Source organism: Eupeodes corollae, chromosome 3 (genome assembly GCF_945859685.1).
Source record: "Eupeodes corollae chromosome 3, idEupCoro1.1, whole genome shotgun sequence".
Lineage (NCBI taxonomy): Eukaryota > Metazoa > Arthropoda > Insecta > Diptera > Syrphidae > Eupeodes > Eupeodes corollae.
Genome location: NC_079149.1, coordinates 45605249 through 45665435, shown reverse-complemented (window position 1 = coordinate 45665435; position 60187 = coordinate 45605249). Strand labels below are relative to the sequence as shown.

Below are 60187 nucleotides of genomic sequence, written 5' to 3'. Positions count from 1 at the left end.
GTATGCTTTTAGAATAACTCGAGACCCAGCCTCCTTCAAAACTGATGACCTCCAAGTTGTCTTTGGTCTTCCAATGCGTCTATTACCCTGGGGATTCCATTGTACGGATTGTGTTGCTATATTATCGTCCGGTTTCCTCAGTGTATTGCCTATCCTACGCCATTTCCGTTGCATGATGTCTACGTCCAATTTTTTCTGTCCGGTCGTATTCCACAACCCAACGTTAGAAATGGTTTGCGGCCACCGGATCTTCAGAATAGAGCGCAGATACCGGTTAACGAAAGCTTGTAGTCTGCTAGAGATGTTGGCAGAGCATTTCCATGATTCAGAAGCATATAACAGCACTGATTTGACGTTGGATTCGAAGAGTTTTAACTTGGTGCGTTGTGATATTGTGCTAGAGTTCCACACAGGAGAAAGGATTCCAAATGCACTATGGGCTTTGTTCATCCTATGTTAACATCCAGGTCCATTCCGCCATCGAGAGCTATAAAACCTCAGATAAATTAAACTGCTCGACTTCCTATATGATCCCGTGCCTTAGAATAACTTGTGTGCTTTGGCCCGTGGTCATTACTTTGGTCTTATTTGTGTTAATCCTTAAGCCAACCACCTCTCCATTTAATTGCAGTGAATGACACATCTGATTCAACCCTGCCGTATTGTTAGCCATGAGGCATATATCGTCAGCATAATCTATGTGACTAAGCTTGTCAAACAGACTTCATTGGATACCGTGTCTTTCATTTGTACCCACCATGGTAGTCATCACATAGTCAATCGCCAGCAAAAACAGAATTGGTGAGAAGACATCTCCTTGTCTCACTCCTCGACGCACATTGAAGGAGTCAGAAGCTGTCCGTTGTGCAACACAAAACACCTTGCATAGTTTTACGAATATTAATAACAGCGACAATAAGCGATCTCCAGATACATTCACGATTGACACGATGAAACGCCTTCTGAAAATCTACAAACATTAGGTACAGCGATAATTGGTACTCAGATGATTGTTCGAGTATGATTCGCAAGGTGTCGATGTGGTCAACGCACGATCGGCCACTGCGAGACCCCGCTTGGTGCCTATTGAGGGTAGACTCGATCCTGGACTTAATCCTCTCGAGAATAATAGTTGCCATTAACTTCGGAAAAACGGACAGAACTGTTATTACAGTTTTTGAGGTTTCCTTTCTTTGGTAACTTTACAATAACTCCATCCTTCCACTCCCTTGGGTAAGTTTCACTCTCCCAGACAGCCTGCACGAGTTTAAGCAAAATACGGAAAGTTGGCTCAGGGTCTGCTTTTAGGAATTCTCCGGGAATACTTCAAGTTTTCTTTTTCTTTAGAAGATGTATCGCATTACTTATCTTTGCACTTGTTTGGGGACTGGTGTCAATTCTCCTAGAAGATCGGCGGAAGTTGTTCAATTCTGGATTCATTTCTGCATTGTGGCGCATAACAGTGCTACCTCCATCTTTGTAGCTGATCTTCTATCGTCACTAAAAGGTTGCCGTTCAAATCTAACACGGGATGGTTAGTGCTAGTGCTACTACGATGTCCGCAAATTTTCTTAGTAATTTTATACAGCTCCCTTGCGTCCCCTCTTTCTGCAGCATGTTCCGCAAGTGTTTCCTCTTTTGCCCTCTTGTCTCGTCTCACACACCGCTGCACTGTCTTATGCTCTAAGCTCTATACTAGTTTCGTCGAATCAATTTCCGCTGAGCATCACTTTCTGAATTGATTCTAATTCTAAGTGTTCTTCGATATGTGATTTTGTCCCGGTTGTCTTGTTATATCCAGGAATCTCTAGCTCTTGTCTATCTGGGTATATGTAGTTTCAGTTCCAGCTTCCATGTAAGCGCTTTTAATTTGGCCCCACAAAGCATCTACCGATAATCCAGCATTTTGTATGTTCAATGCCTTGTCGCCGAGTGTGGTGACGGAATTACGACGTATGTACGTTAGGGTCACAATAAATACTTTAAATTGTCACAAACAATCAAGTTTTCTCTGATTTAACGTGGCTGTACAAAAACCAATGCTGGAGATTGAAGAATTTTGTATTTGTTCGTTGTATCAATCTGTCTTAGAAGATTCATGTATTTTAGTATAAAATAAATAAGAACTTGGGAAAAAAGTTCATCCCATGACGCTAAGGAAATTGCTTCAAGGCCGGTTACAACAATCGAGTTGCAAGACCAAATCCTATGATTTCGAATGTGAAAAAAAAAAACAAAAAGTAATTAAAGTACGTGATCGAATACAGAGGCAAGTCAAAGTGTTTCTGGGGTGAAGTTGTCTTCAATATTTTTTCCAGACCTAACTTTGTGCAGAATGTACAAAAAATAAACTATTTTTCTAAGTTGGTAAATAAAAGTATTTTTATTTTTAACGATATGTTTTATTTTTTCAAATTAAGTTATTACAAATAATAGCTTTACATTGAATTGTACTTGCATACCCTTAATAAAGGTAAGTCATTAGTTAGTTGCTTATATTTAAGAATTGTTTCGGCATGTTTGTTCACACAACCTTGACGAAATAGCGTATTCAGTTGATTCCCGATTCTTGGATGAAAACCTGAATTTGTTAGTAAATCAAACGCAGTCATGTGTGAGATATGATAATGTCTTCGACTTTTTGGTAGGTTGAATTTTTTACTTCGATTCAAATCCTCGGTATTTGTAAGTTGTTTTTTGAATTTGCGAGGAGTTATTTTAACATCGTTATCTATGATTAATTTACGTCGCTTAATAATAATTGGGTTTTTGATCTTAGTAGGCAGTCTATAGCTCTCTACGAACTTTCCATTTTTTGTTGTCTGCAGAGGTTCTAGTTTGATAGTTTTGTTTATGGGCTTTTGCCCATTGCTATGACGAATATATGTTCTTTTAGGTGTTATACATTTTCGCCATTTCGTTGTAGTATCGGGAGTTTTAATTTTGTTTGCAAGAAATGATTGATTTGGTGTCGCACAGTCAAACGAATTTATTTCCTTTGTTCTACTCATGGTTGGCGGACTTCCAAAACTGGAGAGATTTGTTAAATTTCTTAGAACTCGTGGACTAGCAGAGTTTGCCAAAGGTGTCTTGGATCTCACGATCTTTGCGAGATTTTTAGGTGTGTTTGGAGTGTTGACTCTATGCAAGCGTACAATTTTAAGTCCTGTTATTTGCGGATGTTCAGGCAGAGGAATTGTGTCGTTTTGACATTGTATCGGAGCTCGCCGAACAATATCAGGTGTAGGCAATCTATTCATCATGCTGCGAGTGAATTCAGCAGATTGTGGCAAGTTTGTGAATGCTGTGGGTGTTACTCTTGCTATTTTATTAGGAAGTTTTGTATTTTGGGATTTATACAAAGGTTCAATAGTCAGTTCTGAAGGAAACTTCATTTCAGATGAGTTATATAGCAAAGTGGGCTTTCTAGTATAGTTTGGATTTGAATTCACAGTGATGCTTATGCTCTCCTTGCAAGTCTTCACAGCTGGGGTTGGTGTACTATTGGCGAGTGGTACTTGTCGATTAATGGATAATTTCTTTACATAATTAGTACTTGAATTGTTTTTAACTAAGGTTTTTCCAGATTCAATGGAATTCCAAGGGCGGCAGTCTCTCGATACCACAGCATTTTGGAGGACAATGCGATTATTTATAATTGCTGGGACAAACAACTCACTTTCATATCCCACACAATCTGCCAAAATGATTGTACCTCCCGAAAGAAGTTTTAGTTTTACTTCTGGCATTTTTTAAATTAAATCTAACTTTGAATAATTATAAATAAATTTTATTTGTTTACCCAACAACTTTTTTGAAATACAAAACTGACAATTTAAAAATAGCAGAGCCTCTATCTTTGAGATTGGAAACTGTACATTATTGAAGTTCAAGATGGGCGATTTTTGTATACACCAAGCGGTTTTCGTTTTTAACTTTGGGCAGAGCTTGAGCATATCAAATATGATTTGACGAATATTAATCAGAACTCTCTGATCGGTAAAATAAAATTTAAAAAATCATATTATGGTAGAAAGGACAATGACTCATGACTCCGCATACTACTCATCGGATTCTGATATCGATGTAATTATGTGCATAAAAAGAACAACCGATGTCCATTTTTGCCCGTACGGACAAAAGAGTTAAATTAGCCGGGCTATAGTTTATACATCATGGGTTGTCTTATTTTGATCTTAGATCAATGACAAAAAGGAAAGAAGAAATTATAAGAATGCATTAAGGAAAACAGCTCGATGATAATACTGCAGATTTTATATAAAAAAATATGTCGTTATTTGTCAAAAAGGCCATTTTATTTTTTTGGAACAGAAAAAGGAATCGGCTGGCACGAAAAATTAAATGTAATATGAAAAACAAGATAAAAATCAAAGTTTTGGCTATTTGGCTCAACTTTCCATTACCGCAGCACGAATTTCAACTGGCGGCTTTTTTATTTGATACATATGGGGAAATAAATAATAACTTTAGCAATTTTAGAGCGACAAAAACATTTATTTCTATTTTAAATTAATTTTCAAAGTTTAGTTTTTACACACAAAAATGATTGATTTTGACATTTCTTCCCTGTTTTTTTTTTTTTTTAGTGTTGCCATTAAAATTAAATTGGGTGGCGCAACAGTCCGTTGTGAACCAGGGACTAGTGTTTTACAACTCTCAACCATTCTTGTGTGCGAGTACTGTTGTAAGGAATGGAAGGGACCTACAATTTTAGGCCGAATCCTAACGGCTACTTTGAGAAAGCACTTTTCCATGACAAGAATTACTATTGAAGGATTTGTCAATTCCTCGCAAGAGGCAGTACCCGCGAAAATTAAGGTGGCACAGGCAGGGATTGAACCCAAGACCCCTTGCATGACAGTCCAACGCACAAACCATCATTCCATGGGTACTACGTTGCCAAACGGTTGCCAAACTTACTTTTTTGTTGTTGATTTCTTTGATTTTAGTGCTCAAATGCAAAAAGTACTTTGCATATACCCAAACTCGCACCGATTCCAAATCCTAGCTGTTATTACGCCATGCTATCAGTTAAAAAATACTTGTTTTAGAATCAAAAAAATAAATAAAAAAGTAGGGTTAAGTCCGAAAAGGAATATATTTTTTTCTATTACTTAAAGGTGTTTCCTCGCCTTACTATTTAAAGCATGTTCTATTGAGACTAATACCTTACTTTACAAAAAAATCAGAAGGAAAATCGTGCTGCGGTAATGGAAAATCGCCTGGTTATTTTTTCTACATTTGGCTATAGAAAAGAATAAAATAAAATGTCTATCAGCATGTTAAAATGCTGAAAACGCACTTCATATATGAATAAATTCTTTTACATACGACACTTTCAGAACAATATCTCTAGTATCCACAATCTGAACGAACATATTTCCGTTGAGAAGAGCCCTCAACTTTGAACACTCCTTTTCTTTGAAAACACGTGTTTTCTCTCAGACGTCAACTTGACAAATAATTTTTGAATTTCTTTTGAAAAGTTGTATTTTTTGCGAACTTAAATTTTATCTAAAAGAAATGGAAAACGAATTGGAAATGGATATTGTTGAGCCTGACGATGGCGATGAGGAAATGGACAACGAAGGAAGCGAAGATGAAGAAGCAGCAAAGAAGCCCAAAGAGGTCTACTTACCGGGTAAAACTCTTGAAGAAGGCGAAGAGCTAGTGTGTGATGAATCAGCGTATGTAATGTTGCACCAAGCCTCCACTGGTGCTCCATGCCTCAGTTTCGATATCATTCCCGATGAATTAGGCGAATCTCGAGAAAAATACCCGCTTACAGCCTATATGGTCGCTGGAACTCAAGCTTCGCGTACCCATGTCAACAATCTAATTGTCATGAAAATGAACAATCTCCACAAAACTCAGGAGGACGATGAAGAGGAAGATGAGAAAGAAGATGAAGAATTGGATGACTCCGAAGATGAAGACCTAGGCAACGAGGTAGCTAAAAAGCCGCAAATGACTTGTGCACTAATCAAACACCAAGGATGTGTGAATAGGGTGAGAGCAAGTAAGCTTGGAAATAGTGTTTTTGCTGCTTCATGGAGTGAACTCGGAAGAGTTAATATTTGGGATCTAACAAAACAATTGCAAGCCGTCGAAGATGATCAGCTGCTAAAACAATATGAACAAGAACTGTCTAATGCAGGCATCAAACCGGTGTTTACCTTCACCGGTCATCAGCAAGAAGGATTCGCTATGGATTGGAGCCCTGTGGCGCAGGGAGTTTTGGCAACTGGCGATTGCAAGTAAGTATGATGCATTCTAAAGATGAAGTAGATTTAAATTCTTATTTGAATTCAAGGCGTGACATACACATTTGGTCGCCTTTGGAAGGAGGATCGTGGAAAGTTGACCAACGTCCACTGGTCGGCCATGTAGAATCTGTAGAGGACTTGCAGTGGAGTCCCAACGAAAAGAGTGTGCTGGCATCGTGCTCTGTTGACAAAACTATCAGAATATGGGATTGCCGTGCTGCTCCTCAAAAAGCTTGTATGCTCACATGTGAGAATGCTCATGAGAGCGATATAAATGTAATTTCATGGAATCGCACAGAACCGTTTATTGCTAGTGGCGGTGACGATGGGTTCCTCCACATATGGGACTTGAGACAATTCCAAACGAAAAAACCGATTGCTACTTTTAAACACCACACCGATCATATTACGACTCTTGAATGGAATCCCAAAGATGCCACAGTTCTTGCATCAGGAGGTGACGATGATCAAATCGCTCTTTGGGATTTGGCTGTTGAAAAAGATCAAGATCAGGGTACAGAAGAGTCTAAAAACGATGATGAAATTAGCAAGCTTCCTCCACAGCTACTTTTTATACATCAAGGCCAAAAAGAAATCAAGGAACTTCATTGGCATCCTCAATTACCTGGAGTTATCTTATCGACTGCACATAGTGGATTCAATATATTTAGAACGATAAGTGTTTGAAACTTTTTTTTTAATATTATAAATAAACAAAAAGAGGTATTTTTTAAAAATTGGAATTTTTTGACCTTTCGGACATATCTGAATTTTCACTCACATTGTCGTCATCTTCATCATCATCTTTTTCCTCGGCCTCTAGAAGCATATCAGTGTTTATCAGATGGCGCATTGTAGGTCTTCCATGAGGGCAGTTCTGAAAAAAGTTTCAGTTATAGGTAAATATATTTTTTTTTGTGGAACTATAAGACATCTCTCAGAACAAAGCTTACCCACGGTTGCTCGATTTCTCCCATATGGTTAATCAATGATCGCATTTTGGATTGTTTTAAGGCCGTTCCGATCATGACAGATTTTCTGCATGCCTGCGATGCAAACATAGCTCTTATTCGAGACGGTCGGCACAATGTACCTTTTGGTGCGTCCTTAAGCATAAATATCAATTCATCAATATCATCTTTGCCGAATTCCCACTTTTTACTATAAGGCTTCCCGAGAAGTTTAACCCGTTTTGTTGCTGGACCTTAAATAAGATTTTTAAGTAACTAAAGGACTGGTGAAAATTGAGCAAAAAAAGGTAAGTACCATCTTCATCAATTTGAAACTTAAAACCATTCTTTTCAAACACATCCAAATTATCAATGAGCACCATTTCATTGTCGGCAGTCAATTCTAGCTTCTGTGGAACTGCAAGCTTCTGATATTGCAATACAGTCGTTTCTTGTAGTTGCTCAAAGTTGTACTTCTCATCGGATGCATGTTGATCGACAATTAATAAGTCCGAACCAAGTCGCACCAATATGAAACCCAAATTGAATTGACCTACAATATCCATTTTGGAGAACATTTCTTTGGAGATTTCAAGTTGTAGTTCCTCTTCAGCAGATTTATTTTGACTTGGATCTATGGCACTTTTGAATTTTAATCGATTTAATTTAGTCTGTGCGATTTCCAATTCTGATTCGGTTTCCAGCTTCACAGCTGCTCTTATTTCGTCGATTGATGTTTGAATCTTAGAACAAGTAATAAAGGACTTTTCAAGACTTTCATCCTCACTGTCATCAAGTACGTAGGTTTTAGTTTGGTTCACTTCTATGAAGTCTTCTGTTTCTTCCTTTTTTACATCTTCTTCTTCATCTGAGCTGTTGGAATTTGGTTTAGGTTCAAAGAAGTTAACATTTGGGACGGATATTGTTTTGCATTCAATTTTCTCAATTGTTTCATTTTGTTCGTCTGGCATATTGCTTTTCAGCAACATGTCGAACTCTGAAATTATAAAAGGGTGTGTTTTATTTTGTCGGGGTTTTCTTTTTTCAAGCCTAAGGAACTTACCTTCAGATTCTTTTTTCAACTTTTTGCCATCGAAAATGCTCACATCACATTCCTTGTCAGAGTCAGAATCAGATTTGTAACTTGCTACCGAATTGTCATGTTGCTGCTGATGCTTATTAGAATCATTTTTCGTAAGATACTGCTGGATTTTTTTCATCTTAGCTGTTCTCACTGCAATTTCGTCTACAGGTTTCCTTTTAGATCCTTTGTTTTTTAATGGCCCAATTATATCACCGGTTGCTTTCCATTGCGACAAAACTTGAAGGAAGGACGGTTTATCGGGTGAGACTTTTTCTTCATTTCCACTATCATATTCATTTATACTGCCTGGGACGGTTTCTCCATTATTAGCGGGACTTTCAATCGATTTGAATTTAAACAGGTTATCGATTGTGGTGTTTTTCATTTTGTAGGTTGATGGTATATTGCCAAATGTGTTGAGCAGAGCTTTTTTAATTGCTAACAAGAGAATCTTTTCATTATTCACAAGCAACTGACGCTTGTCTGGAGTTAAATTAACATCGACCTGCGATCGTTCGGTTATAACATTGAGAAAGACGAATGGAAATTGTTGAAGATTGAACCGATGATAGATTTGATTTACCACTTTAGCAATCTTTTAAATATATGTACGAATTAGTTTTTATGGTGTACGAATTATGAATCTACCTTTACTTACATTTTGTGGCTCACACGGTCTTGAATTGACGAAAAAATACTGTCTATCTTTGGAGCCCCTGCCTTTGCCGTGCTCACAACTCGATATGAAACCTTCTAATTCGAATTGTTTGGCATTTATTTGCTTGATATCGTCTTCGGTTATTTGAAAACTTGAATCGGTTTCATTAAGATCAGCAAGATTGTCCATGGTAAGCTCTTCTTCGAAAGGCGACTTTAATATGACCAGATCGGAAACTTGCTTTGTTCCGAAGACAGCTTGGATATTTTCGAGATAGTTTTGAGAACCATGAGTTGCCAGAATAGCTGATTTCGATCCTTTTTCATTGAAATTCGTGCATATTATGCGAACGCCTTTAGTGACAAGACAATAGCCTTGAAGAATTTGACACATTTTTGAGAATTCTTTTTTTATGTTTCGGGTGAATTCGCGCTTTCGAACGGGAAGAGTTGAAAATAAATTACTGAGAGTTACCGTTGTGCCCACTTGTCTGGCGCAAGGAGTTTTCTTCTTAATTTTTCCATTATGATCGAGTTCGACGCGTAGTCCTTGGGGAAAAGATGATAGTCTTCTTAAAAGGGTCTTGGATATGATTGGTTACTTACCTACATCCGATGAGCCATGTCTTGTGACAATGGTCATATCTGAGAGAGAGCAAAGCGAACTTAGAGCTTCCCCGCGAAACCCAAACGTTTCAACACCTTGTAAATCGACAAACTCCTGCAATTTTGATGTGTGATATTTTGCAGCTATGACAGAAATGTTTTTAAGTTAATCATTATTGCAATTTCAAAATTCCTCTTACTCATAGCTTCAATGTTAGATTCCTCAACACCGCATCCATTATCTACAACATCCACAGATTCAAGTCCTTGGTTATGAAGTTTAATCTCAACGACAGTCGCCCCAGCATCTATTGAATTCTCAACTAATTCCTTTACAGCAACAGCCAGGCTTAGGACAACCTAAAAAGTTAAGTTTGTAGGTTGGTTTCCTATTGGAAATGGAATATACCAGGATTGTAAGGAATTCTTTTGAACATACCTGTCCAGAACATAGCTGATGAACAGTGTCCTTTAAAATTGCTTTGATTGGTTTTGATGCTTTTGTTGTGACTTCAGGTTCATCATGCATTGTAATACCATTGTCAGTCATTTTAACTTAACAAATTCAAATTTTTGGACAATTACTATTTAAAAACAAAAAAAAAAATACTGTTGCGGTGTGTAACAAACAAAATTTAACTTTTTAATAAACAAAAACAAAACGAACTGACAGCTGAAGACAGACATCCGGAAAGGCGGTTTTTGTTTGGGTGTGTTTGTTTAAAGTTTTTTTTAAGACTTAATAGGCTTTTCACACCAAGTCCAAATTCGCAAAATTATCGGTTTTCGCCGAAAACCTACATCGAAAACTCAAGTTTTGTCATACATTTTTGATTAGCCATAAGTTTTCGTAAACCACAAGTTTTATATAAAACCTCTCAAAAATTAGTTGAATTAAACAATCGAACCTTTCGAAACATTCAGCGCTGAAATTAATGTTTACAAAACAGCTGATGACTGCTGTCAAAACAAATATTTCATTTTGAAATAAATTTGGTCTAGGTAAGTAATGTTATTTATACAATTTCCTTACAAAATAAGAATTATTCCTTTTTTATTTACAGAATATGGAAGAGAAAAAAAAAGAAAACTTTGGGGCAGCTGCGTGGCAACGACAAAACGTGGAGAATAAAAGCCCGGTGACTATTTCTTTTATGATCCTTCAGAGTTTCAAATGCTCTTTGTTAAGCCGGAATTCACTATGGCTACTGGCGTGACGACCCCAAGGACAAGGAAGACTTGCTCATAGTTCGTAATGACGTTTCCAAGGGATGCGTCTTTGAACTCGTTGCCACAAATATGTTCGACGATTTCGCTTACTATCTGAAGAAACAGTTTCCGGTAACTCCGTTCAATCATAAGGATTTGGGAGAAATGATAAAGACGATAAGTTCATTTGAGGAGGAGAATAAGTATGAAATTAAATCTCTGGTGCGCCAAAACATTCCACAATGTGGCAATCATATTTCCAGAAAATAAAACCACAACAGTGGACTATCGCCCTGGCAGTGGACTATCGAAATTGCAGCCCATCATAAAAGCTTCAGTGATCGCTTTGAATGAGTTGGTTTTTGGTACGAATATGGAACTAGAAATTGACCTTGTCTGCTCCGGCCATAAGGACCTACACGAAATCGTTCAGAATCTTCTCAAAACCCACCTATAAGTTGCTCGGACGTCCACAATATATGGTGATTCTGAAGGCAGTATTTTGGATAGAATTTGTTGTGAAAGAAGAAGAAAATGTTTTAAATAAAATTAATTTTTATTGCAACAGTTTTGATTGTTGTTAATTCTATGATATATTTTCTACACAATTAGCTTCTCCTTAGGGAATTGTTTGGACTGGTTGAAGTTAACTAAGAGGATAGCTGCAGCCAAGCGAGCTTGTAGTTCTTGTTGATTCATGTCGTGAGCCCATTCCACCCGTCCCCAGAACTTCAGTTGAAACTCTTCTTCGAGACGAGCTAGTGTTACGTTAAAATCAATTTGAATTGGTTAGAATTCATCTTATTTTCACAAATAATTTGAAAAGACAAGAAAAAACTTTTTACTCACAAATTTTTTCATCAATACAAAATTTGACTGTCGGTGTTAAACAAATTTAAATGTCAAATGAAAACGTGTAAATGTTCGGTGTGAACGGTTTTGGGTTTGGTGTGAAAAACCTATAAGAGGTGGTTCGTCAAAATTGAATCTCTTTATTTAATTTTGTACACAGCGATTTCAGATTCCGATGCTTTGCCATTTCTACTACAGTCAAAATGACGAAAAACCACTCTGAAATTTCTCATACAAATTTCTTACTTTTGTTGTAAGTAATCTGAGAACAGAATTTGTATGATTCAATTTCTCAAAAATTGTATGTCAAACAATTCAAAATGGATGAAAAGAATTGCAAAGGTAATTTAGATGAGAAATGATAGAATGCTCTGCCAAACCGTCTTAGAAATCTTAGAAAAATACAAAAATTGAAACATTCTCTTATTAGGAAAGTTCTTTTTATAAAATTAACTAAAAAAATAGAAAATTGATGGTTTTTATTTTTTGCTTAATGTTTTGAAGATACCTATATATAGCAAGGCCTTCAACACCATTTCTCTTCCCACTTAAGCCTAGTACATACTTGTGAACCATCTCGTGAACCCATACAAATTTCAGTTTTTGGTTCACCCGTGAACGTGCTCGTGAAGCTGAGTGGAGAACAAAGTGGAGAGTTTTCGTTCACGGGCAATTCACGTGCAAAATGTACGGGAACTGTTGGTGAAGCTTTGACATTTGGTTTGTTCATGTTCACAACGTGTATTCACAAGTGTGTACCAGTGAGCAATGTCAAAAGTTCACTTTCTCCACTGGCGAACGTTCACTTCACGAGGAAGTATGTACTAGGCTTTAAGCCTAGTACATACTTGTGAACCATCTCGTGAACCCATACAAATTTCAGTTTTTGGTTCACCCGTGAACTTGCTCGTGAAGCTGAGTGGAGAACAAAGTGGAGAGTTTTCGTTCACAGGCAATTCACGTGCAAAATGTACGGGAACTGTTGGTGAAGCTTTGACATTTGGTTTCCGCATTTTACAACGTGTACTCACAAGTGTGTACCAGTGAGCAATGTCAAAAGTTCACTTTCTCCACTGGCGAACGTTCACTTCACGAGGAAGTATGTACTAGGCTTTAAGCCTAGTACATACTTGTGAACCATCTCGTGAACCCATACAAATTTCAGTTTTTGGTTCACCCGTGAACTTGCTCGTGAAGCTGAGTGGAGAACAAAGTGGAGAGTTTTCGTTCACGTTCAATTCACGTGCAAAATGTACGGGAACTGTTGGTGAAGCTGAAGTCAAATGTTCACAACGTGTACTCACAAGTGTGTACCAGTGAGCAATGTCAAAAGTTCACTTTCTCCACTGGCGAACGTTCACTTCACGAGGAAGTATGTACTAGGCTTTAGGAGTTTTTAAAATTTAATTTAATAACTTTACTTCTCATACTACACATAAACCGACTTTGAAATCTCACCCAGTCTCAACAATTTGAACACATCTTTTTTTTTATTTGCGCGCACTAAAGGGGTATTAAAGGGTGTCCCTTAATAAACGCAAGATTTGAATTGAAACTCAGTTTTTAGTTTGTATGGTATTTTTGTATTGAATCGTGATATATATCACCAGTAATAGGTAATGTTTTCCAGTTATGCCTGCAGCCCGAAATTCACACCAAATAATGACACATGTGGCTTTTTAGAATCATTATGGTGAAATTATGCATCATATTTGTTTGAAATTTTGGAACTGCATTAATTTTGAAATATTTTAATAATGAAGACACACTGTTATATTGTGTAATGCTTCATTTTTGGTTACCCTAAACAATCATCTGTCGACTTTTTTTTGTTGTCAACACTTTACTGCATAAATGGCGGAAAATTTAAATCTCGGTTTCATCTTGGGACACCCTTTAATACCCTTATCAAGTTTATACATGGTAATTAGAAAAAAAGGATATTCATGCAAACACAGAAAACCCAAAGAATAATATATTTCCTCTAAGGATTAGAAGTTGAAGACAAGATATCGTTTAAGAATAAAAGTAAGAGATTCGGAGGCAAAACGGAGCAATGATTAACACCAATATATATTTTGTAAGGTTTGGACTTGAAACCATTTAAAATGACTCGTATTATTCAGGCAGACGGCAAAAAAGCCATGCTCTTATTCTTAAGAAATGAAATTTGTAAAACATTTTTTTTATAATAAAGAATTAATCTATCTATGACTCATATTGTGTTGAACTGTTTGAAAACTTCTATTTCAATAAAGAAGAATTTCATCAATATCAAAAGCACATATTTATTTTATAAAGCTTATACTCTATCAAACGATTTGAAAAATCGAGTGCAATCAGAAACTAGTGGATCTGCTGCTACGAAGGCCATACTGCCGGAGAATTAGGACCTATCAATTCGTTTCGGTTAGGCTCTTGGAAAGATGGGAAGTAGGATTAATTAAAGGATATTTAATTTCTTAAAGACAGGCTGGACAAATACTGTTTGTTTTCCATTCTCAATATATATGCAACCAATTTACTTCTTTAAGTAGAAGAAATTCGCCTTTTTCCGAGGCCCACCAAGAAATTTGCTATCAAAAACAGAATAAATATTTACAACCGATTAGAATCAAAATACATTTATTTCATTTTTATTAATACATCTACATGGTACTACATACTAAGTTATACATAATTTATCTTCAGAAACTTTTATTTTTGATTGTGGCATCCTTTCCATCGAATGTAATACAGTCATAATAGAACTTTCTGTTGACTCTACATTGTAATCCGCATTTGGTTCCCATACAATTCTCACACTCGAACCAGCATCCTAAACAGTCTTCATCCATGCAATCACAAACATCCAATTTATTGTGCTTAACTCGTCCATATTCGTCGTACAAGCTGTTTTTGGTTGATGTAGCTCCAGGTTTGCGACGAAGTTTACGTTTTTCTCGATTGGACTTAATTGGATCGAAGTGTTCCAGAAATTTCAGTTCATCTGATTTGCCTCGCAGCTTCCTTTCCGTATGGGATCTTTTCTTACGCTCCCGAAGAGATCTTCTAGACCCCTCCATGTAATCCTGATCTTCCTCGTACGGCATATTAAAGTGGGAACTAATAGTCAGGCTGTTTTGTTAACTTTTGATGGTGTTTAAAATAATTAAAAGAACTTTATTTTGTTACAGAAACAATTTTGTACAAATAAATAAATACAAATTATTGGTGAAAATGTCAAGTGTCAAGTAAGTGTAGTTCCGAACAAAACAAACTACATTGTACAGTTCAAAACAAAAGTGTATGTAATGGGTGCGTTCAAGGACATTTTGTTTAACACAAGTTAATCTAGTACTGACAAACCAGACAGGCGAATTATCAAAATTCATAACTTTTTTCTATAGAGCAGAGAAATGTCAAAGGAAATTGAACGATAAACTTAAAAATTTATTTGAAGCAACTTTCCATTACCGTAGCACGAATTTCCTTCTGTTTTTTTTTGTACAGTTAGGTAGGGGTCTTAATAGAACATGTTCTAAATATTAAGGCGAGGAAACAGCTTTAAGTTATAGAACAAAATATTTTCTTTTTCGGACTTAACAATATTTTGTTTGTATTTCATTTGTTGAGCCTAAAACACATTTTTTTTAATTGATAGTACGATAACTCCTCCTTCTTGGGATCACTATAGGATTTGGGGTGGGTACGAGTTTGGGTATATGCAAAGTACTTTTTGCATTTGAGCACTAAAACCAAAAAAAAACTTCAGCAAAAAAAAGCAAGGATAGCAACACTGACCAAAAAATAGGGAAATGTCAAAATCAGCCATTTTTATGTGTTTTGTATGCAAAAAAGTAAACTTTGAAAATTAATTTAAAATAGAAATAAATGTTTCCTCGCTCTAAAATTACTATAGTTATTATTTATTTGCACATATTTATCAAATAAAAACTAATAAACTGTGAAATCAAGTTCAAAATACCACGAAAGTACAAAATGAAAAACCAATATAAAAACAGTTTAAAAAGTAAAACAAATAACAAGAAAATGTTTGTACCTAAATTTATACTAATAACGGATTTTATAGATTCTCAATAGTCACTTTGGGCAGTTGTCACTTTTAAGGTGTCGTCTTTGACATTTGACAAATAAAATTATACCATTGCTGAAAATGGAGTGATACACATATCAAAAATTCAGATTACAATGCAATTTTGTCAATTTCCAATTTTTCTTACCTTTTTAGCAATAAAATAAACAACCATTAGCTTATGTTAAAAAGTACTTCTGGTTTTTAATGTCTGTATTTTCTTCTAATCAAAAATTGTATTCGTTTTTGTTTTTTATTTCTTTGAATTAATAAAAGAAGATTACTGTAAATAAACGAAAAAAAAATAAGAAAACCAACTAGTTCCTTTTGACTTCTTCCAATAAACAAAAAAAAAATGGATAACTGAGTACCCTCGTGTGAAAGGGAACCTTCTAGTACAATATCGACCACATTTGTTATAAAATCAAACTAACCCATTTCTTATATTGCGCATATTTTTCTGACAGTTGTTCGGAATTTTTCGGTAAGGACTTTTCACATTTCGATTTCAAAAATCACCAAAAAATATCATAATCATCGAATCATTTCATTAAAATTAATTACATAAAATACAACTCCATCTGGTAAGTTCCTCTCAAAATTTACACACATCGTGTTGGGACAAAATCTTAGATTTGTTCATAAATGATCTAATTCTCTCATAACCACATGCAATTCCAATCGGTATATCTATTCAATATTAATTATTTAAAAAGAAAAATATATTGTGTCATTTAAATAATAAAGTGTATATTATTTTGGTGCTATTTTTCTTATTGCCTAGTGATTCAAAAATGATTACGCGTGTGCTGCAGCACGTCCACAAGCTGCGTTATGCAAAAACGCGAATATCAAGCAATTTAAGGCTCTCTTCGACCAATGTAGCCCAAGATGGCCAACCACGGGTCAAGAGTACGACAACAAATTCCGGACCCGAAATTATCAATTTGGTCGACCGGCAATACTCACCGGGAAAGGAATATGAGGATTTCAAATGTATTCGCGCCGAAAGCATACCAGAGTTTGGTATTCAGAGTTATACATTCAAGCACAACAAATCCGGAACGGAGTTGTGGTATTTGAATCGCAACGATTCGAATAATGTGTTTTCGGTGAACTTTAGGACAACTCCTTTTGACTCGACTGGTCTGCCACATATTCTGGAACACAGTGTTTTGTGTGGTTCACAAAAGTATCCAGTTCGTGATCCGTTCTTTAAGATGCTCAATCGATCGGTGGCTACTTTTATGAATGCAATGACCGGACCCGACTACACAATGTACCCCTTTTCATCAATGAACGAAATCGATTTTAGGAATTTGCAACGAATCTATTTGGATGCGGTTTTCAGGTGAGTGTCTTATTGGGCTAATGTAGTTCTATAAATCTAATAAGAAACATTTTAATTACAAATATCAAATCTATTTGCACAAAATTATGAAAAGTTTAAAATGAAGCTCATGCATTGAATGTTTTCTTAACTTTTTGCAAACAGTTTTTAAAACTATATTTTTTCTTCTTATTTACCACTAGAAGTAGTGTCAGTAGTGCGTTATTGATGTCATTAGGATTTTAGACTAGAGATCTGATTTAATGTGAAGTTCTGTAACGAATATAAAGTTGTGTTCATAAAAATAGCGGTGCTGGTCACATTTATTAGATTGTCAATTATTTAAAGAACAAAAATTCTTACAAAAAAATTAAGATCTTACTTGCATCTTACAGTCTTTCGTTTTTATATTAAAGGCTCTTAGCTTGAAGTTATACTCTACTTTTCCCGGTAAACACCCATTATCTCAAACTCTCTGGATATAGAGTGTTCATAAAAATAGCAGTTTTTTGTTTTATAAATATTTTACTATAAAAATTTTTAAGTATTTGTAACATGCTAGCATATAAAAAATTAATAAATATTAGCTCAAAAATAAACAATCGGACGGTCAAGACACTGCACCGAAGAAATTCGAAAACTGAGTTTGGAGAAAAAAAAACCTACCAAAATATTCAAGATATCCTAGGCTGCTCAGCAAAAATGGTCATTAACGCCTTAAAATGGCAAAATAAACCGAAAACGTGAGGCCCAAAAAGGATGACTACTGAAAAAACTGACAGCAAAATTGTTCACTTAGCAAAACAGAACAGAACATAGGCTCTAGGAAAATAAGAAATAGACTTCAACTGTCTGTCAGCGCTGTCACAATACGAAGACGTCTTTTATAAGCGAAGTTAACAGCCCGAAGTCCACGGTACCAAGCTTGACGAAAAAGCATGTGGCAAAGAGTTGGAGTTTGTTAAAGCGCATAGAGATTGGGCAAACAAGAAATGGATGAATGTTCTGCGAAGCGATTAAAGCAAAGTCTTTCTTTTTGTGTCCAAGGGTCGTCGAGAATGTGAGAAGATGCTAAAATACAGCATACTATCCACGGTACACTATAAAACAGGTGGAGTAAAAATTATAATATGGGCTTGCTTTTCATATTAAGGGTTCGGGTCTATTCCATGGGGGGTATAAGGGATGCAACCGAGTATATGAAAATGGAAATGCCGTTCGTTTGGGTATACCAACAAGACTATGACCCAAAGCATACGTCGAAAAAGACAAAACCATAGTTTGAGAAGTTATCCGTTATGGAGTGGCCCGCTTAATCCCTCGACCTTAACCCCAAACGCAGATTTGTGGGGGGATGTTTAGAACACAGTTCAAAAAGCAAAACAATTTCCCTTTGCTATAAAGTTCTTCAAATGCAAAATTCTTTAAATTCGAAATAAAAATTATTTTATGCTCATTTCCCACGTGCCACAATATAAGTTCTTTTCATCTTTTCAAAATAATTATTTAGAATCGAAATGTTAGCAAGTAATCTGTAGAGCCATAGATTTGATGAAAATATCCTATTCTTTGGACATGATCTCTCTATTTCAACGCCAGAGTAGGAGAAAACCAAAAAATCTCACATGAAAGCGATGCACGTAACAGCCAATTGTCAATAGAAAGGAAATCAAGGGACAAGGTAACAAACAGCAAAGGGAGGATATTAGAAATTTGTGAGGATTTTGGGATGGTTGTTCTAAACTTACGTATCCAGAATGATGCGGATGGAAATTCCACCTACATTGACTCAAATGGCTCTTCAACAATTGATCTTTGTATTACAAACTATAATATGCTACCGCATATAGAAACTTTAAAGGTAGAGGCTCAGATAAAATAGGATCATATGCCAATCGAACTTGTTTTGGAGCAGGACTAAAAGTTGCAGAGCTCAAGTTACTACCCAAACTTGTATGTAATGATCAGTCCGAGGATTTATACAGGGAAAAGTTTCATGAGGCCATTGCTGCATTACAAGACCGAGAAGAGTAGACTGCTAAAAACATCATTGATGTCATAAAATCAGTGGCAGGACACCAACGACACGCAGAAAGAGTAGAAGGTAAGAAGAAATGGTATAATGAAAAGTGCGAAAAAAGCAAGAAAAAAGTCCTTCTATTGGTAAAAAACTGAAAAAAAGTGCGTCACAAAGTATTAAAGAAATTTATCTTCAAACAAATAAAACTTACAAGAATCTTTGTAAAAACACAAAAAAAGAGTACTACAAATCGATTGGCGCAAAACTGAAAGAGGCGAAGACGTCTAAGGACTGCTGGAGTTTTGCAAAAGAGCTGAAAACAACTGTATTTGTCAAAGGAAATGCTTTGAATAGAAATGCAGAATAGAATATTAGAATATTTCTTGGTGCTACTCAACCCACGCATGCCTCCAGTGCATATCGAAAGCATGCCTCAAAATCTTGCTGTCCCTCTTCTCGACAACCCCATCACGGTCAACGTGATTTCTTCAAAATACAAAAAGGAATAAAGCGCCAGGTCAAGACCGAGTACCATACGAGTTCCTTACCAAAGCCTCACAATCAGCAATAAATATATTAGCTAAACTATTCAATCAAATGAATGACAACAAGAAAGTTTACTGTTTCTTCATTGACCTTAAAGCGGCGTTTGACTATATCGACCGAAGAGCACTTTTATACAAACTGCAAATCTTAGGGATTTCTGAGAAACTCATCTGAATTATAAGAGATGTACGATAAAACAACAGCTGCGGTATGGGATGGGGACAATTGTCAGACTGGTTTGAAACAACGATGGGTGTTGAACAAGGTTGCTTGCTGAGTCCATTATTTTTCGCACTCTATATAAATGATATCCATGAGTTCATAGGAGGGGGTATTTCGTTGAATGGAATGCAAATTCGATTGCTAATGTATGCGGATGACATTGTAGTAATAGCTGATAAGCCAGACATGCAACAAGGCATGATAAATAAGATGTCAGAATACTGTCAACGGTGGAATCTTGTTATAAACCTGGAGAAATCGAAAGCGATGGTATCTAGAAAAAAGGTGGTAGACTTAGCCAACAAGAAAATTGTAACGGAACAACCATTGAAGTTGTTAGCAAATACAAGTACCTTGGTATATGAATAACTTCCTAACTTGGTATATAAATAAGCCTTAGACTACTTTAAAGAACGATCTAAACAAGCTAGACAGAGCTTAAATTTTACGTAAAATAGGTTTATCACTAATAAAGATCTCAAATAAACTCTTAAGATCGATCTCTTCAACGTGGTTACCAGGGTTATTCTCGGTTATGGTTATGGAGCACAATAACTTCTACAAAAAAGTACTGGGTGTGCCAACTGTGTCGCCTAACTATGTCTTGAACCTTAATTGCCAGTCCTGTCTTTGAATACACGATGAGATGTCATATGTACTATGTGGGAAGAGTTCTCAGTGCTGATAATTGAAAAGAAGATTTTCTGGTCTAGGAGTTGGGAAAATAGCCTCAAGCTGGAAGATGTGGAACACTTGATATGAATACTATAATAGATTTCTTAAATGGAATAAAGGATTGGAACTGCATTATCAAATACTTACAACTTGCACTGAATTATTGCCAACAACTTAAAAATAAATTTAATAACTAGAACTTGAAACGTATCTTAACTATATTTTTGCCTTAAAAATAATTATAAATCTAGGGAAGTTTTTAGAAAAAATTTTATTAATTGTGACAGACGACAAAAGTCATTGTAGAACCTTTTTGTTTAAAGTAATAATAACACATTTGTTAAGTTATTAATAATTCTATAAGAACTGAATCAAATCATAAAAATATAAGAAACAATTTAGTGTATGGATAAAGTTAAATAAACAACATAACTTACTATTCCAAAAGACTTTAAGTTGTATTCGTTTCGGCTTGCTTCATAAGCGTGCAAATCATATACGAACATCCGTTGCCAGTGATTTTTTAAAACAAGACAATTTTTCAAAATTCCTACTTAAGTAAGGCAAGTATTGCAATTCAAATTCCTACTAAATTAATAACTTATTAAATTAAAAGTTTAGAAAAAAAGATAACGTCTTGAAGTCTTATGACAGATCTTATGGCACGGCTGCGCACTGTGCATTCATAATTTTTTTTTTAACGAGCACTGCACTTATGAGAAACTGAGAAATCTTCTAAGAGTTGTTCTCTTGCTTTAAGTTCTAACAGTAGCCATACGGATGGGCATACATTTTTAGGTCCCATAGAGATCCTGGTTGGCCCACCAAATTTAATCATTTATCGTCTTTCTTATTTTTATATTTATTTTAAATAAAACATCCTCAATTGATGAATAAAAATTGTTTGTATAATTATAGGCCAAACCTGGAATATTTAGATTTCCTCCAAGAAGGATGGCGCCTCGAACATGCAAATCTTAAGGATAGAAATTCAGACTTAGTCATCAAGGGAGTTGTTTACAATGAAATGAAAGGTGCATTCTCCGAGAACTCTTCTATTTTTGGCCAAAATTTACTTAACAATCTTCTCCCGGACCACACTTACGGCTATGTGTCTGGCGGTAATCCCTTGGAAATACCAAAACTCACCCACGAAGATTTAGTAGCTTTCCATAAAAAATACTACCATCCAAGTAATTCGCGAATCTATTGTTATGGAAACTTTAATATAGATAAAACACTCAACTACATAAATAATGAATATCTATCAAAATACGAAGCGATTGATAATTCCTATAGTCGAATACCGAATCAACGACGATGGCATAAACCAAGAAATGTGCACATTTCTAGTCGACTCGATAATATGGGTGCATCGTTTGAGAAACAAAACCAAATTTCTATAGCTCTGCTTATGTCGGACGTTACGGACATCAATGAGACCTTTGTTTTGTACGTTTTGTCAGAACTGATGGTCAGAGGACCCAATTCTCCATTCTATAAGAGCCTAATTGAACCTAACTTCTCAGGTGGTTACAATCAGACGACAGGTTATGATCCACAAATCAAAGACACCTTCTTTTGTGTGGGGCTGCAAGATTTGAAAGTTGAGGACTTTTGCCGTGTGCAGGAAATATTTGATGATACAATCAGAAATATTGTTCAAAATGGCTTCGAAAGCGATCACATAGAGAGTATTTTGCACAACATTGAACTTTCATTGAGACACCAAAGCCCACAATTCGGTCTGGGACTTCTTTTCAATTCTACACCCCTGTGGAATCATGAAGGTGACATTGTGGAAACCTTAAGAGTTAGTAAGATGATGCAAACATTCCGCGAAAACCTACGACAAGATCCTCAGTACTTACAGAAAAAAGTAGAACATTACTTCATCAACAATACTCACAGGCTCACTCTTACTATGTCACCAGATGACCTCTACGAAACCAATTTCCGACAAGCAGAGTTGGCTATGCTCAAATACAAACAAATAAATCTGACTGCTGAAGACCGGAATACAATCTTTCAAAATGGACTACGCCTGGAGGAATCACAAAAAGCTCCCCCTAATGTCGATGTTTTACCTTGCTTGGACCTGACCGATGTTAAAACTCCACCCAAACTCTATCCGATGAACGTTATTAAAGTCCAAGACGTGCCAACACAAATTTGCACTCTCCACACCAACGAAATTTCATACTTTAAATGCTTTTTTGATTCTGCAAACCTTACTCGCGAAGAAATTACGCTTATTCCATTTTTCTGCAATGTAATTGATGACATGGGCACAAAAAAATACGATTTCAGAGTTTTTGATAAGATTGTGACATCGAAGACATCCGGAATTAATTTTAAACTTCATTTTGCTGAGAACATCTATGACAGCAAATCGTACGACCTTGGAGTTTTGATGACTACTCACGCTCTCGACTACAATTCCCAAGGTATGTTTGATCTCGTACACGAGTTGTTGTGCAACTTCAAAATGGACGACGTCGATCGCCTGAATATGCTCATCGAGAATTATATGTCTAGTATATCGGTTGGTATTGCAAGCTCTGGCCATCTTTATGCTATGCAAAGCTGTAGCGGTTTGGTTACTGACTCGGCAAAATTAAAGTCAGAACTTGCTGGTTTGGAGCATATCGAGTTGATGAAGAAGCTGCTCAAGGACTACACACCCGAAGAGATTCAAGTTAAATTAGTTACGTTAGGACATAAACTTTTTAATGCACAAACAATGCGCGTTGCCATAAACACGTCCGATGAGAATTTGCCAAAACTACTCACGAATTATGAAGAATTCTTGAAAAAACTACCCAAAAATCCGAGCTCAAAGACAGAAAACAAAGTCAATCTTCTGTCGCCCTCCTGTCAGCACTTTGTTATGAATATTCCCGTCAATTATTGTGCTAAGTCCATGTTTACGGTTCCGTACATTCATCGGGATCATCCTGCTTTGAGAATACTCGCGAAATTGATTTCTGCCAAGTATTTGCTGCCAGTAGTAAGAGAACAGAATGGAGCTTATGGTGCCGGCGCCAAGCTTGGCTCGGATGGTATATTCAGTTTCTACAGTTATCGGGATCCAAATTCAACAAAAACTTTCGAAGCTTTCGATAATACCTATAAATGGCTTAAGGAAAGCCAAAAGGAAATCACAGAGCAGACGCTCTTCGAAGCTAAATTGGGTGTTCTTCAGCAACTGGATTCACCAACAGCACCTGGCAATGTGGGAGTTGATTTCTTCCTGTACGGTGTTTCACAGGAGCTATTCCAAAAATATAGACAGCGTATGTTGAACGTGACGTTGGCCGAATTAAATGGTGTTGTCGAAAAGTATTTCAAGGACAAACCACAGCACTATGGAAAGTGCATTCTAGGCCCCGAAAACAAAGATCTAGTGGATAAGGACTGTGACCAGTGGAAGACTATTTTGTAGATTATGTATGTGTCCGATAAAATAATAATAAATGTATTACTGTGAACGAATGCCTAAAATAATTTTAGAGTTTTAATTATAGATTGCATCAATTTAATTTACATGTTGACGTTGAAATATCTAAAAAATATAATAAAAAAAAAAAACAAATACAAATTTTGTTGTTTAATTTTGTATTCTAAGTTTTATCTCTTTGACTAAAATAAAATACAAGAGAAAAACACCGATAAATTTGACAGTAGAGGAATTAGCTAAGGTGATTTTTGTGAAGGAATCGCACCAGAGGCCAATTTCAGAGTTGTTATGTTTCGCAGTTGGTTGAAAAATGTAAGGAAATAAATAATTGGTCGCTGGTTCGAAGCCTTTAAAAGTTGAATGCCAATATTTTGAAAAACGAAAAAAGACACAAAAACGAAATGCGATACAGAATGGCAAATATCGTTTTTGTTTCGTTTATTACAGAATCTAGCCCTACTACTCTGTCTCACTGAAAAAATGATAGAAAACGACCTTCATATTATCAAACGATCGTTGTCCTACGCGATTCGTACCCAAATATATTATAAGTAAGGTAGACATTTTAAATACTCCCATTCATTCATTTCGCAAAACACCATAACAACATTTATTGAATCCTTTTCCACAATTTGTTGTTTTCTAGTTTGATTTTCAGATAATGGCACTTCCTTGTGGTTTCACAAATTCTCAAGAATACTTCGACCGATGTTTGGAATTTTTGTCAAAATACTGTTGGATATACGAAACATCCAACACCTGCTTTATTCGAAATAATGTATTAGACAAATTCCCTCTAGAATGGACAACATATTTTACTACAATTAGCAATGACGCCCTTAACACATTTCCAAACCGTCAGTTAAAAACTGAGCATTCCAGCCTTAATGAATTTTTAAAAGAACTTAATTATCTCATACCTAAAAAAGCAAAAACATCTTTCCCGGAAAGCGATTACAAGTTCAAAAAAATGAGCCGGAAAAAACAGCATGAAATTTCAAGATTATCTTGTCTCATAAAAAACATATGTTCCAACGATATTGATATCCTTATAGATTTTGGATCGGGATTGGGTTATCTAAGTGAGATTTTGCACAAAGAAAACGCCTATAAAATAATTGGCATTGAATCCGATGCTGCAAGGGTGCATTCGTCTAGAGCGAGGCAAGAAGCAACCTATCCTTCTTCAAAGAATGATGTTGTATATAAAGAACACTTTATAACCGAAGAGTCGAAAGATTTTATTGCACACGAAGTTGACATTCTTCTTCCTGGAATTAAAAAGCCTCGATTGGCTATAATCGGACTTCATTCTTGTGCCGATTTAACAATCAATTCTATGAGGATATTTTTTGAAATGGAAAATGTTCGAAAACTCATTATTATGCCATGTTGCTATCATAAATTAGAAACAAAGACGGAAACGAACGATTGCGAATTCAAAAATTTTCCTCTCAGCAATGTTTTGAAGGCATCTAAAACAAAGAACAAGTTTTTTAGCGGTTTTAATAGACCTTTTTTAAGATTGGCATGCCAACAAACATCTGCAAGGTGGATGCAAGTTACTGGAAAAGAACACAACACTCACGCTGAGAACATGTTTTTTCGAGGGATTGCTGAAGCAATTATAAACGATGATGAAATTGTTGTCAAAACAAGGAGAAACAAAATGATATGCAAATTAAGCTTCGAAGAGTTAACGAGTATTTATGAATTGCATTCGAAAAGAAACTCAAAACTGATAGATTGGACGAAAGAGCATGAACATCGTTTTAAAGAACTTATCGAAAGGTATCCTGAAGGTTCAAAACTAGCAGAGGGATTGACATGCTTGCAGACTACAATACAGGTAATTAGCTACCTTAACGCCTAATGTACATGCTTTGGCATTGAGTATCGAAATAATTTATTTTTCTTTTTAAATAGGAACTATGTGAAAACGTTGTTTTGTATGATAGATTGTGTTTTATGGAAGAGCAAGCTGCGGAAGCTAATATCAAAATATCAGTGAAATTTGAAAAAATTATGGATGAATTACTCTCTCCTCGTGGATATGTTCTGATTGCACAAAAGTTATAACCCAACTTCAATTTTAGAACTGCTTTATTTGTTTGTAAATATTAATATATTTATTATGAATAAATTCAGATATTCGAATTGTTTAAGAGTACAAATAAATTTTGTTAATTTTTTAATATGAGGTATGAAAGTGTGTGGGGAATGTATTGTGACATCGATGTAAAAGCCTACAAAATATTATCCAAACCTCTGGTAAGGAAAAGATGTTAAAAAAGCGGACTATTTGATTTTGGTTACAGGATAATTAATTTATAACGAATGTTTTTTTTTAATGTGTGGTTATGAATCAGATAATACTTTTTTGGAGTTGGTTGTTTTGACAGCTGTCACTTGATTTATGTACAGTTTGGTTTTACTTGCTATTTCATAATGAATAGACTTACTCCTGAACAACGGGAAATATTTTTACTAAAATAATGGTTCGTTACCTTGACTTATCAAATTATTATAAACATCTTTTGGTAAGCGTCGTAAGCCTCCAAGATCGTGCAATTTAACACTATTTTTTGTTAGGTTATGTGACGTTGCTTGTTATTGAAGTTACAATATTTTACATATACATATACATACATATGTGGCGCTGAAGTCAACCACCATCTTATAATCTAAAAGTTAATAAATTATATAATTTTTCTTTGATTAACCTCCATGGATGAAACACGCGTTTTATTACACTTGTCTACGCAGATAAGCCCGAGGCTATTGACGCCTTGGAAGAAAATATTCGGCGTGTTATAGTGACATCGGCCCTAAAATGGTCAACAATTGCGAATTGGCCCCCCTGGGCTGAAATTTATTCGAACCGGCTGTTGCAGCCACTTGCCCAAAATCTGAGAACTGATAGAACATTTTTGGTTTAACGACGCAAAATTGGCCAAGTTGAATTCTACGAAAGGCGAGGAATAGACTGCCTCTGGTTCTGCTGTACACTTTAACGGACCGTGGCAATGTTCTCCACCGATCTTGCGTTCCTTGAACGTACAGGTGTTTTATGTTTGTTTACTGAACCGGTCGTCTCAAAGTTGTTCAAAAAACGTTGAAGAGTCGACTGTGAAGGGCCATCGTGTAATTTTCCATGATGATTGGGCATAAACAATTCAATAATAAACAAAAGATTTGACAGATGTCACCAAAACAAAATGGTCACCATTGAGCACGAAAATTTACCCGCGCCAAAAAACCTATATTTTAAATAAATGTGAACTGATGCTATCTAGGCTCTAACTAAGAATTTTTGGGACCTTTTATCCGAACATGTCTAAATAGTGACAATTCGTTAAAATAAACAAAGCAAATAAACTTATGGATTGGTAAAATAAATCAATTTATATTTAATCTAGATCGACTAAAAGACAAATTCTACCTACTTTTGCACAAAATAAATATTTTGATTTAAGATCAAATCTGCAGATCTGGATATTTCGGCTGATTTACCCCAAACATTTTTGCTGGGAATTTGACAGTTCTATCAATTGGGTTTCTTGGGCCACGAAGAAAAATAAATTTTTTGAGGAAATCTAAAATTACTATGGAAATCAAAATTAAATGAGCCTATTAATTGGAATTCCCAACTGCAGGCTGGACCATTCCAGACCATTCCACACTACTCTTTTATCATTAATTGTACAGATGTCATACAGATCTAACAAATTTCTAAAAGTTAAAATAACCATTTTGTGATTTTAACTTTATGAGTGTTAAAAATTAGGCAGATCATCTTCTAAGCTTACTAAATTGTTAAACATATCTTTAACATTTTAATACAACGTTTAATATTTTGCTCCGATAATTTTTACATTATACCCTTAACATTGACATTAATTAAGTTAACATTTGTACTGATTTTTGGTATAATATTAATTTGTATTTCATAGGTCCTAATTTTGTTCTAAATCCTTCTATGGGGTTTTACAATAGGGACTTAACAACTTTGAATTTAATTTTTGGACGCGTTTTTTCACAGTTCGATAGAACTGTCATTGAAATTAAATAAACTCAACATTTTCATAATGGTAAATTTCACGAAAGAGCAACTTCTGCAAAGCATACAAAATTTCCACTGAAATTCGGAGTCATTGAGCAAAACTTTAAGTATATTTTTTTAAGTTCGTCAATTTGCAAAATATGCGTTATTGGTCAGGTAAAGATTTACATTTGCTTCATAGATCACCACTTTATTCAAAAATGACGTCATTCGGTCATATTTGTTCGCTTGCGATAACCTTGTCACTTCACGTTACTGTGAATAGCCAGCGTTATCGCGCCATGATACCCAATCATTTTTATCCGAATTGGGAGATATGGACTTGGATATAAAATGTGTTTTCAACAGACTAGTACCACAAGCCACACAGCTTATCTTACAATCGATTTATTGAAGAGTAGATTTATTGATGATCCCGTCATCTCACGAAATGGATCAGTCGATTCGCCGCCTTTTTTGAGCTTTTAAACGGCTCTAGTCTATTTTTTTTGGGTAACGTTAAGTAGTAGTAGTAGTAGTACCCGTGCCATGATGGTTATGGCTGAAACACAAACACGCTTCAGCTTCGGCTTCGCCTGACGCTTACGAGTTCAGCCACAGGAATTCAATGCATGCTATCACAATGGAGCTTCGACCTCACGTTTCGTTTGACAATCGTAAGGAAAAGAACGTAATGTAACGTAATGTGGCTCCAAACGGAAGCTCTATTTCAAATATCTGAACATTTGTTTTGTCTGACAGCTCATCAGTTGTAAGAAAATGTCAACAAACAAAATATTTGCTCTTTGGAGGGATGAAATAATAGAAATGTCATTCAAAGCAACTTTGAAGCAGGCCCACCGTAACGCAGACGAAGCCGAAGCTGAAGCGTGTTTTATGATTCAGCCATTAGTGCATTGGTCTGTCATGCCAGAGGTCTTAGGTTCGATCCCTGCCTATGCCATCTAGTCTTTTCACGGGTACTGCTTCTTGCGAGGAATTGACAAATTCTCCAAGAGTGACTCTTGTCATGAAAAAGTGCTTTCTCAAATTAGCCGTTCGGATTCGGCATGCTCGGGGGGCATGCAATATGCAAAGTTTCTTTTGCATTTAACTGAGCTGGATTTAAGAAAAATGAATCTATCCTAGGTATATCTTAATCCATATTCGATTATTACTATCAAAATAAGACTACGTAAATACTCAAGCAAGGAAAAAGTAATTAAATTAAAATATTTTCTTCCGTTTTTTTTCAATTTTCTTAAGAAGAAGACATAAATTTATCTAGTTTTCATTTTTGATCAAAAACAAATAAGAGCAATGAATTCTAAAAAAAAAACAGTTGTAGATATTTTTAAAGTTTTGAAAAATTAAACTTTAAACCTTTTTTTTGCTCAAGTTTTGATTTAAAATTATATTTTTGTTTCAAAAACATTTTGTTTCAGGATTGAAAAGCGAGCGATAGAGTAAATTTTGTATTCTTTAACAATTACTTATAACTTTTATTTAAAAGGCATACAATTATTTGGGGTCATTTAAGACTTAAGAAAAATAGTGACTTAAGAAAAATAGTCTAATTCGTAATTTCATTTTAAAAAATTAGTGTTTACAACTTTACTGATTGCATTTTTCAATTTTCTCAAGAAGAAGACATAAAATCATCTAGTTTTCCGTTTTTGATCAAAAATAAATAAGAACAATGAATTCTAAAATTTAAGATATTCTTAGTGTTTTTTTTTAAACTATGCATAGTTTTGACTTAATTTTAAAACAAGCTAATAGACAAAAGTGTTGGCTTTAAAAAATATATAAAACTTATTTTACAATTATTTTTTAATTTAACGTACTAATTGTTTTAAATTGCCCCTACCACCTAAGCGGAGGGAGATAGACCCCCCGCTCCCAGATTAAAAAATGCTTGTTTTTAACTGTTCTATACAAATCTGTCATTAAATTTTGTCGCCTGAGTTATCGTACTCTACCCAAATTTAGAAATTGATGCCGAAAACCCTTTTTAACGGAGTTCCCCTTTTTGGATTTTTCAGATATTCTTTTTTTTATTAAAAACCCGAACAAAAATACGTTTTCCCTCAAGACTTGCCTTAAGGGCTTTTACATACGATGCATGCACCCAATTTTTATATAAGTTCTTCCACACCAACACATTTTTTGTCGGCTTTTGCTCTAGTAGATACCTTTCATTTTTTAAATAAATGGCTTTAAAGCCGAAAGAATCATTGAGTATCCATGTGTTTTTCTTCTTGTGGGTGTACCTTTCTCCTAATGATGCATCAATAAATTTGAAAATATAAGGTGATGGGATGGTGTATAGGTATATGTAATTGAATTAAGCTCTTAATTTAATCTTAACAAATTTTGACCTTTATAAAATATTAAAAATGAGTATATTTTATGGAACATCAAGAGTAATGGTGTTTTAAGAGAAGAAACAGAAATAGGAACAGGAACAGTGTCTACGTCTAATAGGGGAATATAAAAATTAAGATTTAAAAGGTAAATACATATTTTAAAATAGAAGGTTCTGTTGGGCAACACCAGAAACATAATAATAAGTAATTAAATGTTGTTCTATCGTATTATTATACTTTAAATTTAATTAATAGCTTTTTTGTATTAGGTTAGATTGGTTTTTATTGTTGACAAATCATAAAAAAGATAATATACATAGCTCAATAATATATTTAAAAACTTTAATTTATAATTCTACTTCTATAGAGAAGAGCTAGCCTTCAGAATTGATATAATTTTTTAACTTCCACATTGTTAAGCAAGAGTATAACTTGATTTTGCGTCAATATTTCGCTACTAAAAGAATTCCTTCTTATTTTTTTAAGAACTGGACATCTTCCAACAAAGTGTGAAAACATCCTGCCTTTCCTTTAAATTGCACAATGAGCATATAATTGCGGACCTTGCATCAAAAGGGAGCCAAGTCCATTTTTTTTACAAAACCGGTTTTTTACTCACCATATGAAGACAATAATAATCTATACATGGGGTCGATACTACAAAAAATAAGCCCGTTATAGCAAAATTTGGATCTGCCACCCTAGTGCGTTTGGTGCAAAAAAGTGGCAGATTTTTATCTGCCTTCTTATTGGCACAAACGAAATTCTTACGTTATTTGCATCAAGTTAATCACGTTTTAAAGTTCCAGTTAAGAGGTTATAATTTTGTAAAGAAGTTTGTAAAATTTAGTTGTGATCAAATTCTTTGGCTCTTTGAAAAATGATGTATCTACCCTGCTATGTCTAAGCGTGGGAAACATCAAAACAGCCCAAATCGTATTTCTAGTGAATGGACTACCAAAGTTGACACTCATATAAGAAGTTTTCCACGACAGTAGAAATAAAAGCTCTCGTGATTATCTTCGGCATTCTAGACAATAAATTAAAAGCTAAGACAATGTACAGCGCGGAAATCCAACAGATCGAGACAGAAAAAATTATCCACCAATCCAAAGCCGAGCCAAGGTTCTTACATTTGATTTTCAGCAGAATCTGCCATTGCCAAAAGTTCCAGCTGGTGAAGCGTTTTATAAACGCCAACTTTGGGCATACAATTTTTGCATCCATTCAGCTACAACAGGCATCGCTCATTTTTATTTATGTGATGAAGTGACAGCTCGCAAATCGCCAAACGAAATCACTATCTGCATTCCATCTTCCCGAGCATTGTTAAAACACTGTACTTATTTTCGGATAATGCAGCAGCTCAAAATAAGAACGGGACCTTAGTTCAATACTTGTTAACTCTCCTCAGGAGTTCGGCTAATAAGAAGATTATTCACCGCTCTCCCGAACCAGGGCACAGCTTTTTGCCTTGTGATAGGTTTTTTGGTGTCATAGAAAAGTTTAATAGTAAGAAGGATTATGTTTTCACCACTACTGAATATGCCGAATGTATTGAGAAAGCTTTTAAAAACTTTAAAGTTGTTAATGTTGACCAAAATATCATTCTAAACTTCAGTCAGTCAACACTATGAAGGTCATTTTAAAAAAAAACGATAATAAATGCAGAAAAGATTCGATTCAAAATATCGCAATATAGCGTTTTTGAATATAGTAAGGAGCACATTGAAACTGTTGCAGTCAGTTCAATAACTGTAATGCCTGTATTCGAAAATTTTCCTATAATGAGGAATGTTGAAGCCAACTTGTCTGTTCTGCCTCAGGAACCGATGTATGATCAAACTTTGCCTTCAAAAATGGCTAAAAGTAAAGATTTGGTGCAACTTGTAAAGAACTACGTTCCACTCAATAAACTGTTTTTCTACAAGGCTCTTAAAAGTGAAACTGTTAGACCAACAGATGGCGTTTTCAGTTATGATGACGATGATAAGTCGGATTTTTGTAATTTGATTTGTTTTTCTTTTTCTATTTATTGTGAAACTATTAAAGTGATAATTTATAATTCTAAATATATTAAATAACTTATTTTTCTTAAGTGTTTTATTATTCATTGATCAAAATTTTAAACCAAATTTATTACATATTGGTGCAAATCGGGGGCAGATCCAAACTTTAAAAAATCATAGTAATTACAAACATTTTTTATTTACATTAAAATTTAATTTAAATTATGTAAAAATATCCAAATTTTTGTATGGCATATCATTTTCTAACCCAGGAGCTTCAAATCGATACCCACTATCTCTTTATCGATTTTAAAGCCGCGTATGACAGCATCTATAGGGAAGAGCTCTACCGAGCAATGTCTAGTTTTGGCATCCCTGTCAAACTTATCCGTTTGTGCAGAATGACGATGAAGAATGCACGCTGCTCTATCAAGGTCGGAAAAGATCTTACCGATGCATTTGATGTCAAAAAAGGTTTTAGACAAGGCGATGCACTGTCATGCGACTTCTTCAACATCGTTCTGGAAAGAATTGTGCAAAACTCAACCGTCAACACTAGAGGCACAATTTTCCAAAGGTCCATCCAATTACTCGGATACGCAGATGATATTGACATAATTGGAAGATCAAAGCGTGATGTCAGTGGAGCGTTTTTGAGCATTGCGACGGAAGCGAAGAAGATGGGTTTAGTGGTCAATGAGAGCAAGACCAAGTATATGCTGTTATCAAAAAAGGACACTGAACGACGACGTCTTGGACAAAACGTCACCATGGACAGCTATAACTTTGAGGTAGTTAAGGACTTTGTCTACTTAGACACCGCTATTAAAGCAGACAACGACACCAGCGCTGAAATCAAACGAAGAATAACTCTTGCAAATCGCTGCTTCTTTGGACTTAGAAGGCAATTGAGAAGTAAAGTCCTCTCCCGAGCATGTAAAATCACCATCTATAAGACACTCATCATCCCGGTTCTCATTTATGGCGCTGAGGCCTGGACCCTGTCAAAGAAAGATGAGAGCGTCTTAGGATACTTCGAGAGAAAAATTCTTCGGGTGATTTTTGGTCCCGTACGCATAGATGGAGAATGGAAGAGAAGATATAACGACGAACTGTACGGGCTGTACAGCGACACTGACCTGGTTAGCAGAATTAAAGTCCAACGGCTTAGATGGCTAGGTCATGTAGAGCGGATGGACATCAACGCTCCAGCCCGGAAGGTTTTCGAGTCCAATCCCGAGGGACGGCGCAGTAGAGGAAGACCGCGACTCAGGTAGCGCACCCAGGTGGGAGAGGACCTCAACCAACTTGGCGTGCGAAACTGGAGACAGCTAGCTAGGGACCGAACTGGCTAGATACGCTTGTTGGTTGAGGCCCAGATCCACCCCGGACTGTAGCGCCACCTTAAGTAAGTAAGTAAGTAAGTATCATTTTCTAACATTAATGCAGTAAATATTTTTTAAAACAGTTTTTTTTTGATATCCAACAAAAAGTTAAATTTGGACTTGCCTCCCTTTTGTTGCAAGGTACTCAATTGGTAAGTCATATCTATGAGGTATAAAATTCAGCTGCATAACTGCACCTCTCAATTTAACCATCATTGAAATTTCAACTATGCTGTTATCGTCCCTTAAATAATTCCTCTCTTCCAAGATATGATTTAGTTGACAGTAGAGCTGCCTGTATAAAGATCATGTGGCGTCATTCAAGTATTTCTCTCGTTGTTTTATGTCCATTGCGGAAATAAGCTGGTATAAAGAAGCTTTTAAATCATCCTGGTTATTACACAAAAGGTTAAGTTCCATTCCAAATTCTTTTTCTAAAACTATCTAATCAGCACACCAACGTGTTTTGATTCGTATTACTTGAAGCGCTACTATCTTTGGAAGCCTATTATTGATCATCTTCATTACTCTCAAGATGTAATCGACTTGCATTTTTAGGGTTCGTATAAACATAGGTGATAATCCTGATTCCAACATAATAACATATTGGGTGTATTTGATGGCAGTCTAAAAATATCGGAGAAGTTTCTCAACTGTTTCGTTCCCCAAGTTTGTGCTGCGTAAAACATGACGGACTCAAATACCGCTTCAAATATCTTGAACTTGCTGCTAGGTTCTGTACTTTTGTTAGAAAAACACCTTTTTCAAGTTGCACTAATTGCACCTTTAGCCTTAACTAGTTTCTCTCTTAGATGAATTCCCCTTCTAAAATTTTTCGCTAAGTGAACTACAAGGTATTTGAATTCCGTGACAACTTCAATGACCACTCCATAATAGAACCATTTTTCTTTCGCTGAATTGCGGGCTCCTCCTCGTTTAAAAATACAAATTTTGGACTTATTAAGATTCACCATCAAATTCTAAAGCTGACAATATTGATACAGGCGGTTTATCATTAACTGCAATGATTCAGGTGATGCTGCCAAAAGAACAATGTCGTCCGCTACAGAATTGCTTTTATTATTTGTCCGGCGAAATCTATGCCACCTGGTAAGAGGTCTGTGAGATCTTCAATAAACAGACTCGTACTCAATGTACAGCCTTGTCTGACTTCCGATTGTGTTTTAAACCCTCTCGACAACTCTTCTCCATTCCATACCTTAGCAATTGTATCGGCATATAGATTCTGAATAACTCTCCCGAACTTCCATGACATTCCGTTACTATACAGCTTGTAGATAAGCGGATGTCTATCGATCATATCAAATGCAGCTTTAAAGTCAACGAAAAACGTATATAGCTTCTTGTCCTTATTGAGGACTTTCTCTGCGATACTTTCAAGGGTAAAAATGTGCTCAACTGTCAAATAACCTGTCCTAAAGCCTGCTTGAAACTCCTTTAAGTGCTTGTTGTCTTTTTCTCGTATCCATTTATTAAAACGTTTTTGCAAGAAAATTAATTAATAGAAATTATGGAATTGCAATAAAATATATCGGAACAATATTCAAAATTTGGACAATACAGGAAAATAACCCGTAGAGGACCTAGGATAGAATGACTCGTTAATCCTTAAGTGTATTCTTAAAGAAATGTTTTACTGTCATTGAACTAAATATTTTTCTGCCCACCAATTCCACATTATAGTCTTTTTTAAATTTAATTTAATTTCAAATTACTACTTCTGTTTTTGACACTTTTACAAGTGCATTAAACCTTTGAGCCAAACTTTGTTAAATTAAAATTGTAATACAAAATCACAAGAGTTATTTTTTATATTTTTTTGATAGATACTGTTATGCCATATATGCAACAGGTGCAATGAATAAACCGATGAAAATTGTACAAACAAACAAATACAGAAAAATAAAGTGCGTATACGCCCGAGTGCATCACTGATGTTTTATTAATTTATGTTTTAAAGGGAATAAAACTGTATGGTATTGAAGTATTTATGTATTAAGGGTACATTTAGTTAAAAGAAAACTTCTTTTGTCAAAGTTTTACTCCATCTAAGGCTACTTTAATGGGTCAGAGGTAGTATAAGATGTGTATACTTTACTCTACAATGCATGGCAACATTTATAGAAGTAACGACCAGCTCGAATAAGCCATTATAGGATTCAACATACAATTTCGTGTATTCTCTATTATTGCCACAAAACGCAACGAGCCACTCACTGCATTACCAAATTTATTAAATCCATAAATAAACCAAAGGAACTCTTATTAAACAATCGGGGCTTAAAAATAGAATTTTTATTTTCTACTGCGCCTCATATAGAACCTTTGGTTAAGGAAAATGTCATCCTCGTTGAAATGAGTTTTGCTTCCACCTCATTCGACTCTAATTTGTATATGGTAAGTAAAGTTACATTACATGTAACTATGGGAAATATGCCCACAGATAAAATTCAATTTTTGTGTACTCTGTGGTTTCAAGGCATTATAGTGGTTACGGTATATCAAAAGTGGAGTTCACTTAACTGACCTAGTATACTCTACTGTCTATTCCTACTCGTAGTGTAACTTCAACATAGATAACCAAAAATTTCAATGCATGGATTATGTTTCCTTTTAAAGCCCATCACAACAATTTTCATCCCTATGGTACTCTTTTAAATCGTGAAAGGTATGATAGGCGACCACAACTATAGATATATATGTAAGTTATAGGTATATCCTATAAAGGAGGACTTTTTTTTTAGTTCTTAAAAAGCTCTTGTATGAATAAACATATACATACATTTATATGTTTGTAGGTACCTTTAACTTAAGGTATAAAAAGATCCCTTCTTAATGCCATACATTTCAGAGGCATTCTAATTCAATTTGGAACTTTGCTTCTACTGTATTTTCCAATTATGCTTCGTTATTGGTTGTTTGTGGGTATCTTTTGTGTTAAGGTACGTACAGACACTAGGACGATAGGTGAGCTCTCTTAGATAATGCTCCTTTTCCGGTGTGACATGTGTGTTGTGAGGAAAAAAAATCTTAATTGTAGAATTTTATAAGTCTTTACTATCAACATCATGTTTTGTTTATGTTCTCGTATGTTTAAAATCAACCCTCTCCGGTCTTTCTTCAGTTCTTTACTTTGTCGTCGATGATAGAGAAGCCAAATTCGATTTAATTATTCATCTTTTGTCAATATTTTAGTACACATAATGTCTGTATTGGATATCAACCGATATTTTAAAAGAAAAACATCCACCTACTTGGAGTAAGGCTATTTGGGAACCTGTACCTAACCGAGCTAATATTTTGTATAAACTATTTATAGAGAATAAATATTATTTATGTAGATACAAAAATAAAAAGTAACTTATTTTAAAAGTTTACTAATATATAAATGGAGTTAAATACGCCAATCAATCTTATGCTAAATCCAAATACTAACCATTTTAAAGTTAAATTTGTCAAGAACTTAAATTAATTGATATCATTGAAAAAGAAATCTATATCCTTGTTTCTTGTTTACTCATTGTCAGCTATAATTGGTCACTAGATGAATGCACCACATTTCCATATAATCTCAACAATTGGCAGGTTCAGAAGACTTTAGAGAATTGATAGTGGCAAGTTCCTACCATCTGATTGGTAGAGCTATAAGGACTTAAGTCAGTTGGTGACTATTAAAACAAAAGCTTTTAACTATTTTTAAAGTCTTGACTCAAAATTCGATTTATCTGCTGTCTTTTGCATTTCTTAGGAGCTATCTATCATTGATTTTCATTATTGGATATTTTTTTTCGGGATTGAAAATCGAGCGATAGAGTCAATTTTGTGCGCTTGGTCTTGATGAATTTTAGATCTACTGAAAGAAAAAATTATTGAGCAGAACTTTTCTTTTTGTTCACTTTTAGTTTATCAATGAACAGCTGATTGTTGATTTTGAATTTCGGAACATAATCGTTCACAGGAAAGCTTCCATTTTCTTTGCATTTTCACTTGTCAGTTTTTCTTTCAATGACCAACTCTAACCTCAAATGTTTGTTTCCAATGACGAAATGCTTGATTTCAATCAGGAATTTTGTATTCAATCACAGTACTTTTAATAAAAGTCATACTCAACCTGTCAACAAATTTCAATGGTTGGTTTCAATGATATGCTGAATCAATGATAGTTATAACTTTAAATTTGAGTCTGCTTTAAAAGTCAATTAGTCCTTTGAATGCAGTCTTTAATTGATTCTTTCGACTTTAACATTGTTAAATTTTTTAAAAATATCCATGATTTATATTGACAATTTAACTAAGTAGCTGGATTCCATCTTTTTTAAATTCAAAAATCACTATTTGACTTTGAGTAGGTAACCTATTTTTTACAGGAATTTAACTCTTATTAAGTGACTTCTTTAATTGTCATTAAGTCAAGTCATGACTTTAACAATAACTTATAACTTTTATTTATGTAAATGCAATTTTTGGGATCATTTTAAGACTTAAGAAAAATAGTCTAATTCGTAAAGTCACTTTAATGTTTATAACTTTATGATTCAAATTTTAAAAATCAAGTTTTCAAAAAATCTAATTCTTATTAAGAAACTTTTTAGGAAAATAACTGGAACGTAAGTGGCCATTTATAGCTATCATTGAAATCAATCGGGAACATTTTTTGAACAGATATTTGGCTTTGTGTGAGAAGAAAAAGCTTGAATTCTCATTTATTTTTTGCCAAAAAGGTAGTTACCTATTTTCCGAACAGAAATTCATAGATATTTTTTTCAATGACAGGCATTTTAAATGATCGATATAAACGACCTTTCAAAAAATTCCAATGCTTGACTTCAAAGATAAAAAAAACTATTTTACAACTGGCCCCCTAAGTCAAAAAAATCTTTAAGGTGAAGTCAATACTTCTAGTGTCAAAATATCAGTTTATCATATTTGTTTCCTTAAACTGAAAACTGAACTATATTATTTTAGATTTTGATTTTGAGGTTTTGAAAAAAACGCCTTTCTTGTCAAATTAGAAAAGAAAAAGGAAGACAAATTGCGATGAGTTTCGGATTTTTTGACACTTTAACCATAGCAGAAATGTCAAAATTGACATTTTATATACTCATCGTTGATTGATTGATTACTGTACTACTCACTGCAGTGTGAGAATTTTTTTGAGAACAACTTGAAAAAATGACACCCGAAAACATTAAAATTAATTAAATTAAAATAACATACAGTTGCATATGAAATCCCTTATCCCGTTTAAACCTTTTCAATAACAACTTAAAGGTTTGCTGCTATTATTAACTTTCATTTCACCAAACTGATTTTTAATAATTGAATTATTAGTCAATTTTGAACAACGTTTTAATGTTCAAATGTACATAAACACAAACTCATCGCATTGATTAATTTGTATCATAAATTTTATTGCTAATTTTGTTTTATAATTATAAATGGTGTAAATAATAAATTGTATTAAGATTATTTTTAATGCTGTGTAGGTATATATTTTCTTTCATTTATGTTTAATTTTACTTTTTTTCAATTAAAATAACATTTGTTTTTTCAGTAATTTTGTTCAGTATTTTTTTTTTTATTTACAAAGTCTTTATAAGGATATATTTATTTATAATAAAGATAATAATAATAGTTAATATATTACAAATGTAAATGTAAAAGTATTCAAAATTAAAATTTACCCAGCCATGTAAAATTTAATTTTGTTACATTTACACTATAGAAGCAATAGATTTCAATTCTACATAGTGTTTGATGGTCTTGTTTAGTTAGTTGTTGGGTTTTCTTCAGAAGAAATCTGATTAAGGACATCATTGATATCATCTCTGTAATTATAATATAATAAAAAAGAAAAATGCTTTCCATAATTTTCAGTTTTTGTCATTTTGTTTCCTATAAAATAATAAGTTCTGTTCCTTTATACTATACATTTTCTTGAAACTATATTGGAAATAACTACTCATATTAAATACGGAGCATGCAAAGTTTCAAAAACTTTATAAAAAACACTGTACTTACGCTTCACTACATCTGTAAAAATTCTTGATTCCTGTATAAATACACGACATTGTGAATGGACTGTTTGATTTTTCTAAAGATGATTGTTCGAAAGCAGGTTGGGCGAGTTCGTAGGCTCTCTTTCCATATCTAGAACCCAAAAAGAACCTATCACTTCTTGGTGCAATGCTAAACCTTCTTGATTTAGATTCATGGTATTGTGGGGATCTTCCATAGCGACTTCCAACAAAAAATGTGCGTTTATCTTCACTTAATGCTGATGGGAAAGTTAAAATTAGTAAACGGACACGATAACAAAACGAAATAATACCATTTAAGTTTGATGATGCTGCATCGACATCGGAGGTATGTGTCAGTGTCATCATGCAAATCAGGAGTACCAGACAGAAAACAAGACTCAAAGAGTTGTAGGAAACCATTTTAATCTGCAAAAATTTGTTTACATCTTTAGAAATGTTAATAAAATTAATGCATGCAATTAATTTTATATTTTAATTTATAACATTCTACAGCTTTGAATGAATTTGACTTGTTTATTTAAAAATCTTATCAATGACGATATTAACATTGAACTCTTTTGGAGTGGTCCTGTTTTACATCTCATCAGTGTCGGGTATGTCATTATGTCATATCATTTCGGAAACGCGTCCTAATGTACAGTCTTCAACAACAAGTCTAAAATATTATTGAAAAGTTTAGGATATTTAACCCCGGTCATTACTGAATACACCGTATTTTGAATACAAAATCTAGTTTTAGAAAGGATACTAAATGGTTATTTATTTTTAATCTGCATTTTTAACTATAAAAATGCTAAAATAGTTTGCCCGATACCGCACAAGTCATTTCAGTGAACATATCGATAATCGATCAAAAATAATTCTAAGTAAACGCAGCCATTCGGTGTCAAACAGGAAGACAACAATAACAACGCCGGCTGTCAAAGTATTTATCGTAAAACAAATTATATCTAAATGGTAAGTACCTCTCTTTTCATTATTCCTAGAGCGTACATCAATAGTCCGTCATTCCGTGAACGTATTTAATACATTAAATTTTTCATGAATTTCATTTTTACGGCACGGACTGAGCAATTGCTCGGTGCATCTATGCCGAGACAAATTTTGATAGATTATTGAAGGTCGTGACTAATAGGAGCAGTATTTGGAGTTGAATCTCTTCAAAAACTTGTTTAATAGATAAAAATCATACTTTAGAAAAGCCAGCTAGATGTAGTAATCCCTCTGAACTTTGGAACTTGGCCCGAAAACTAAATGGACCGAAGTATATTATCAGTCGTGGATTTGATACTTCTACTCTACGAAATCATTTCAATCAACTGCTGCAGCCAGCAATGTTGTACCCAGTCATGATCTGCTTTGCCCAACCCTATATTTATGACGAGATATTAGACAGTCCAATTTCCCAGCATGAGGTGCGCGTATCGGTCAACGCACTAGCAGATGGAAAAGCGGCAGGTGCAGACAGGATACCAGCGGAATTCTACAGGCACTGACGAACTGATTAAGAACCTGGCAAACATACATAATTACATTTTTGAAACTGGAATCATTCCTCAGCAGTTTAAAGATGCTTTGATTTTTTCGATGCACAAAAAAGGGAACATCGAAGATCCAGCCAACTATAGAGGAATCTCGTTTTTGAACGCTTCCTATAAAATTTTTACTGTCTCTCTACTAAAGCGGCTGAACACGTGGATAGACTCGAATAATCTATTATGTGAGTCTCAAGCCGGATTCAGGTCGGGTTACTCGACCATCGATCATATATTCGTTCTAAGGAGCATTGCTGAGTCTTTTTTGAAAAAAAAGCTATACACTTTTTTTGTGGATCTTAAAGCAGCATTTGACTCAGTTGATCGAAACGCATTGATGTTCAAGTTGTTTGGATCTGGGATGTCGTTTAAGTTTGGAGGAGTTATTCAGAACTTGTACGCAGACACGAGAGCAGCGGTATGGAATGAAAAGCGTGTAGCTGAATGGTTTCAAACCCAGTCGGGAGTAAGATAGGGCTGTGCTACCAGTCCTAGCTTGTTCGCACTATTTATAAATGACATCACTGAGGCATTACCAGCAGGTGTTAGATATGCTGGAGAGGTGATTAAAGACTTACTCTTCGCAGATGATATAGTCTTGCTGGCAAACTCACAGCAATCCTTACAGCTTATGATAAATCGACTTTCGGAATACTGTAGACGATGGAGCTGGACCTTGAACCTGAACAAGTGTAAATTGATGGTGGATGGAAAGGTGGAGGAAGGTTAAGCTCAAGTGAACAATGGTACTTCAACAATGAGAACATAGAAAGAATACAAATACTTAGGAGTATATTTTACCCAACACTTAAGTATGAAAAAACACCTCAACGAAAAACTTCTTAAAGCTAAAACCGCGATTAACGTGCCATGGAAAGAATGTTTCAATAACAAAAACATTGCGCATAGCAGTAAATATAAAGTTTTCGAAGCAGTATCCTAACCAATCCTGTTTTATGCAGCTCAAGTATGGGGACCAAAGAAATTTGAGACTGTGGAAAAACTCCTGAGATTTTATTTAAAACGAACATTCCGCCTTCCTTCATGCACCCAACACTACATGATAATGTTAGAAACATGCTTATTCCCACTCATGATAAAAACGTTCAAGCTGCAAGTCGATTACATTCTGAAAGCACTGAATATGCCCAACAATCGTTTACCAAAAAAAGCAAAACAGGATGGGTTAAAGAGTGGATTGGGCTAGCAGAAGATACAAATTTAACTTTAAATCTCAGTGAACATGGAAATCGTCACTGTAACAGGTAATTAGGCCTCTGGACAATAATCTTAGTAATGTGTTCACAGAACAGGCATCCAGCTCACTTCATTGGGTGATCTATAGCAGGCTGAATTATAATCTTAATGAAAGAAACTACTTCCAGGACATATATATTGTAAATCTCCAACATGTTTCGGTTAAGAGGTAAACTGCTAAACATAAATTACGTTCCGTATCGCGAAGATGTTCGACTGCTATGTGATATTTGCAACATAGCTGAACGAGAAGATATTTTTCATTTTGTCGGAAGGTGTCCAGTCCTGAGGGAAACTAGAAGACATTTACTTGGTAGAGACTTTTTATCAGAAAAAGAAACTTTACCTCTCTTAAATGAAGTAGATGTGTCTAAAATACTTATATATTCCAAAACAGCACTTATTTATAGAAGCAGAATTAGAGATGAACATTTTTATTTAACACAACTGCAACTTAATTAATTACAAAACTTTGATACGGTTAAAACTTCAATACAGGCAGACGGCAAAACCATGCTTTAAAAATTGTTAATGAAATTGTACAAATAACTGCAAGTAAATAAAAATCTATCTAATCTAATCCACTTCCATTGGGAGATAAAAGATGAACTAAAATTTAGCTCGAGCTGTGAACTATCCAAGCATGAATATATATCTTTTCGCTTTTTGAGTTTCTTCATCATTTTTTAATAAGAAAATTAACGTAAACTCCAACCGTAACAGCGATTTTTAAGTTTTAATTGCAAGAAAGTAGAGTTCAGCTAAATCAAGTTAAGCTAGAAAGGGAAATGAAATGTAAAACAATGTTTCCCATTAAAGTTTAAATTAAGAAACACTTTTTTATTTGTATAAAAAAGGTGAATAACAAACAAAATGCTGGTAAAATGTCTGCATAGATATAGAAAAGTAAATAAACTTAATTTATAAAAAAAAACTTGTATCTGATAAAAAGAGGTATTTATTAACTTCCCATAGGAAGTTATTGTAATGGTCGCTAGAGACTTGAATTAAATTTTATATAATATATTGTAACGTGATATCAAAGAAGTATATTTTTTGAAAGAAATCCATTTAACGGTTTTTTTTATAAATCAAAAAAACTGAAAAAAAAATTGTCAGCTCTAAAATTTTACGACTAAAATATGATTTCATCTCCAAACAATTTTGTGCAACGAAGAATAATGTTTTTGATATCTAATACAATTTTAAGAAAAATCGAATTGACAGTTTTTTTATAAAAAATAAAAATCTAAAAAAACATTACTCCAAGTTGGTAAAAATTGAATATCGATTCAAATATCTTTTCATAAACTTGAAATTTAGACCTTAAACTTATTTTATCTTATAAGAAATATTGTTTTCACTATTCTGAAAAATGTTGAGAAAAATCGAATTGATAGTTTTTTTACAAAAAATAAAAACCTAAAAAAAATTAATAAAAGTTGGTAAAAATTGAGATATTGGCTTTAATTTACATTTATATTTCAAAAAATATTGTTGTCAAGATTCAGTAAAATTTTGAAAAAAATCGAATTGACGGTTTTTTTAAAAAAAATTTAAAACCGAAAAAAAATTAACAAAAGTTGGTAAAAATTTACTTTCGACTCAAATAGCTTTTCAAAAATTTAACATATTGGCTTCAAACTTATTTTATTTCACAGAAAATATTGTTTTCGATATTCAGTAATTTTTATATAAAAATCCAACATCCAATTTCATCCAATTTTTACAAAATTAAGAAATGACACTAAAAATTGGTAAAAATTTGTTTCCGACTAAAAATCTATTTAATAAAACTAGATTTTCAAAGTAAACTATTTCTTTATATAAAAAATATTGTTGGTAATTTTAAAACGTTTAAGAATAATTCAACTGAAAACTTTTTTAACCTTTAAAATCAGTGTTTGTTGGAAAATCTATACATAGTATAGTAGGATCTTACACGAGTAACAAAAACAATGTCCATAGTATGAACACTAGCGATAAAAGTTAGAGTAGAATCTTAGTACGGATGGGTTTTTGACATTTATGCGAGTCTCGAATGATCCATCTTATGTGATTTCATTTTCAAATGTTGGTACGATTGATATTGCATTTGAATCTCGATGGCTCTGTTCGTTGAGTAGTTGTGCATTTGGAATCATGGGGAAAAAATCAATCTATTACTGTTGATATTTTTTAGTTTTGTTAGTGAAAATAGACTAACTGCGCTTATTTTGCAAGAGAAAACAATAGAAAAAAGATAATTAAGTTTTGCTTAATCTCAGTTAAGATTCAATAAATCTTTTTGGTGTTCAAACCACACAAGAAGATTTAGAAATGATTAAGTATGACAGCACTTTCTAAAATGCAAATGGTGTTTCGATGTTTTCGATGTGTGAAGTGCAAGTGAGATAGTTTCATTCGTGTTAAACAATGAAGAACTGAATAGTTCAGCACCATATACGAATATGATTAATTTGATTAAAATAAAACTATATGTTTTGTACACAAACATACAAATAAACATGATCACAACGCATTATCTGTTAAACCAACTCCTCCACACAGGTTTTCTTCGCAAATTTTGACTCCACTCCGATCCCCAACCGGAATCGAGGCGAATAAAGCTCATTTCAACTCGGTTCAGGTATATAAAGAATTGAGGCGAGCTTCAACACCATATGTTAATGTAACAGTCTACGAACAAATCCCCTCCTTGAAGCAATTGTTAAATTAACTTTTTTGTATAGAATCTCAATTTAGAGATGATTTTTTACCATTTATTCTTGAAAATTATCCATTTTATTAGTTTTAATTAGTTTTTTTTGATTAGTTAACATTTGATTTTCACAAAACTTTCTTCTATTTGTGTGTTTTTTTTTATTATTGTTCTGACAGATCTTCTTTCAGTTGTACCAATTTTTAAATACAAAAATCTGGCTACTGCGGATCGGTTTGTTGGCAATTTCTCACTGTATGGAATAAAAAACGCACTTAAAATGTTCCTCAACAGAATTTCTAGTTAAAACCTGATTAATATTGATTTTTAAAATGAACTTTAATCTTAAAAGAATCAGCATGTTATTATTTGAATAATAATTTTATCAATTTTAAAAAGTGGTTGCGATAACCAAAAAAAAAGAAAGGTTACTATTGAATATAGTGGTTAGCAAAATAAATTGCATATAGTGCATTTCGTGACCTAATCTCAACCGTACTATTATTTAATTTTTTTTTATATGAGACTTCTTGTATGTATATGTACAATATACGTTAAAACATAGGTAAGTTCTATTAATTTTGCTGCGGTAATTTTTACTCTTATTTAAATTTAAATGTTAGGTTATTAGTGAACATGAATTTTGGGCAAACGTCTATTTTCCTTTTATTCATTTTGATTTTAGAAGCAAAAATTTTGTTGACAAACACGAAAGTGCGGTGGCATAGTTAATTACCTAAATGGGAATGGTGGGCAGGATATTAAATATACCTACCTACACCAATCTCTATGATGTTGTATAGAGCTATGTTCATCAAAATATTTCTTTTTAAAGTAAATTTCACTCTACAAACATAAAGTACATGAACTGAAATAAATTGACATCACAAAAAAAACCCTCTCCGATAAAAACAACATCATGGTGTACCTACATAATGTTTATGTACAATGTACATATATGTGTTTTATGAACCCTTTGTGGCCACAAGAATGGACTGAATTGCAGTGTTAAATTTTTCTTCCAATCTGTCAAACCAATTTTTGAACATCATCATTTTATTAAGTGCTCTTCTCTGTACGTAAACAAGCTTTGAAAAAAATGTAGGTAAGTATGTACGTACATACATAAAGGACCCTACAAAAGTTGAATACAAATTTTAAATTGTTGCAAAGGATTGATTCTTGTAGTTTATATCCATACATATTTTTATTTGAATATGATATTCATAAAAATTTTACTTAAAGCCTAATTTTAAGTTTTTTTGACACTATCAGTTTATGAGTTTTTATCCTTTTGATAATACATGACTTTCATGCTTCTATGTTCTCTTTTTTACAATTTACCTACAAAATGTTCTTTGTTTTTAAGTTTACAAAATTAAATCCACACTTCAATGCTTACAACTTTAGGAAACATGAAATAAATTAATAGAATTATTAATTACTCAAGTTGACAAAAGGAGTGTCTGAAAGCAGTCCCTTGCGATCAAGATAATTGTACATTTGAGGGTTTGATGCGTGGTATGTAATTCTGAAGAAAACTTCTAACCCATAATATTCATCACGTGTAAAAAAGTCAGCTTGAAGCTTCAAATGAATTTAATTTTTTTGTTTTTGCAACAAATTTACAAAATGAATTTTCCCATCATTATGTCTCCTTATTAAATTGTATATTAATGTTTCTTAAATTATGCACAACACTTTGCAATCAAAACTTTCTCTGCGATGTTGTCCTGCATCACATTAGAAAAGTAATGTTTTAAACTTTCTTGATGTCCTTTTGCATCGATTTGGCAAAAGACACACAGTTATGCCGCTGCTGCTTCTTCGGTTGACATCTTCGAAATTTGTTTCCAATAACAGTTTGTGAAAGAAAATTAGTAATCGAAAAGGTTCGATGTTGAAGTGAATAAATGTTAATGGTTGTGTCGTTCTATCTGCAAATTATCACATCATTTTGGCCTTTTAAGGACTTTTCGACACTCAAATATACATTCCTACTTATATATGAATTTTTCTTTGGTTGAATGTCGTCCCTCTAGAACAAAACAGTGCACATATGTATGTATATACATATATAAATTTAAAAAATTAGTAAACTTCTTTTTAATTGAAGACATTTTTCTTTTCTTTTAGGAATTAATATAACAATCTATCAATTTTAATTTTTGCTGTACATAATGTAAAAAGTAGATGAATGCATATTTCTGGATTGGTAAGGCTTTAATATCTTTTTGTGATCCTTGATTTCTCAGAAAGTTGCACCTCTCACGCAATATTTTACATTATTATTTAACTTTTTTTTAAAGTTAAAATAACCTACAAACGCCATGGTGTCTTAAATCTTTATTTAATATTGGGTTTTTGGTAATATCGGCTTTTTTTATAATAAGGACACACTTATGGGGTATTACTACCCTTATTATGTAAAGAGATAGTGTGAGCACTAGGTGTCGGTGCATATTGGTTTTGAAATCCTGAATATTGCAATGGCTGGGAAAGACAGAGTGTGGTAAGGAATTCCACATTCGCGTAGTACGGCTAAAGAAGGAATCTCTGTACTTGACGGTAGGACCGAAGTTGGGCTCGAGGGTGTACTGATAAGCATTCCTAGAAGCTCGAGTATTACGCGCTGTTAAGGGGAGGAATGCAGCTGGCTATCTCTCTAGAGCATAAACCGTTAAAATAACGGTAAAAGCGGGTGAGACAGGAAACTTTATAACGATGTTCAAGCGACGTAAATGTTCTACGTTCAATACTGTTCAAGAGGCTTAAGCAAGTTGCAGGAGCACCAGCCCAGATATGGGAGTTATACTCAAGCTTTTGAAGTGTATAAGTCTTGTAAATAACCGTCAGATCAGAGTCAAAACTTTGAACTTAATTTGTAAACGCATCCTTTCACTTAGTATTCGAGCTTTCACTGTCGATTTATTCAATAAACTCAACATTTTCATCGTGGTAATAAATACATGAACAAATAAAGTCTGCAAACATTTTCTACCGAATTTCAGAGTCCGTGGCCTTCGGTAGTAAGGCTGAGTATACACGATTGGAAGATCCTCAATATTTCACCCAGTTTTATATCAATCATGTAAACAGCCAATTTTATCTGTGGAAAGTAAAAAAAAAATTGGCCACTTCTTGCAATCGTTTGTTCTCATCTAAACTCCCATTCCACTAATTGGATATTGGATGAAGTTCTTCTCATCATCCAATTTTTGATGGACACAAAGTTTCCACAGGACACAGAAAACAGCAAGAAAAGTTTACAATATTTTGAAAGGATTTGAAAACTACAAAAATTGAAAGAAATAAGAAGTCACCGTTTGGAAAAATAACGAAAAAGAAGTTATACAAAAAAAGATTGAAAAGGATAGTCTAGAGGTACGTTCGCGTACTTTATGCACTTAAATTCGTAAAAAGGGATATTTTAAAGAGTGGGGGCAAAATTGTCTAACAAAAAAAAAACTAAAAAAGGTAAGCGAACGGAAAACAACAAATTTTTCACACAATATTATGTCTTGTTGCTGTTCTTTGAAAATTTGTTTTTAAATTTTATAACTGACTTTAAAAGCCAGCCATTTATTTAATTTATTTGATTTTCTATCAAATTTGACATTTTTCACAAATCAGCCTAAAGAAATTTCTTGGGCTAAAATTCGTAGGTTGGGGAAATATTTTACACTATCGTAAGCGCTCTCTTTTACGAAAAACTACGAAATTTTTGAGTATGCGAACAGGATTTGGTTAAATTTCGTATTTTTTCGTAAAATTGGAATGTTTTAGGAGGGTCCGCGAACGGACCTCATATTGCCAGCTACATTATTGTTTTACTTTTTTTCTATATTTTATATATTTTTCAAATAATTTTGCAATACTTGCTGTTTTCACTTCTAAAATAAATGTGTATACTATCTGTCATCTGTCGAGAAAATTGTCTTCCAATGAGTTTACCAATTTTATTGTTTTCCAAACTCTTCCATCTATGTAAACAGATAATTATTAATTGGAAGATACGAAATTGTTGGTAATTGTCATCCTATTTTCTCGCAAATATATTTCCAATATTTGGATAAATTCAACCAATCGTATAATCGGATAGATTTTACTTGGTAGAAAATTGGCAATCGTCACTTTTTAAAGTTCCGCGAATATTGGAAAATATTCCAATCGTGTGTACTTAGCTTTATTCTCGCTTTATTCTAGCCTATATAGTAAATTAGTCAAAATCACGGCGTTCTCTAGAAATAAGCATCTCTCAGATTAATATCAAGTTTAATGAAGAATTGAAGCCAATGACAAGTTGTCAAGTCATTATTGCAAAACTCTATAAATTTAAGAAGGTCAAAATAAATCATGCCCATTATTGAATCCGCAAATTCGAAATTTGTATAGCCTAGATTCAAAGTGCATACATGCTTTTCTTTCGTAACTGCTTATTTATTGTGGAAAAAATAGGCTGGTATGCGACCCACACTGATAACTTCCCATCCCGACTGTCCATTTGTCTTACTTAAAAGTTTGTAGGTTTTCGTGTTGGGTTAAAAAAGTTGTTAGTTGAATTATTCTTAAACATTTTGAAATTACCAACAATATTGTTCATATAAAGAAATAGTTCAGTTTGAAAATCTAGTTTTGTAATACACTTTTAGTCGAAAATAGCTGTTTAAAAGATAAAAGTAGTGTAAAGCCAATATCTCAAAGTTTCGAAAAGATATTTGAGCCGAAAATCAATTTTTAACCAACGTTTATTCATTTGTTTTAAGTTTTTATTTTTTGTAAAAAAAACTATCAATTCGATTTTTCTCAAATTGTTTTCAGAATGTTGAAAACAATATTTCTAAGTTAACATTAGCTGGAAATAATAATCTCAAATTTTTGAAAAGATGTTTGAGTCGAAAATCACTTTTTACCAAATTTTGTTAAATTTTTATTTGAGTTTTTATTTTTTGTAAAAAAAATGTTGATAACAATATTTTTGAAGAAATAAAAGTAGTTTAAAGCCAATATCTCAAAGTTTGACAAAGATATTTGAGTCTAAAATCAATTTTTACCAACTTTTATTAAGTTTTTTGTTTAGCTTTTTATTTTTTGTAAAAAAAACTGTCGATTCGATTTTTCAGAATGTTGAAAACAATATTTCTTATAAGACAAAATAAGTTGGAAGCCATAATCTCAAATTTTTGAAAAGATATTTAAGTCGAAATTCAATTTTTACCAACTGTCAATTCGTTTTTTCTCAAAATTTTACCAGATGTTAGAAACGTTATTTTTCGCTGCACAAAATTGTTTTGAAGATAAAATCATTTTGTGTTCGTAAAATTTTCGAGATGACAATTTTTTGTAAAGTTTTCTTGATTTATAAAAATACACGTTAGTTGGATTTTTCTTTCAAAAAATATACTTGTTTGGTATCACGTTACAATATAGTATAGTTAATTTAGGTCTAAAGCGTAAATGTTCAACCTTTTTTAAAACTGCTATGGTAAAATAACCACCCACGCAATTTTCTTGAGAGCCCATTCTGCATCTTTTTGCCTTATTATCTGTATAACAAAATTTATTTGATATCGAATCTCTCTGATTTTTGAGCTATGGACGACGAAAAACCGTCGCAAACGTACGGACGTACAAACTTACGTACACACGCATGCACAGACATCTTTCTAAAAATCTTTTATTTTGACTTTAGGGACCTTGAAACGTCAAGAAATGCCAAAATTTTCAATTTGACAAATCGGAACCATTACAATTACTTCCTATGGAAAGTTAATAAAAGAGACATTAGCTACTTTGTAAAACACTAAGAATACAATGTTACAAATTCTGTAATTGAGTCGATTAGGGTTGTTTTAATGTGACTTTTAGTTCCTAGTTTTGGAAAATACGAATTAACTTTTTTTAGGTGCATTTTATTTTTGTTTAAGGTAAACAATCATACTTAATAGTGTACAAATTTAAAGACACGAGATTGATATTGTAAATTTTTTGATTTTTATACTTCAACTGCTTCAAAACTTGCCACATCCGTAGTCCAACTTTCTGTATTTCTATCCAGTTGAAAATACTTGTATATTTTGACATTACTATATTGATTTTTCTAGTTATTTTCGAAAGAATAATATTGATAAGTGCTTGACGACTTTGAAGAACCCTTGAAGGTTTTTTGAATTTTGATGTTTTGCGAAAATGGGCTGGATTGTTTTGGTACTTTATTATAAATGGAGTTTATATAATTTAATAGTGATTGTGTTACTTTCTCAAAATTTGTAGATATGAAAAATAAATTAAATCTTAACCTAAAATGCTCATCATTTTTATTGAGTTACACTGATTTGTATTAAATTTTAACGCAATAACTTAAAACACAGTTTATCAGAGGCCTTGTTAAAATTTAGTACAGAGTCATTTTCAGTGGATTCTGAAGAGAACATTTTTGAGGACATTTTTGTCTATGGAAACAAAATCTTGTCCCAAACTCTATTCAAAAATTGTGATAAATTGACAATTAAGATTATATAATACATTTTTTAATCATTCACGGTTTTTATTAAAAAAATCATTTTTTGAATAATACTGATAACGAATACAAAATATTTGCTATTTTCATTGTTTTAATTTTTAGCAAAAATCAAAAAGGATTTCTCATAGCACTTAAAAAAGCTACAAATTTCAAATGTTTTTTATCAAATGCATTTCCAGGAAACACAAAATAAAATAAAAGTAGACATACTTCGAATTGCACAAACATATGAAGACATGTGCTCTTTGCCACCGTCTCGAAGAAAAGCTTATTCATTTATTTTAATCAAGTTTCAATAAATCCTCTTCTAGCTTTCACACTATATTAAACGAACAGTTAAGCCACAAACAAATCAAATTACATTTACGCGGAATGTCTTGAATAAGTTTAGGTTTTTTTTTTAAATCTTACACTCGTATGTTGTGAAGAACATTCTCTTTCTATTTGAAAATAAAAAGACACAATAAGTTTACTTTTGTTAAGAAAGAAGTGTATTATTACAAAGGCGGTAATGGTTTTCTCAAAAAGCTCACATTTTACGATTTCAAAGAAAAAAGAGGTTATTTTTGGCAACTGTATAGTTTAAATTCTTTCGTATAAATGCTCCTATCTAACATATATATATGTAGCTCCACATTTCCATAAAAAATGTGCACACTTTAAAGTAATATTAGAACATTAAAACTAATTCAACACTTAATTAATTATGAAAACCGAAAAGTTTGTGTAACCTACACGAAAAAAAAAATTAACAGCGTAAGTTTTTTACAATGAGCTTATCCTATAGCTTTAAGGTTAAAACGCACTTAAAAAAAATTGCATTAAAAATATTGGTGCACACTTTTATTAGGGTCTTAGCGTTATATTAGTTAGCATTTTTTTTTAAATATTAAGCAAATTAATAGCCATTACATATATTCCTACGGTAATATGTACTAAAATACTAACTCCTTTTTGTTAAAAACGCAGCATCTGAACACGCCTAAGCAGTGATAATTCGTAAAAGAATGTTAAACAAACAAACCTTAATATGGGGAATTAGACTTATTGATCTGGAATTTCAGAAATGGTATGAACTTAGCAAATTACTAAAAAAATAAAATTATGGTTCTAATTTTAGACAAAGTTTAAAAAAAATAAAAACTAAATAAGTATAATTGGAAAACCAGGGTCTTGTGGATTACAACTCTCAATCATTCCTGTGTGCGAGCTGTTTCAAGGATGGAAGGGACCTTTAATTTCTATATGCCGTATCCGAGCGGCTAATTTAAAGTATTTTTGGAGGATTTGTACTACTAAGACAAAGTTAATTGGTTATTTGTTGATAGTTAATTGGTTTGAAACAAGCAAAATAATATTTTAATTTTGGGCCACAGATTCTATAAAGGATGTATTTCAATCGATGATTTATCATCTGTATGCAAATCATACCTGAACATTCTAGATTTCAGGACCAGGCTTTAATAGTTGAAAGAAATGTTCCAAAGCCAAGTGTTAAAAGAATTGCGGTATTTCGTCATATCTTCTATCTATATATATAAAAATCAATTCCACTTTTCGTTGTAAAGTTATAACTCAACAATGCCTTTACCGATTTGGCTAATTGTGGTCTTGAATTATTCGTGGAAGTCCAGAGAAGGTTTGTACGTAGAGATAATTTTAAAAAAAATCTTGAAATGGCGTTAAATCAATATTTTTCTATACTCCCATATACAAAAATTTGTACTAATACTTAAGGAAATCCTGATTTGTTGATTACCTTGGAAATGTACAACGAAGCTATAATAATAATTGAAGATACTATGTGTCTAACGATTGCAAATAAAGCATTAGCACAATTGGGTTTGACCGCGCCAACTCGTAAAAGAGGCTGGGATGCGACCCACACTGATAACTTCCCATCCCGTCTGTCGATTTGTCTTCCTTAAAAGTTTGTCTATATGTATTTTTACCAAATTTGCGCACTATTTTTTGAAGATTTTATTTTTTATGAAAAAAACGGACTGTTGGATTTTTATATAAAAATTACTGAATATTAAAAACAATATTTTCTCTGAAATAAAATAAGTTTGAAGCCAATATTTTTAATTTTTGAAAAGCTATTTGAGCCGAAAGTAAATTTTTACCAAGTTTTAGTATTGTTTTTTTTTAGAGTTTTATTTTTTGTAAGAAAACTATCAATTCGAATTTTTTAAAAATTTTACCAACTGTTGAAAACAATATTTCTTATAAGATAAAATTAGTTGGAAGCCAATATTTAAAATTTTTAAAGAGATATTTGAGTCGAAAATCAATTTTTACCAACTTTTATACATTTTTTTTTAGGTTTTTATTTTTTGTAAAAAAACTGTAAATTCGATTTTTTTTCAAACTTTAACTGAATGTTGACAATAAGATGTTTTGAAAGATAAAAGTAAATTAAAGCCAATATCTCAAAGTTTGAAAAGATATTTGAGTCGAAAATCAATTTTTACCAACTTTTATAAATTTTTTTTTAGGTTTTTATTTTTTGTAAAAAAACTGTCAATTCGATTTTTCACAAAATTTGTCCTAATGTTGAAAACAATATTTCTAATAAGAAAAAATTAGTTAGAACCTATTATCTCAAAGTTTTTAAAAGATATTTGAGTCGAAAATCATTTTTTACGAACTTTTGCTAATTTTTTTTCGGTTTTTAATTTTTTGTACAAAAACTGTCAAATCGATTTTTTTAAAACTTTAACTGAATGTTGAGAATAAGATGTTTTGAAAGATAAAAGTGAATTAAAGCCAATATCTCAAAGTTTTGAAAAGATATTTGAGTCGAAAATCAATTTTTATCAACTTTTATACATTTTCTTTTAGGTTTTTATTTTTTGTAAAAAAAACTGTCAATTAGATTTTTCTCAAAATTTTATCAGATGTCAAAAACATTATCCTTCGTTACACAAAATTGTTTTGGAGATGAAATCATATTTCAGTCGTAAAATTTTGGAGGTGACAAATTTTTTTTTTTTCAGTTTTATTGATTTATAAAAAAAAACCGTTATATTGATTTTTTTCAAAAAATATACCTGTTTGGTATCACGTTACAATATATTATATACAATTTAATTCAAGTCTCTATCGTTTTTGGTTCGTAAGATATTTAGGGTTAACCAAAATTTTCACCTTTTTTTCAAACTGCTATGGTAAAAAAACCACCCACGCAATTTTCTTGAGAGCCCTTTCTGCATCTTTCTGTCTTATTATCTGTATAACAAAATTTATTTGAAGTCGATATCTCTTCTGGTTCTTGAGCTATGGACGACGAAAAAAACGTCGCGAACGTACGGACGTACAAACGTACGTACACACGCACGCACAGACATCTTTCTAAAAATCTTTTATTTCGACTCTAGGGACCTTGAAACGTCGAGAAATGTCAAAATTTTCAATTTGACAAATCGGACCCATTACAATAACTTCCTATGGGAAGTTAAAAACTACTTAAATAAAAAATAAAGTTTGAAAACAATATTTTAAATTTTTGAAAAGCTATTTGAGTAGAAGTAAAATTTTACCAAGTTTTAGTATTGTTTTTCGTTAGGTTTATATTTTTTGTATCCTGTCCATCAGATTTTTTTCAAAATTTGTCTGAATGTTGAAAACAATATTTCTTGAAAGATAAAATTAGCTTAAAGCCAATATATCAAAGTTTGGAAAAGATATTTCAGTCGAAAATCAACTTTTACAACCTTTTATTAATTTTTTTGTACAGGTTTTTATTTTTTGTCAAAAAATTGTCAATTCGATTTTTCTGAAAATTGTTCAAACTCTAGGGACCTTGAAACGTTGAGAAATGTCAACATTTTCAATTTTACAAATCGGACCCATAACAATATATTCTTATGGGAAGTCAAAAATACATGATTTTTTTTATCGTGAAATGCAAAGTGAGCAGGAGTTCAATTCTAATAATTTAAGTTATTTGTACAATCGAATATAACCAAATTCAATATTCAACAAAAATTTTTGTATGTTACAATCATGCAAGCCGTTTCCAATACTACAGGTGGATTATATTTCTTGGATGCACCTGGTGGGACAGGCAAAACTTTCGTTGCATCATTGATTTTAGCGACTATTTGATCGTGAACAGAAAATTGAATATAGGCACTTGCATCTTCGGGAATTTCTGCTACATTATTAGAAGATGGTCCTACCGCACACTCTGCGTTAAAATTGCCAGTGAATGTACGGGTGATTGAAACTCAAATTGCAATATTTCGAGAAATTCTGCTAAGCGAAAAGTCTTGCGATTAACGTCAATTATTTGATGGGATGGGTGCACAACAGCGAATAAAAACCAATAGAGCAACAATGCAAGATTTACGCGGTAATCAACAGCTGTTTTGGTGGTGATCTGATGTTGCTGTCAGGAGACTGTCGTCAAACATTGCCTGTCATTCCTTGATCAACTTCTACTGATGAAATAAACGCCGGTTTGAAGTCATCAATTCTTTGGAGATATGTACGAAAATTGACAAAGAATATTAAAATGCGTATTCACCTACATAATGATGTAACAGCCCGTGAGTTATCAAAATAATTGTTAGAAATTGGTGATGGAAAAATACCAATCGACAGTACCAACAGATTGATCACTTTACCCAACAATTATTGTGCAATTGCGCAATCTATAGATAAGTTGATTGAATGTGTTTTTCCGAATATTCTTCAGAATTACAGAAATCATGAATGGTTGAGAGAACGCACCATTTTAGCACCGAACAACATTGATATCAATGCCATTAATTCTCAAATTCAAGCAAAACAGTCAGGTGTAGTCGAGACATATAACTCAATTGACAGTGTTATTAATCAACATGAAGCAATGAATTATCCAATTGAATTTTTAAATTCATTGAAACCGGCTAGTATATACCACCGCATTGCTTGAATCTGAAAATTGGTTCTTTGATTATATTATTGCGAAAAATTAATCCACCAAATTTGTGTAATGGCACCAAATTGGCAGTCAAAAAGGTATTGCCAAATTTGGTTAAAGCTACGGTCTTAACTAGTAAATCAAAAGAAAAAGTGTGTTTGATACCTATAATTCCATCTAATATACCATTTGAATTCAAAAGATTACAGTATCCTGTGCGTTTATTATTTGCGATGTTCATGAATAAGGCCCAAGGGCCAACACTTCATGTTTGTGGTGTCAATTTCGATGAATCATGTTTTTTACATGGCCAACTTTTTGTTGTCTATTCCAGAGTCGGTACGCCCAACTATTTATTTATTCATGCTCAAAATGGAAAAACTAAAAATATTGTTTATCCAACTGTTTTAGACTAACCCAATTAGTCCCACCATAGTAAGGGTACCCAATCCTTTTTACTCTTTGCTGATAAATATAATTTTGAATAGCTAGCAATTTAAAATATTTTTTTTGTTTGAATTAATGAACAATAATCATTTTTTTTACAAACTAGTAATTATATAAAACAATGCAGAAAATTCGATTGCTTATTTAAAATCTCAAGAATTTCAATTCAGGAAATATGTAAGAGAACTTAACATATCCAAGAAAAATACAGTATTTTGGCTTTGGGATATTTGAGAGTTGTGCAAACACTTTTAAGTAATCCTCAACGGACTGTCAAACGTTTATTAGTTCCAAAGAACGGTTAAAAGCACATAAAGTTTATACAGCTGATAATATGATGAAAATTTAGTAGCACTACGAGTATTGATAGAAACACCACTGTGGAACGGAAATAGTCCGTTGTGAAAAACTAATCGATGTTTCTACCTTTAGAATAACTTTTATTCGTGAGAATTGATAGCACTAGCACTTGAAAAAGACACATCGTTTAAGGGCAAACAAGTTTAAAGCACACTGATTTCAGAAACAGTTGATTTTAGATTAGTCTGGCTCAAATATAAGATAGAAATGGATCGTCGATTATTTGGTGAATGGTTTCACAATTTTTATCAATGATATAGCAATTTTCAAGGATATGAAAAACAGGTGTGATGTTTTTAAAAAGTTTCGAAATTGAGGGATATTAATTGTGTCAATATTTTAAATTTACATTTCGATCATATCTCCGTCTCAAATTTGTCAAAAAACAATTTGGCTTTTTAAAAGATGTTAAATCAAAGAAAGTCTTAATGACACACTATCCTCGTTAATAACATTTATTTTACATAATTTGTTTTCAGATCAAACCCTAAGAATAAAGAATATGAATATACCTACATTCATATGCAGATATGTATATGCTACATAAATATTTGTTTCTTATAGAAAGTTAAAAGTAATCAACTGCCTCAAGTTATTTCCCACTCTTGTTGCAGACCTTTTTAGTCTCCAAGTTTTGAACATGTAAATCGTTCGTATTTTATAGTTTTGAAAACAACTTTTAACGATATAAGCATAAGAAACTCGTACAACCAAATCGGATATATTTTTAAGAAAACTTTTGACCAAATCAGGTTCTCATTAAGAAAACTTGAAAACGAGAATAATTTTGTGTGTTTCTATGTAAGATGTTGGTCCTTTCCTATAAATGTGCCAACCGAATATGATTAAATATTCAAAGAAGGAGTTGGAACCCATATTCTTGATATGCAAATACATGGGTTACTATAAATGTAGGTAGTATCTTCCTGTCAATTGATACGACCAATAAAACGCCTGCCTTAAGCGATGCAACCTTTAAGTATCTGTTTGGTGTTTTAACATTATTTTAATACCAAGTATGCATTTTGAACTGGTGTGTTTATCACCTCATAAGTAATTTTTATTGCTAACACAAGTGGGTACGTGCTGTATTTTAAAAGACCTTTTCGATACGAAGATGGAATATGTAATCTAGGCACTTGGGGCAACCATCCGTGGTATCTGTATTCGAATTATAAAAATAACATTACCCCTTTTAATGTTATTGAACAATTTATGTTTTGTTTTGTTTTACAATTTTATCGAATTTAAAAGTATTTAATATGTGTTTTTTTGTTTCTTTTTCACTGAACAATTTTTAAATTAATTTTCTTTTTCACAAAAAGGCTATGAATGATGTATTCGAATAACTTATTCCAAAACTCACTTTAAATAAAATCACAATATTTCCAAAAAAAATATATCCAAATCGGAAAAACCGCAAAGAGTATACTTTCAATTTATGTGTATTGAAAAGAGGATACCCGGTATGCACACCTGTAGAGTGCCGTTGGTACTGAATGAGAATACTCTATTGAAGTTGCCTTTATATAAGGATGATATTCCTGATAAGTGCACCTCAACAATATATGAAACTCCCCAAAGAAAACATTCACCTCCCCTGAGCAAGAAGAGGCAACGCAAAAATTACGAGCAACAGTGTTAAAATGACAACATAATGTAAACACTCCTTGGTGGGTCTCCTCATACGCACATTTTGATGCGCAACATTTTCATTCAATAATTCGATGTATCTATACCTTTTTTTTGGAAAAAGGCAACAATGTTGCAGATACAACAAGGACGATATCTTTTTTGATTATAGGTATGCACACTTCCACACGAGTTCATATAATTTTGCGCACACCCCACATACATATATTTCGAAGAATAAAAGTTCCATGTATGATTGTTAATCACTGAAATTAATTATTATAAAAGAATAAATAATAATCGTGACGTTTGTGTATAAGTGTGACAAATTAAATTCGTCCTTAAGAATAAAAAATTAATGACTAAAACTGAGAGAATATGTTTGCTTATCAAAATATTCATGTGACAAAACAAATTTGTTAAAAATAAATACATGCCTAAATTTTGAATTCCCTGTTTTGTTTTGTTTTGTTTTTTTTTTTTTTTTAATTGGGATGGAAGGGTAGTGCTAATTTGAGTTGTTACATTTAAAACGTCGTTAAATTAAAAAGGTCAGGCGTTAGAGATTGTGAATCTGATTTTGAGTTATGTGGATTTAAGTGAAAAACTGAAGATTTGCCAGAGCGTTTTTTGTAATTTATCTTGTGCATACAAAATTTGGCCAATTTAAGTTCAAAATATTTTTGGTATGTTATAAATAGGTTATTAATTAACACTTTACATTTGATTTTGGTAAAAAAATGATGCCCCATTTTCGAGATATCGGATTTTGAGAAAAAAAAAGTAATTAAATACTTTTTTCATCGGATATTATTAAGACAGTATGAGAGCTTGTGCGTAGAATATTATTAATTATGGAAATCGGTTAATTAGTTCTTGAGGTAACTTTAGAACTTATCTAAGGGTTCACCCATTTCTGGAGTAATACAAGCAAATTAGAAAAAAATTCATAAAAATCTATCGATTCGTTTTTAACAAAAATT

At 33.1% G+C, this 60187-nt stretch overlaps 6 protein-coding genes across 7 annotated transcripts; 2 read left to right on the top strand and 4 right to left on the bottom strand.

The window, feature by feature from the left end:
* Window positions 1-2388: 2388 nt before the first annotated feature.
* Window positions 2389-3803, bottom strand: LOC129951074 (uncharacterized). Its single transcript, XM_056063083.1, has one exon. The coding sequence runs from the start codon at window positions 3747-3749 to the stop codon at window positions 2439-2441; it is 1311 nt and encodes a 436-aa protein (XP_055919058.1). The 5' UTR covers window positions 3750-3803; the 3' UTR covers window positions 2389-2438.
* Window positions 3804-5461: 1658 nt separating this feature from the next.
* On the top strand, window positions 5462-7025 carry LOC129951073 (glutamate-rich WD repeat-containing protein 1). Its single transcript, XM_056063082.1, has 2 exons — window positions 5462-6278; window positions 6335-7025. The coding sequence occupies exons 1-2, from the start codon at window positions 5545-5547 to the stop codon at window positions 6972-6974; spliced, it is 1374 nt and encodes a 457-aa protein (XP_055919057.1). The 5' UTR covers window positions 5462-5544; the 3' UTR covers window positions 6975-7025.
* Window positions 7018-10236, bottom strand: LOC129950448 (mismatch repair endonuclease PMS2). The gene is made up of 8 exons (XM_056062387.1): window positions 10024-10236; window positions 9785-9944; window positions 9585-9728; window positions 8980-9527; window positions 8301-8916; window positions 7554-8234; window positions 7241-7491; window positions 7018-7164 (listed from the first exon to the last, which is right to left on the bottom strand). The coding sequence occupies exons 1-8, from the start codon at window positions 10132-10134 to the stop codon at window positions 7018-7020; spliced, it is 2658 nt and encodes an 885-aa protein (XP_055918362.1). The 5' UTR covers window positions 10135-10236.
* A 4017-nt stretch (window positions 10237-14253) lies between these two features.
* LOC129950300 (ARL14 effector protein) lies at window positions 14254-14897 on the bottom strand. The gene has a single exon (XM_056062196.1). The coding sequence runs from the start codon at window positions 14735-14737 to the stop codon at window positions 14333-14335; it is 405 nt and encodes a 134-aa protein (XP_055918171.1). The 5' UTR covers window positions 14738-14897; the 3' UTR covers window positions 14254-14332.
* Window positions 14898-16077: 1180 nt separating this feature from the next.
* LOC129949237 (presequence protease, mitochondrial) lies at window positions 16078-24114 on the top strand. Of its 2 annotated transcripts, none has more exons than XM_056060565.1 (3): window positions 16078-16204; window positions 16505-17071; window positions 21432-24114. In XM_056060565.1, exons 2-3 carry the CDS (start codon window positions 16515-16517, stop codon window positions 23956-23958), a joined length of 3084 nt encoding a protein of 1027 aa, XP_055916540.1. In that variant the 5' UTR covers window positions 16078-16204; window positions 16505-16514; the 3' UTR covers window positions 23959-24114. The 2 variants fall into 2 exon arrangements, with proteins under 2 accessions (XP_055916540.1, XP_055916539.1); XM_056060564.1 differs by having other exon boundaries at window positions 16165-16304.
* A 15241-nt stretch (window positions 24115-39355) lies between these two features.
* LOC129951459 (RYamide neuropeptides) lies at window positions 39356-59058 on the bottom strand. The gene is made up of 4 exons (XM_056063603.1): window positions 58939-59058; window positions 40131-40245; window positions 39821-40076; window positions 39356-39627 (listed from the first exon to the last, which is right to left on the bottom strand). Exons 2-4 carry the CDS (start codon window positions 40237-40239, stop codon window positions 39567-39569), a joined length of 426 nt encoding a protein of 141 aa, XP_055919578.1. The 5' UTR covers window positions 40240-40245; window positions 58939-59058; the 3' UTR covers window positions 39356-39566.
* Window positions 59059-60187: the final 1129 nt, after the last annotated feature.

Coding starts and splice junctions, on each gene's coding strand:
- LOC129951074 (XM_056063083.1), bottom strand. CDS start 3,749: ATGCCAGAAGTAAAACTAAAACTTCTTTCGGGAGGTACAATCATTTTG.
- LOC129951073 (XM_056063082.1), top strand. CDS start 5,545: ATGGAAAACGAATTGGAAATGGATATTGTTGAGCCTGACGATGGCGAT. Junction 6,279..6,334: donor TTGGCAACTGGCGATTGCAA/GTAAGTATGATG, acceptor TTTGAATTCAAG/GCGTGACATACACATTTGGT.
- LOC129950448 (XM_056062387.1), bottom strand. CDS start 10,134: ATGACTGACAATGGTATTACAATGCATGATGAACCTGAAGTCACAACA. Junction 8,235..8,300: donor GTTGAAAAAAGAATCTGAAG/GTAAGTTCCTTA, acceptor TTATAATTTCAG/AGTTCGACATGTTGCTGAAA. Junction 7,492..7,553: donor GTTTCAAATTGATGAAGATG/GTACTTACCTTT, acceptor ATCTTATTTAAG/GTCCAGCAACAAAACGGGTT.
- LOC129950300 (XM_056062196.1), bottom strand. CDS start 14,737: ATGCCGTACGAGGAAGATCAGGATTACATGGAGGGGTCTAGAAGATCT.
- LOC129949237 (XM_056060565.1), top strand. CDS start 16,515: ATGATTACGCGTGTGCTGCAGCACGTCCACAAGCTGCGTTATGCAAAA. Junction 17,072..21,431: donor TATTTGGATGCGGTTTTCAG/GTGAGTGTCTTA, acceptor GTATAATTATAG/GCCAAACCTGGAATATTTAG.
- LOC129951459 (XM_056063603.1), bottom strand. CDS start 40,239: ATGGTTTCCTACAACTCTTTGAGTCTTGTTTTCTGTCTGGTACTCCTG. Junction 40,077..40,130: donor AGCATCATCAAACTTAAATG/GTATTATTTCGT, acceptor CTTTCCCATCAG/CATTAAGTGAAGATAAACGC. Junction 39,628..39,820: donor TTTTACAGATGTAGTGAAGC/GTAAGTACAGTG, acceptor TTATAATTACAG/AGATGATATCAATGATGTCC.